The 72,089-nt window shown below is 40.9% G+C and overlaps 1 protein-coding gene across 1 annotated transcript; it reads left to right on the top strand.

Annotated features, from left to right (window-relative positions):
* The first annotated feature begins 24,672 nt into the window (after positions 1-24,672).
* On the top strand, positions 24,673-32,807 carry LOC138875358 (uncharacterized). The gene is made up of 2 exons (XM_070154183.1): positions 24,673-25,130; positions 32,696-32,807. Exons 1-2 carry the CDS (start codon positions 24,673-24,675, stop codon positions 32,805-32,807), a joined length of 570 nt encoding a protein of 189 aa, XP_070010284.1.
* Positions 32,808-72,089: the final 39,282 nt, after the last annotated feature.

The raw sequence follows: 72,089 nt of genomic DNA, 5'->3' as shown, positions 1-72,089 counted from the left end.
CGATCGCATAACTTATTTTTGCCCAGTCATTTAAACAATAACAGAACACATACGGGATTTAACCCAAAACTCATAACTTCTTCTTCCAAACTACAAATTAGGCGATTTTTAAAAGAGAACTTCACCACAAATTCATAGGTTTGTAATCTTAGACTCATTTTCTTCAATTTCCATTAACACACATTAGATTTCTAGGCCTAAATCATGTTCTTAAGGGTAGAAAAATTAGGGATTTGAGTAGAGTTAGGGCTTTTTGTATAATTGGAATTTAGACCTTGTTTTGGGGTCAGATTTCGAAACTAATTACATATCCGGGCTCATGGGTGAATGGGTGATCGAATTTTGGTCCGAACCTCATGTTTTGACCAAGCGGGCCCGTGGTCGATTTTGGACTTTTTGGGAAGAATGATAGGAAATCTATAATTAGGCATTGGAATTGAATTGTTTAGCGTTTATTGATGTTATTAAGTCGATTATGTCTAGATACAATTTATTTGGAGCCAAATTCAAAAGGAAAAGCGGTGTTTAAGGCTTGAGTTGATCGTAAAAGTTCGAGGTAAGCGTTTGGTCTAACCTTAGCTTGAGGGATTAGGAGTTGTGTCATATTTGCTACGTGTTACTTGTCGAGTATGACGTATAGGCATAGTGACGAGTATCTATACGTTGGTGTCAAGCAAGACAGTGAATCTTAAATTGAAATTTGTTGTGTTCTTAATGAATACTACGAATGCCTAAGTTGTTGATTCTCTATGTTGAGCAAAGATTATGATTATTCTCGTGGAAATTACTTATGATTGAGTTTTGGTGCTAGTTGAGGAAGTTAGATGTTGGAATAAGTTTAGTTATAGATGATTTTCCCTTGCCGGGACGTATTTACTCATACTGTCGATTCCCTGGCCGGGATAGTATTGTTCTTTATTGATCCCTCTCCGGGATTCTTTATGATTAGTGTTGAACTGTATATGTGGATCGGGTTGCACGCCGCAACAATGATAAATGGTATGGATCGGGTTGCACGCCGCAACAGTGTTTTTATGATTTGGATCGGGTTGCACGCTGCAACAGTAGATAATAAAAGTGTTTATTGGTTGGTTACGATTTCCTTATTCTTTTGTTGTGCACTCTAAATTGCCTTTATGCTTTTCTCTTTAATTACTATTGATAAATGATATTTCCTCGCAGCATGTCTCCCTCCCATCTTTAATTGTTTATTACTGTTTTATTTTTCGTTGTACATTATATAACTGCACAAGTTTATCTGGTAGTCTGGTCCTAGCCTCGTCACTACTTTGCTGGGGTTAGGCCAGGCACTTACCAGCACATGGGGTCGGTTGTGCTGATACTACAATCTGCACTTTGTGCAGATCTTGGAGCGGCAGCTTTTGGACCATAGCTTTGGGTGGCTGCCTTCAGTTCAGTCAGAGATCCCAAGGTAGTCCTTCAAGCGTCCGCAGGCCCCGACGTTCTCTTCTATCTTTATATTTTGTTTTCATTTACTTCAGAGACAGATTGTATCTATCTTTCCATACAATTGTTTGTAGTATTCGTAGACGGTCCGTGATATTGTGACACTGGTTCCGGGTAGAGATGTACTTGGTATTGTCATAGTTGTGTTTGGCTAAGTTATCAGATTACGTCTTCCGCATATATTTAATTATTGTTAATATTTCACTAGGGATCGCATGTTGTTTTAAACTGTTAAAAAGGGCTAAATAAAAGAGTTAGTGAATCTATAATACTCGGCTGGCCTAGCTTTCATGAGTAGGCACCATCACGATTCCTGAGGGTGGGAAATCCAGGTCGTGACAAGTTGGTATCAGAGCTCTAGGTTACATAGGTCTCACAATTCACGAAGAAGTTTAGTAGAGTCTGAAGGATCGATACAGAGACGTCTGTATTTATCCCCCAGAGGCTACATAGTTAGGAAGAACTTAACATTTATTCTTTCTTGTCATACGGTTTGGTTTCTCAATGCTAATTGAATTTTTACTCTGTTCTTTCACAGATGGCGAGAACACACACTTCCTCATCCACCGATCAGCAGCCCGAGCCCCCAGTAGCAGCTCCTACAAGGGGTAGAGGGAGAGGCCGAGGCCGTGCTAGAGGCTGAGGTAGGGGCAGAGCTCAGCCCAGAGCAGCAGCACCAGCGGCGGAGCCTTAGGTTGACTTTGATGATGAGGTTCCAGCCCAGACAATTCCGGTGGGCCCAGCTCAAGTCTCAAAGGGGTTTATTGATACCCCAGTACTCCGGGATGCTCTGGTTCATCTAGTGGGCCTTATGGAGAGTGTCACCCGGGCAGGCTTGCTTCCTGCAGCACCAACCGTCTCTCAGGCCGGAGAAGGAGCCCAGACTCCTGCTACTTGCACTCTGGAGTAGATGGCTCCCCAATTTCAGACTCCAGCAGCTCAACCAGCTGGAGCAGTTTAGATGGGTATGGTGGCTCAGGCCGGTGATAGAGCAGCTACGTCTGTCGATGCTTTGTGGAGATTGGACAGGTTCACCAAGCTCTTCACTACTACTTTCAGCGGTGCATCTTCTGAGGATTCCCAAGATTATCTAGACAGCTGTCATGAAGTTCTTAGGAACATAGGGATAGTGGAGACCAATGGGGTCGACTTTGCTACTTTCCGCGTGTCTGGATCTGCCAAGACTTGGTGGAGAGATTATTGTTTGGCTAGACCAGCCAGATCACCAGTTTTGACTTGGGAGCAGTTTACTCAGCTATTTCTAGAGAAGTTTCTCCCTATCACTCAAAGAGAGATCTATCGAAGGCAGTTTGAGCATCTCCACCAGGGTTCTATGACCGTTACTCAGTATGAGACCAGATTCATCGACTTGGGCCGTCATGCTCTTATCATACTTCCCACCCAGAGAGAAAGGGTGAGGAGGTTCATTGAGGGACTTATTCAGCCGATTCGACTTCAGATGGCTAAGGAGACAAGGAGTGAGATTTATTTTTAGGAGGCGGCCAATGAGTCTAGGAGAGTGGAGATAGTTCTGTCGCAGGGAGGTGGTCAGGGGTCTGACAAGAGGCCTCATCATTCAGGCAGATTCAGTGGTGCCTTATCTTGAGGCAGGGATTTGTATGGTAGAGGCCATCCTTCTAAGCCTTTTCAGTCAGCACTTCAGGTTTCTCACGGCGCTTCAGGTGGATGTGGTTCTCATATGCAGTATTCTGATCAGTAGCCCTACAATGTACCACCAGCTCTTATTAGTGCACCGCCGCTCCAGAGTTTTCGGGGTGGTCATTCAGGTCGCAAGGGCCAGTCTCAGTTTCCTCAGCCGTAGCACTTAGGTTGAGGCTTTGAGTGTGGTGAGTATGGTCATATCCATAGGGCTTGTCCGAGATTGGTGGGTACTCAGTCGTAGCAGCAAGATTCCCGTGCTATGGTTCAGGCACTAGGTATTCCACCGCCCGCTTCGCTAGCTAGGGGTAGAGGTATAGGTGGAGGTAGAGGTATTAGAAGTGGAGGTCAGGCCGCTAAAGGTGGAGGCCAGCCAGCAGCAGGACATCCCAGAGATGTAGTTCAGGGTGGTGGGGCCCAGCCCCGATGTTATACTCTTCTAGCCAGGACTGAGGCTGAGGCTTCCGATGCAGTCATCACAGGTACTGTTCTGGTTTGTAGCAAAGATGCTTCAATATGTAGATCCAGGGTCTACATACTCCTATGTGTCATCTTATTTTGCACCGTATCTGGTCATGCCTAGTGATTCCTTGAGTGCCCCTGTATATGTGTCCACACCGGTGGGTGATTCTATTATGGTAAATCAAGTCCATTGTTCGTGTATAGTTGTGATTGGGGGTCTTGAGACTCGTGTGGATTCGTTACTTCTGTACATGGTTGATTTTGATCTCATATTGGGGATGGACTGGTTATCATCTTACCACTCTATCTTGGACTGTCATGCCAAGATTGTGACCTTAGCCTTGCCGGGTTTACCTCGTTTAGAGTAGAGAGAGACTCCTGGTCATTCTACCCGTAGTGTTATCTCTTATGTGAAGGCTCCGCGTATGGTCGAAAAGGGATGTTTGGCCTATTTGGTATATGTTCGTGATTCTAGTGTTGAGGTTCCTTCTATTGATTCTGTGCCTGTTGTTCGTGAGTTATTTGAGGTATTTCCTTCAGACCTTTCGGGTATGCCACCCGACAGGGATATTGACTTCTGTATTGATTTGGCTCCGGGTACTCAGCCCATTTCTATTCTGCCATATCGTATGGTCCCGCTTGAGTTGAAAGAGTTGAAGGAGCAGTTGCAAGACTTGCTTGAAAAAGGTTTCATTAGACCTAGTGTTTTGCCTTGGGGTGCGCCGGTGTTGTTTGTTAAGAAGAAGGATGGATCGATGCGAATATGTATAGATTACCGGTAGTTGAACAAGGTTACAATCAAGAATAAGTATCCATTGCCAAGGATTGATGATTTGTTTGATCAGCTTCAAGGTGCCAATGTATTTTCAAAGATTGACTTGAGATCTGGCTACTATCAATTGAGGATTAGGGCATCCGATGTCCCTAAAACAGCTTTCCGTACTCGGTACGGGCATTATGAGTTCTTGGTGATGTCATTCAGGCTGACAAATGACCCAACAGCTTTTATGGACTTGATGAACCGAGTGTTCAGGCCTTACTTGGATTTGTTCGTGATAGTCTTCATTGATGATATTTTTATCTATTCCCGCAGCCGGGAGGAGCACGAGCAGCAGCTTAGAGTGGTTCTTTAGACTTTGAGGGATAGTCAGTTGTATGCCAAGTTTTTGAAGTGTGAGTTCTGGTTGAGTTCAGCTGCATTCTTGGGTCATGTTGTATCAGCAGAGGGTATTCAGGTTGATTTGAAGAAGATAGAGGTAATTAAGAACTGGCCTAGACCCGCATCAGCTATAGAGATCCGGATTTTCTTGGGTTTGGCAGGCTACTATCGTCAGTTTGTGGAGGGGTTTTCGTCTATTGCAGCCCCGATGACCAGGTTGACCCAGAAGGGTGCCTAGTTCAGGTGGTCGGACGAGTGTGAGGCGAGCTTTTAGAAGCTCAAGACAGCTTTGACTACGACACCTGTGTTGGTTTTGCCCACAGGTTCAGGGCCTTACACAGTTTATTGTGATGCATCTCGTGTTGGACTTGGTGCAGTGTTGATGCAGGATATCAAGGTCATTACCTATGCCTCACGGCAGTTGAAGATTCATGAGAAGAACTATCCGATTCATGATTTGGAGTTAGCAGCTATTGTTCACGCGTTGAAGATTTGGAGGCATTATCTGTATGGCATGGCATGTGAGGTGTTCACGGATCAAAAGAGTCTGTAGTACTTGTTCAAGCAAAAGGAGCTAAACTTGAGGCAGAGAAGGTGGTTGGAGTTGTTAAAAGACTATGATATCACCATCTTATATCATCTGGGAAAGGCCAATGTGATAGCCGATGCTTTGAGTAGGAAGTTAGCCAGTGTGGGCAGTCTTGCTTATATTCCGGTCGGTGAGAGACCGCTTGCTTTGGATGTTCAAGCTTTAGCCCATCAGTTCGTGAGGTTGGATGTTTCTGAGCCCAGCGTGTCTTAGCTTGCACATTCGCTCATTCTTCTTTATTGGAACGTATCCGAGATCGGCAGTATGATGATCCTCATTTGTGTGTCCTTAGGGACACGGTGCAGCTCGGAGGTGCCAAGCAGGTTACCTTAGGAGATGATGGAGTTCTGAGATTGCAGAGTCGAGTTTGTGTGCCTAATGTGGATGGACTCCAAGAGTTGATTTTAGAGGAGGCCCATAGTTCCCGGTACTCTATTCATCCGGGCGCCGCTAAGATGTATCAGGATTTGCGGCAGCATTACTGGTGGCGAAGAATGAAGAAAGACATTGTTGCACATGTGGCTTGGTATTTGAATTGTCAGCAGGTTAAGTATGAGCATCAGAGGCCCGATGGTTTATTCCAGAAGATTGAGATTCCTGAGTGGAAGTGGGTGCGTATCACTATGGACTTCATTGTTGGACTCCCATGGACTTAGAGGAAGTTCGATGTAGTGTGGATTATTGTTGATAGGCTGACCGAGTTAGCACATTTCATTCCTGTGGCAATCTCCTATTATTCTGAGAGGTTAGCTGAGATCTATATCCGGGAGATTGTTCGTCTTCATGGTGTGCCTGTGTCTATCATTTCGGATCGGGGTACGCAGTTTACCTCACATTTTTGGAGAGTAGTTCAGCGAGAGTTAGGCACACGGGTTGAGTTGAGCACAACGTTTCATCCTCAGACGGACGGGCAGTCCGAGTGAACTATTCAGATTTTGGAGGATATGCTCCGATCTTGTGTCATTGACTTTGGAGGCTCGTGGGATCAATTTTTACCTTTAGCAGAGTTTGCCTACAACAACAGCTACCAGTCGAGTATTTAGATGGATCCTTATGAGGCCTTTTATGGTAGGTAGTGTCGGTCGCCGATTGGATGGTTCGAGCCAGGAGAGGCTCGGTTGTTGGGTATGGACCTGGTTCAGGATGCCTTAGACAAGGTCAAGATTATTCAAGATAGGCTTCGTACAGATCAGTCCAGGCAAAAGAGTTATGCCGACCGTAAGGTTTGTCATTTGGCTTTCATGGTCGGTGAACAGGTATTGCTTCAAGTGTCGCCTATGAAGGGCGTGATGAGATTTGGGAAGAAGGGCAAGCTTAGCCCTAGGTTTATTGGCATGTTTGAGATTCTTGATCGAGTGGGAGCGGTGACTTATAGACTTGCGTTGCCGCCAAGCTTATCAGTCGTGCATCTAGTGTTTCATGTGTCCATGCTTTAGAAGTATCACGGCGATCCATCCTACGTGTTAGATTTCAACACTGTCGAGTTGGACAAGGACTTGTCTTATGAGGAGGAGCCGATAGCTATTCTAGACCGGCAGGTTCGTCAGTTGAGATCGAAGAGTTTTCCTTCTGTTCATGTTTAGTGGAGAGGTCAGCCTGCTGAGGCATCGACCTGGGAGTCCGAGTCCGACATGCAGAGCCGTTATCCCCATCTTTTCCCCGACTCATGTACTTACTTCTTATGTCCGTTCGAGGATGAACAGTTGTTTTAGAGGTGGAGAATGTGATGACCCTTTGGGTCATCACTTGTTTTAGAAATAAATTCTGCATTCCGAGGCCTTAAAAACCTCTTTCAGCATCACCTCGATTTGCGTGCGCAGTCTGAGTGCGTAGCTGAAAAGCCATTCTGTGAAAATGATGAATTTTAACTTTAAAATAAATTTAAGTTGTCTTCGATCAATATTTTGGGTAAACGGACCCGAACCCATGATTTGATGGTCCTGAAGGGTCCGTAGGAAAATATGGGACTTGGGCGTATGCCCGGAATCGAATTTCGAGGTCCTAAGCCCAAGAAATGAAATTTTAAAGAAAATTATTTTCTGGAATATTTATGAGTTTTTGAAAATGAAATGTGTTTAAAACTTGATGGTATTGGGCCCGTATTCTGGTTTCGGAGCCCGGTATAGGTCTTATATGTGGTTTAAGTCGAGTCTGTGAAATTTGGTAAGAAACGAACTTGAAATGACGTGAATACTGTATTTGAGAAAATTGGAAAATTTGAAGTTCTTAAGTGATTTCATGATTTTGATGCTAAATTCATAGTTGTTGATATTATTTTGGTGATTTGAATGCAAGAGTAAGTCTGTAGGGTGTTTTTGAGGTAGTGTACATGTTTAGTTTGGAGCCCCGAGGGATCAGGTGAGTTTCGGATAGGCGTCAGAGCGTTTTTGGACTTAGAAATCTGGTATTTCTACTGTTGCTGGTGTCTGAGTTTTTAACTCTATGCGATCGCGTGGTAACCCTCGCGAACGCAATGCACAAACGGGGAAGGGGGCAGGTTTAAGCTATGCAATCAAATAAAACCAGGTGCGAACGCGGAGCCTTAGGAGTTCACCCTGACGCGAACGCACCCGGGCTGACGCGAACGCATAGAATAGGAGATTGGTTGGGGCTGGGTAGTTTTAACCCTATGCGAACGCGACCCTTAGCTCGCGAACACATAGGTCAGGAGAGTCAAAGCTATGCGATCGCATAGGCTTGTTCGCGATCGTATATCTTATTTTTGCCCAGTCATTTAAACAGTAGCAGAACACATACGGGATTTAACCCAAAACTCATAACTTCTTCTTCCAAACTCCAAATTGGGCGATTTTTGAAAGAGAACTTCACCACAAATTCATAGGTATGTAATCTTAGACTCATTTTCTTCAATTTTCATTAACACCCATTAAATTTCTAGGCCTAAATTATGTCCTTAAGAGTAGAAAAATTAGAGATTTGGGTAGAGTTAGGGCTTATTGTATAATTGGAATTTAGACCTCATTTTGGGGTCGAATTTCGAAACCAATTACATATTCGGGCTCGTTGGTAGATGGGTGATCGAATTTTGGTCCGAACATCATGTTTTGACCAAGCGGGCCCGGGGTTGATTTTGGACTTTTTGGGAAGAATGATAGGAAATCTATAATTAGGCATTGAAATTAAATTGTTTAGCGTTTATTGATGTTATTAAGTCGTTATGTCTAAATACAATTGATTTGGCGCCAAATTCAAAAGGAAAAGCGGTGTTTGAGGCTTGAGTTGGCCTTGGAAGTTCGAGATAAGTGTCTGGTCTAACCTTAGCTTGAGGGATTAAGAGTTGTATCCTATTTGCTACGTGTTACTTGTTGAGTACGACGTATAGGCATGGTGACGAGTATCTATACGTTGGTTTCAAGCATGACCGTGAGTCTTAAATCGAAATTTGTTGTGTTCTTAATAAATACTACGAATGCCTGAGTTGTTGATTCTCTATGTTGAGCAAGGGTTATAATTATTCTCGTGGAAATTAGTTATGATTGAGTTTTGGTGCTAATTGAGGAAGTTAAATGTTGGAACAAGTTTGGTTATAGCTGATTTTCCCTTGCCGGGACATATTTACTCATACTGTCGATTCCTTTGTCGGGATAGTATTGTTCTTTATTGATCCCTTGACGGGACTCTGTTTGTGATTGGTGTTGAACTGTATATGTGGACCGGGTTGCACAGCGCAACAATATTTTGTTTGGATCGGGTTGCACGTCGCAACAGTGATAAATGATATAGATCAGCGCCGCAATAGTGTTTTTATGATTTAGATCGGGTTGCGCGCCGCAACAGTAAATAATAAAAGTGTTTATTGGTTGGTTACGATTTCCTTATTCTTTTGCTGTGAATTCTAAATTGTCTTTATGCTTTTCTCTTTAATTACTATTGATAAATGATATTTCCCCGCAGCATGTCCCCCTCCCATCTTTAATTGTTTATTACTGTTTTATTTTCCGCTGTACATTATATAACTACACAGGTTTATCTGTTAGTCTGGTCCTAGCCTCGTCACTACTTTGCCGGGGTTAGGACAGGCACTTACCAGCACATGGGGTCGGTTGTGCTGATACTACACTCTGCACTGTGTGCAGATCCCAGAGCGGCAGCTTTTGGACCATAGCTTTGGGTGGCTACCTTTAGTTTTGTCAGAGATCCCAAGGTAGTCCTGTAGGCGTCCGCAGGCCCCGACGTTCTCTTCTATCTTTATATTTTGTTTTCATTTACTTTAGAGACAGATTGTATCTATCTTTCCAGATAATTATTTGTAGTATTCGTAGACGGTCCGTGATATTGTGATACCGGTTCCGGGTAGAGATGTGCTTGGTATTGTCGTACTTGTTTTTGGCTAAGTTATCAGATTACATCTTCCGCATGTATTTAATTATTGTTAATATTTCACTGTGTATTGCATGTTGTTTTAAACTGCTAAAAAAGGATAAATAAAAGAGTTAGCGAATTTATAATACTCGGCTTGCCTAGCTTTCACGAGTATGCACCATCACGACTCCCGAGGGTGGGAAATCCGGGTCGTGACAGAGCCAATCCAACCTTCAGACAAGGATGCTGAAAGAATATGGATGGAGTCTACTGGCGGTCCAAAATAGGGGAAGGTATACGGTCTTCCTACTAAAAAGTTTCATCGCTATGAGTGTGGAATGCAAGGAATAGGGACTTCCTTGCAAGGCAAGTGACTTGATAGGGAGAGTCTCTCCGCTATGCGGGAGACTGTGACAAAGCTCACATCCGAACTAGAAGCGGCCAAGGAAAGAGAAAGGATTAGAGATGCTCAATGTCTTGGCATGCAAGCTCAGATCAGAACTCTCCTATCTACTAGAGTTTTTCCATTGCCCCGGTCTCGTGAGTCATCGCCAGAGGCTCGACTTGAACGTGAGTGTTCCTTCCGTCCTCCCCGTGACCGTTCCTCCCGTCCTCCCCGTGGTCGTTCTTCACGTCCTCCACAAGACCCTTCTCGACACCGTCTTTTAGATGAAAGTTCATTAGACGGTGATGATGAATTTGTACAAAACACTCCTTGACTTGTATATACTTTGAACTAGACAAATAGAACCGGTTCTGAACTAGTTATAATACGTATTAACTTGGTTTTGGATTTTTTAGTTCTATTGAATTTTAATTTGTTAGTTTTAATGTATTTATTGAATGGTGTTGTTATTTATTGTTGTTGTTGTTGTTGTTGTTGGAATAAAATGCCTATTTAGGAATTTTGGTATGCTGGCAGGTGGTGTAGCTACCAAAACAGACATTTTATGCCAAAATTAAAACCTAGAAAACCGACCAAAGTTGATCGGTATTTAATTAAAAAAAATACTTCTGATTAGCGACCAAAGTTGGTCACCATTTTCTCTAGTCTACGGCGAGGAAGCTCAGTCTATTGCGACCCCCACCGGGGCCACCAACTATTGAGCCTTAAAACTTAAGCTCAGTTCATCGACAGCAAGGTCACTAAGTTCTTTGAAGATCACAAAATCAAAAAGATTTTATCGACCCCTTATCACCCGACACGAACGATAAAGCAGAGTCGACAAACAAAACCATACTACAAAACCTGAAGAAAAGGTTGACCAACTCAAAACAAAAGTGGAAAGAAATTCAGCTCGAGGTCCTATAGGCATATCGAACAACTTCGAGGTCGAGTACCGGTGAAACACCATTTTCTCTAGTCTACGGCGCGGAAGCTTCGATTCTGGTAGAAGTGGAAGAACTGAGCTTAAGTTTATGATATGCTACAGAGACATCAAACAATGAGGCTATGTCCACAAATCTAAATTTAGTAGACGAAAGGCAAGAAGCCACCCTGGTCCGATTACCAGCGAATGGGAAGATACTACAACTAAAGGGCAGACCTTTGACACTTCCAAGTCAGGGAATTGGTATTGAGGAAAGTCACACTACATACCACGAACCCCAACGATAAGAAACTATGCCAGAACTGGGAAGGACCATACAGAATCACCGGTATAACTGGAAAAAGGCTCGTACCAACTTGAGTCCGAAAGTGGCATACAACTACAAAACAAATGGAATGTGGCATACTTGAAGTGGTACTACTGCTGAGGTATGAATACCTAAAAGACTTTACGGTTTATTATCCTTTGAACTAACCTGTACAGGTACTCAATCGAAGTCAAGTCCAAGAATTAGGTCTAAAAGCACGTGTTGCACTCTTTTTTCCCTCAATTAGTTTTTTCCCGAAGTGGGCTTTATAGCAAGGTTTTTAACGAGGCAATAGTAAGCGTGCTACTCTAGCTTGAAGACTGTTCCAGGACCAGGGATTGGGGACATCCTGTATCAGATCATTAGTACTCGAGCCCTCAAAATCCGGCCTCAAGTACTAGGGGACTATCACACCCTGAGTCAAGATCCGAAGATCTGAGTTCAGTAACTTCGTAGACAATTTTACTTGACATCAAAAGCCAAGTCTTGAATAATAGGAATCATTGTAAGTGTCAAACGATCAAATGAATCGTGCCCTAGTAGTTCATTCTCCCCATGGCGGGTAATTTTTGTATCAGTCGATTATCTACACTACATTTGAAGTAATAGAGTAATAAAATTTGCCTTTTATACTTCATCATTTTACACTTACATGAGCATTGTTACCTTTATGTCAGTTTTACACTTACCTTTATGTCACTTAAAAATAAATATTGGGTTCAAAACCTTTTTAAGCCTTCGAGAACCATTAACCGGAGGCACAAAACCAAGGGCAGTAAAAGTCCTCGAGACCGTGCCCAATCATTTAAAGACTCCCGAGCCTATGGGTCACCTGAACTGAGGACTACTATCCGATAGTAAAATCAGGCAAATTAGGATACTGAACCCCGCAAGCACCAAGACGACAAGGCAGGGCCTAAATCGAAAAGCCACAGCCAACATAAGGAACGAAGGCATTGGAGCTTTGATCCCAATGCATAAATGACTCAGAGATGTCTCAGTTAATAAATATAAAAAGTAAGGTCCTTACGTATTTTAAGTCTATAAAGACTGTGTCTGATTTGATCGAATCAATCGGTCTCGAATCACGGCCAAAGAAAGGGCCACCTTCAAAGGTTAATTGTGTCCAAATAAATGATTAGAACTTTTTTAATTAAGACTTCGTTTCATTTTTGTTAGACTCTCCAAAGTCAAAGCAACGTGGAGCCATCGCTTGACTCGGACTTTGTTTGTGCCTCGAAAGTTGAAAGATTTGAGCAACACCAAAATTTATGCTAAGTTATTGATGATGTATTAAGTATGAGACACAAGTTATATGTCCTAAGTCCCAAACACAAGCAACTTCAGAAAAGTAAAGGACACAATATATAGGCGAAGGGTAATTTCATATATATATATATTCACAAAAAGGTATTTACAAAGGCACGAGAAAATGGCCCCAAAGTACAATATGGACAAATATGAAGAAAACAAGAGACAAAAATACACGCTAAGGCATTTCCTGCCTAGTCTTCACCAGAGCCCAGTTCGCTATCCGAAGCTGGTACCTCGCCTTGGTCTTAGTTTGATCATCTTGGCCTCTTCGATCTTGGCTGCTAAGTTGACCCCCCTCCCCCACAGCTTGGATCTCGTCGAGAGCCTTCCTCCGAGATAGCCACTTCACATACTCAACATTCGTTATGATCTGGGTTTCGCTATCTCGGCATCAGTCTTGTACTGGGCCAACATATATTGGGCTTCCAAAACCTTGTTCGAAGCCACCTCCAGTTTGAACTTCAGCATGTTGTACTCTTGGCCAAGAGCATCACGCTCTTTGACAGCCGAGGTGAGTTATGCCCAGAGCTCCTCGTTCAACCGAGCCCATTTGTCGATCTCCTCTTTTTCCACTCGGAGTTGTACCTTGAGCAATGCCAAGTCCTCCTTGGCGGCATCGAGTTCCGATTCTAGGTGGTCCATTTTGCCTCTCAGCTCATCGGCTGAAGCCTTCACCTTGTCTATCTTGATCCTAAGATGGTCAATCAAAGTTATCTTCTCCTGGACCTGTGAAATTGCGGCGTTAGAATTGCCAGTTAGCCTCTCATTATCAATCTCAAGCACTCTTTCCTTCTCAACCAGAAGAGCATGGTCTTACTTCTCTTTCGAGGCCTCCTTCTGGGCCTTCTCCAGCTTGACTAAAGGGCAGGAAGCTCGGCCATATCCCTAAGGACTTCATCCTTTGTACATCTCCGTTTGCCGAACTTGTTCCTTGAGCTCAAACTCGAGGTGGCTCACCTCCATCCTCGATCGATGGATGCTTTCATGATGAAGCACCCAGGCCTAGGACATAGAGAAAGAAAAGTGTTAGAAACAGCTGAGACGATGGGAACTCGTTGAAATAAACAAGGAAAAGAATATACCCTACTTAGCGCATGTTGATCCTCATTGAAGATACTTGGCACATTTACCTCGTTCACCTTCACTTGGTCTTCCTCAGTTACCAAAGAATGGAGATACCTGGCCACTACGACTGGCCCGGACAACATGGTGGTATCTACTAACACCGTGAACATAACCGTCTTCTTTCGCTCAAGGTCCACACTCAAGGCCGAAAACTGCTTCTCAAGCTTCGAGCTTGAACTCGGCCCATTTGTTCCGGGTTGCATGAACCTTTTTTGGGATCTACAAGTAGCTAAAGCTAGAGTAATCCTCCAGCATGTCGAGGTCCACACCCTCAAAAAATGAGTTGAGGGCATCATCCACAGCCCGGGATGGTCGGTTGGATTCTCTTCAACAACCCGAACTTCATTTAAAGTGGCCTCCAGCCGGACGGTGATTCTTGAGTATGGATGATGGAATCATCTTCAGGGACAACTGTTCTCGAGATCAGAAGGGCTTCTTGAGAAGTAGTGGCCACGTGTTCTTCCTCGAGCTGAGGAGGATTTGGCCTTACGAACGCCCCCCACCGGGGCCACCAACTATTGGGTGGCATCGATCAGTTCGTGAATGACAAACTCCATGTCCTCGTCATTCTCGGGGAAGTCCTTGAGCCCATGAAAAGCTTTGGAATCCGGGAAACAGGCACTAGAAGTCTTCTTGGTGCTCTTTCTGACCCTGAGCACAATTCGTTTTCTCTTCTTAGCTTTGGCAGGAGCGTCCGAAGAGTTTGGAGATATTTTCTTCTTTGCAGCAACAGCTTCGGCAATGGGCTGTAGAGAAGAATAGTGTTCTATAGACGGGGTCGAGGTTACGACATCAACGATTTTCCGAAGTTTGGTGGTCTTGGGCAAGCCTGCGAAAAAAGGACTTAGCCATGACAATAACATGATAAAAAACTCAACCAGAAAGAGGCACTCACCGTGAGAACGAGCCTCCATTTGCCCTTGGAGAGCTTACACCACTCACGCTCGGAGTAGGTTGCATATACCCTCAACCTACTCCCTAAAATACGGGACCACCTTGGGGACTCGAGCGACTACTGCATGCCAAATGAAACAAGTAATAGGAATGAAGAGTAGATACAAATAAGTTCTTTGATAACTTAAAAGGAAGTAAACTTACGTTTTGGGTTCCACTTCTCGGGGAATGACATAAACTCGGAAGGAATGAGGTCCTTGGTATTTATCCGAACAAACCTACCCTACCAACCCCGGTCCCTGTCCTCGTCTATGCAGGAGAAAGGAGCTTTCTTTGCACGACGGGCAAGTTTGATAATTCCCCTCGGAAGATTCAGGGGATGTAAACTCAGAGCAGGCGGTCGACCGTGAATTGAGGCTCCCCTTGTTGTTCAAAAAGTGACAGAGAAGGGTCATGACCCTCCAAAAGGACGGATGAACCTGCCCGGGCAGATTTTGTACCTCTTAAGAACTCGAGGATCATCGTATCAACCGGATCGAATGTGAAAGGACACGTGTAAACACTTAAATATCATTCCACATGTGTCGTGGTGTCCTCATCAGAACTTGGACTGACTATGTCCTTACCTTCCCATTTGCAGTCCTCTCGGACTACTTTTATCTTGTCAAGACATACTCCAATATCTTCTACGATAAACAAAAAGACCATAAAAATATCTTCAAACTACTCCTTGAGCAACTTCACTTCCTCATTCTTGAAGTATCTTGTCCTTGCTATTAAAAAATAAAGATGAACATCATTAATATATGCATATGTACAAAGAAGACAATAAGTTTAGAGAGAAAAGTAGCCAAAAAAAAAGCGATAAGAAGTAAAGCAAAGAAAGGTATTTCTGGAAAACTTTTAAAACCCCACAAACAATAACTTTTTAAAGCATGGGAACATCAACCTTGCGATCACAATATATATATGGTAAGGATGCTTAGTCTAAATTATTATAAAATCTGTCAATCAGTGTGAGATGTCATTGATACTTTGCGAAATTCAGTTATCAAAACCAACACAAATAATTATAAATCTGAATATAGTACATGAATTGAAATGAATGCACAGAGTCGTATTACATAATCTATGTCCAAATTATTTAAAGCAACACAATAACGTAATGTTCGACTAAGAACCTACTGAAACTATCTATAATGTATAATCAATCACCAGTCATTAAAATAACAGAATTGAACTCTATGCAGTCGGCCACCTAACAAATTGGTGACTGGAAATGCCTACTGGTTGCTTACATCATGGACCATCTCATTACATTTTCTCATAAATGATAATAAACAACTTGGATTCATACTTATTTACAGGTTTATAGTATTTCGTGATGTCCCAGGATTTTACTCTTATGCCATCTTTGAGCACACAAAAGACATGCCTGCTTTCAATCTTAACACAACCAGAATCACTTTCATGCTCAATAAAGAAAAGTAAGAATCGTCATAGCTATTTTCTTAAAATGAAGCAGCATGTTAAAGTGAACGAACTTGATTCATTTGCAACTCTTTTTATTCGATATTCTATCATTGGAAAGGAATTAACTTAATAGGTGGAGGAAAGGAAAGAAAATGCTAGGATGTAGTCCAAAATGCATTTGTCCAACATTCTTTTAAAAGCTGCCTTCGTAAAGAAGAATGTTGTGTCCTTAAGGATATAGAATGACAAACTCTTAGAAGATGACCACTACAAACAGAAACCAGAAGAAGTAACTCTTTAGTATCTTTATGGCGTTACCAGGTTTCACTACATGGCCATAACAGATGAAAGACAAAGATTTATGCCTAGTACTGCAGAAGACCGGCTTCCAGAGAGAGGCCAAGCACACCGGGCTGTCCTTTAGAATTCTAAAACCCCAGAACCAATCGTTTACTCCATATTGCGTTTGTGGCAGTGGCATTCTTTTTTAGTTGGATCCTTTTACAAAATCCTATGTCTTCCATGTAGAAATGATGATAGACTTTTCTAATATAGACAGAACTTGTAGGTATACATATTATGGATTGCAAAATGATTGAACAAGCATTTAGTGAAGGCTGATTTTCTAGAGAAGGATTAACTAAGCTTTAAGGTGAAAATGGCTCTGCTCAGCATTCTTTTTCCTGTTCCTTTGTGAAGAGCAACAATGTATGGACAAATAAGATGTGAAAAATATTTTGTATTTTACAGGGCATTAGTTGAATATTGGAAATTGAGAATTCATCAAGTTAAATTAATAGAAAAGGAGAACCATGTCATATACACTAAACTGATTTCAAGAGAAATCTTTACCTGTTGCATTCTGATCAGCCATGCATCCATCTTTTCTTCGATTCTTTTTTCAAGTCGTAAATCCGTTCGTGCACGCTCAACAGTCATTTGTTCTTCTAGCTTACTTTGCAACTCAGTAGCCATTTCTTCTTCTAGCTTGCTTTTCAACTCGGCAGCCATTTGCTCACGTTCTTCTTGTAATTTTCTATCCATTTCCTCTTGCATCTGTTGACGCATTCTTTCCATTTGAGAAGACATACTTGCCTCTAAGTCTACCTGCTGCAAACTGCTCTTTTTTGTAGGCTTCTTTCCATACCCTTTTCCACGAACATATCTAGTTCGTTCACCAAGTACAGTGGCTAAAATCTCATCTGCACTCATTGGCTGTTCATTTTCTTCAGATTGTTGTTGACTTACAATTTCCTTTAGTTGGCCCTACAATTATGTATGAATTTATAGTATAAAATAGGAAACAGATAATAAAATAACAAAATAATGATGCAAAAATATTACATGAATTTGTTGCGAATGCGGATCCGACCACACAATTTCTCCTTTGTCATCCTTACGAGTATGTTGGAGCTCCCAAACTCGATCTGGTGCTGCTTTGTTTCTACTAAGACACATGCATGCTTTCAATTTTGGGACGTTTCATTTCCTACAACACGTCCGTTGATGATATCCTTGGTTAATCCGAAACCACCTAAGAATAATCTCTGACTGATGTTTCTTCAATATGCAATCATCAACCCACAAACCCCACTTTATTCTATCCCAAAAATATTCTTCTGTTAGAAAGACTACGCACAAAGCAATCTTAACGAAATTTAATGAAAAAATAAGGAGAAAATATCTGATATTACAGATTGTACATTGGACAAATCCAGAGAAAAACAGAGGTTAGCTGATATATATGAGTATCTTTTCTTCAACAATAAAGTTGAACTCAAGCAACAAATCATTCCTAAACTGATTGAGAAGAAATAGCTTACTGATGTTCTTCAGCGCGTTCGTTCAGTTCTTCAGCACAGCATGGTAAAAATTGCCATTTGGGTGAAAATCGTCACTTGGATTCATCGATTTTGTGCTCTGGCTTAGGGCTATTTTGAAGAGAGAATTTCCAGTTGGATTTTGAGATTAGAAATTGATCTCTTGAGCGTGAGATTTCTGCCCTTTTGAGTTAGGGCTACTTTTGAGTTCTATTCCTTTTTTGAGCGTGAGAAATTTTTGAGAATTGAGACCAGATTGTTTTATCTTTAAAAAGTAGAATAAATAACTTTATATATTTCTGAAGTTTTTGTATTTTAATTTATCCTTAAAACTTTAAATGAAAAAAATAGTGGCGATCAAATTGCCACAAAAGTCAACGAGCCAACTTTTTGGAGCCAAATTTTCTCCTTTAGCGGGAAAGTAAAATTTTGTCCTGTAGATAGAAAATATTTGTTGCTACTAGGTAAAGTTGCCACTATAGTGTCTTTTCCGTGGCGACCTTTTTATAGTCGCCACTAAATCCCTAACTTTGTGGCGATTAGTAAAGTCGTCACTGATACTTGCCACTAAAAACCCTTTTTCTTGTAGCGAGAGAGCCGAAATATCCGCCATCAGCCTAATATTACGGCGCAGATCACGCTCGATATTGGTTGTAGATCGTGTTTACATGAGAGAAAAGGAAGAAAAGGATTTTTACCTTATTTAGACTTGTATTCGGGTTAAAATTTCCCCTACTATATAAAGAGGAGAACTTTTTGCATTTTTTGGGACACTATTGGCACGCATATCAAAGCAATAAGGTTCATTTTTGACTTTTAGCAAATTTTTCAAGTATTCTTCGGTTGTTCATCCATTTAGTGGCAACCAAGCTCTATTCCGAGGGCTTGGCTGAAACCAATCTTTAACATTTGAGTCCAACGTGAGGTTTAATCACTTTACCACACTTGGTTTGATCGTTTTATTTCTTTTCAATTTAGTTATTTATTGTTCTTTGATCATTCCTGTTGAAATAGACCACGTATCATTTAAACCGCATATAAATTTGATTGTTATCAATTTTAATAGTAAACACTAGAATTTTTAGAACGTGGATGCACTACTATGTCTAGTGCAAATAAATAAATATCCCGTCCAAGTACAATTATATCACTGTGTATAAGTTAATCCTTAAACTTTTGCTATAACGGACCTTTGTTAGAAACAAAACCTCGAGAAGTCACTTAAAAAGTATATCAATGTTTAGCAAGTTGAAAAATTTTAAACCAATATTCTAGCAAATTGATTGTAGGAAAAGGATCATTCACCAAAATTAAATTTTTTTAAAGCTAATCTTCTTACTTCGCAGATGCAAAATTAAAGAAATAATTCATCAACAATTGAAATAGAAGAAGATAAATTAAACCTTTGGGTATGAGTTCATCAAAAGTGGGGAATGGAGTATGAGTTCGAAATAAAAGAAAGGAGAAAAATGAAAGAAATGGAAGAAAGGAGAAAAAGGAAGTACTAAGTGGGACTTGATCCCTTAATTTTTTGGTTAAAAATTTATCATCCAATCAAGTCTACTATTTAACCTTTTGAAGCATGGATACAAGTAGAGATAATTAGATCTTTTTTGAAAAGTTTTTATATAATATACCTAGTTTGGTGAAGGAATTATGAGTTCACGTACCCACAATTAAAGCTATAAATTTGCCCCTGTACATAGGACATGACTAAATAAAATATACGAACTAAATACATTTTAATTACTATTCTTTTCACATTTGATCCCTACCTTATTAATTTATCTTTTGGTTTTTCATGCAAGACAATTGTTTGGAGAAAGACAAAAGACCAAATTGTTATCGTCACGTATCACTATTATTTGTCCTCCATGACTTCATTAATTATACTACTTCCGTTTCAATTTAGATGAGCTAATTTGACTTGGCGCAAAAATTTAAAAAAAAAAAAAAGACTCTTGAAACATGTGATTTTAAAAGCTTAAGGGACAAAAGTTTTGTGGAGGCATGACATTTGTGTGGCTATAAAAGTTTCTTATTAAGTATAAAGTGGGTAAAATATAAAATTTAAAGTTGAACTGTTTCCCAATATAAAAATATATTATTCTTTTTGAAACGGAATTTATAATAAAGAAAATATTTCTTCTAAATTGAAATAGAGGGAGTACTGTACAAAATTATCAATACTAATATATGTTGCATTATCAAGAAATTATGTCTCGTCATACTAGAAACTAATTTCAAAGTTATCTAGTTAATTAAGGTTTCGTGCCTGTTTTAATAAACATTTCACATGTAAATTAAATTATTATTCTTTCAAGATAGCTTCATAGATAAGATGTCAGTGTTGTTATTTAACGACGACTTTGTCGGCTCACAGAGTTTGAATCATTGAGGAAGTAGTTGGTACGCCTTTGTCAAGGAGACTATCTAGAAGCTTCAAGAAAGCAACCCTAGAAACAAGTCCCAGGCTATTTCATATTTGGCAGACTACTTGTGATCAAACACTTCAGAAAAAGAAACATCACTTACGAATTTTCAAATCAAAATGGCGTATTTGTATACGGTCAAGATCGAATGCCTTCGATCTATAGGCTCGAGAGGTTGTCCAAAACCCGAGTTCGGGCGAGGTCGAGTTCGAGCCCGACGGACCAGACTTGAGCTCGAAGACAGAATGCAATGCCCGGAGATAGGAGTACGAGGAATATCGAAGCTGAGTATGCTCGACCCTGAAATTGTACCATTATAGATTTGTAACAGAATGAGCTAGATTCCTGCCACGTCCCCAAGATCATGGCGCAAATCTGGAATAGGATTGTACGATTCCGTACTAGGTGGTTAGACAGCTGTATCAAGAATATTCCTTACTGTAAATAGAAATATACCTTATTTAGGGTTCCCCTATTATATAAAGGGGACCCCAATTATTTGTAACACCATCTAACCATTGAGCAAAGAATATACTCTCTACTTTTTCGCCTACTATTCATTAGAATTGTCCTTTAGCTCTACTGCTCTTACTTTACTTTCCTTGCTTAATTGTTCTTATTGTTCTAAACTCACCTCGAGGTCACTACTATTGAGTAACATTGATTTGGTTCACTTATTTCTTTCATTTCTGCTTTATATCTCTTGATTATTAATTGGTATTGAATTAAATCACATATCTTTAAAACCACAAATCAATTTTAATTGTTACTCGTATTTTTGAGGTAAACAGTTTAGCACCCACCGTGGGGCTAAAGATAATAGTGATTATTTCTTTACTGATTCTCATTACACACGTTGTTTTTACACTTTTTCTTGTCAAGATTTTTTGATTCTTAGGCTGAAACATGTCTAGCTCACAAAATGCACATATTCATGACAACGAAGTTCTTGGAGAAAACAGCAATGCAGGGGTCGGTGTACCAGCGATAAACCCAGGGGAAGTGCCAAATACGGAACCAGTTGATGTTAGTTCACATATTGCTCTAAACGCAAATTTAGGCACAGACCCCGAAGGGAATGTACGCAGGAAAGCCCGATCTAGTGGCTAAAGAACACAAGGAATGGGAGACGGGGGAGTCAACCTCCAAGTGATATTTAGATGCTGCAAGCTCAGCAATTCGACATCGCTCAACTTCAGAGTCAGAATAAAACTCCAAATACAGCCAAACCGGTACACTCGGCGTACTGAACCAGCGCTAAAAAGGCCCGATGAAAGTGGCTCAGGGACTGAACCCGCGATTATGAGGTTGCTCGAAGAGCTCACCAAGATTATCGAGTCCGGGGAAAAGAAAATTGACGACAATGACAAAAAAGTGGAAACTTATAACTCCCGTGTTGACCAAATACCGGAGGCACCTCCAGTTTTGAAGGGTTTAGACGCCAAAAAGTTCATACAAAAACCATTCCCTCAGAGCGCGGCTCCGATGCCTATTCCCAAAAAATTTCACATGCCTGATATACCCAAATATAATGGAACAACCGACCCTTACGAGCATATTACTTCATACACTTGCGGAATCAAAGGAAATGATTTGAATGACGATGAGATCGAATCAGTCTCGTTGAAAAATTTTGGAGAAACGTTGTCGAAAGGAGCTATGCTTTGGTATCACAACTTAGCTCCTAACTCTATTGACTCGTTTGCTGCTATGTTAGCAGATGCCTTTGTGAAAGCACACGCCGAGGCCATAATGGTGGCCACGAGAAAATCGAATGTCTTCAAGATAAAACAAAGGAATGACGAGATGTTGAGAGAGTTCGTATCTAGGTTCCAGATGGAGCGAATGGAGTTACCACCGGTCTCGGATGACTGGGCGGTACAAGCTTTTATGTAGGGTTCGAATGAAAGGAGCTCGATTGCGTCTCGACAATTAAAGCATAACTTGATCGAGTATCCAGCTGTGACATGGCCAGATGTGAATAACTGTTACCATCAAAAATCAGGGTCGAGAACGACCAGTTGGGAGCCTCCTCGGGTTCAGTTCATCCTAACAGGTTCGCAGCCAAGCCCCCGAGGGATGCAGTCAGGGAATTGATATTCAACAAAGAACGGTATCAGCCATATGTCAATCGGAGGAACAGCGACCCAAGCTGTAACGCTCCTCGGAACGATCGGAGAAATGACCGAGGTCAAAGTTCCCAAGGACTCATGAGTAAGAGCAAGTTCGATAAACATACTAGCTTTGCTGTTACATCTCGCATTTTTGTACGTTAAAAGTTTTGTCTCGAGTTAATTGACGTAGACTCGGGGATGAGATTATTTTGAGGTTAACGTATTTATGTTATTTATAACAAGCGATAAGTAAGTGTCATGAAGGATAAATGGTACATGAATTAAAGAAAACGAGTTTGGTTGAAGGTTTTCAATTTGGGATAAAATACGAGTGGAGCAATAATACCCGATATTTATGGACTAGTACCATACAAGGTACCATATGACTGTGATAGTATGATGTAGAAAGTATATTGAAAATGAGTAGTATCTTCAGATAATTTTTAATTATGTGGGTAATTGATTAATCACCGGGTAACAGAACATTACCTAATTACCTAATAAGTGGATAAAGATTAATAATTCCCACCCCACCCCTCCAAAAACGTGGCAGTTGGCCACAATCTAAGGAAAATGACTCCTTAGTCATTTTGATAGGTGGCAATTAAGTTGCAAATAAAGGGACACTACATGTCTTGTGATTATTATACAATTCTTAATATCAGAACATTAGGAACTCTTTACAATTCAAAAGACATTAGAATTTTGCAAAAATATTAGCCTTCTTAACATTCCTGGAAACGTTAGCCATTTTCAAGCTTTCAACAAAGCTCATTTTTCATTTCTTGAAAACAAAGACACCAACAGAACGTTAGAAACAAGACATTAGCAACAAGATTTCTTGCAATCAAATTCTCCTACAAGAATATTATACGGATTTTCCCCTACTCCAGGTATGTTAAGGCGATCCATTCTTTATTTTTGGCATGGTCCAAATTATACAGAAGAAACGAGCAAATATACGGTTTTCATAAACGACTCTATTCATAGAAATACTAGTGGTCTCTGTGTTCTTGATTCCCCATGTGACATATTATTATACCTTCTGTTCATGGATCTCAGAATAATACGCAGTTGATAAAGTTTATCTGAAAGGAATATTGAGATTGTTACATATTTTCATGCATTTCATTAATTTATGCATGTACATTGAACCATGACAAGATGGCGTTATATACTCGTCTATATATATATATATATATGGGATGTCGAAAAAAGGTTACGGCGTGATATACGCCCCACCACCTAATTAGTTGGTATATGTTGATGATGTTGCCTATAGTGGCCGAGACGATATGATGGGATGCCCTCAGAGGCTTGATGATATTATGTACACATATACCTATGCATGACACGACATTTATATGCACGTGCATGATATTATAAATGTTTCAGGATTTATAAAATTATTCAGATTTACAGATGGATTTCTATATTCCATGTTTCATCTATGTCTCTTATGTACTGATTTTCATGCCTTACATACTCAGTACATTATTCATACTAACGCCCTATTTCCCGGGGCTTGCGTTTCATGCCCGCAGGTACATGTAGGAAAGTCGACGGTCCTCCTTCTTAGGATCCTTGATTAGCGAGAGTTGGCGTGCTCCACTTGATCCCACTGTAATTTGCACGTATATGTATATATGTCTTTTGGACAAGTTTTCCTCCAGCATGTTACTCTCGTAATTCATCATATATTATTCATGTTTATATCTTAGTCGCATGCTTAAGGGCGTTCGACAGGTAGGACTCGGGCACTCGTCGCGGTCCATCGGTTTGGGTCGTGACAAAAGTGGTATCAGAGCAGTTCTGTCCTAGGGTTGTCTACAAACCGTGTCTAGTAGAGTCCTATTTATGGGTGTGTTGTGCACCACACATATAGACATGAGGCTACAGAACATATAGGATATTATACTCTCTTTTTATCTCAAATCATGCGAGATAATAATTCATGTTCCTAATAATATGTTACGTTTTCAGCGATGCCTCCAAAGACTACAGCCGCCCAGAAGGGAAAGTCTGTGGCTGGCGAGACTACTAGTCGAGCGCCACGAGTTACCAGGGCTCGGGGAGAGTCTCATAGTGAGATCCATATCAGACTTCATATACCCCGCCCTTTCCAGAAGAGCTCCGAGGGACACCATCTCCAGCGCCCGCCCCTGTACGTCCAACTCCTCAGCCAGATGTACCGAGTCAGGAGATGAGAGATGTTATTCAGATATTAACCCGATTAGTAGCCGCACAGGCTCAGCATCAGGAAGTAGGTATTGTTCATGCAAATAGGTCTGTCAGTGCGAGGGTTCGTGACTTCATTAATTTAGACCCTCCGGTATTCACCGGAGCAAATCCAAATGAGGACCCTAAGGTATTTATTGATAGAGTGCAGAGGACGTTAAGGGTAGTGAAGGCCACTATGACTAAGTCAGTTGAGCTAGCTTCCTATAGACTCCGAGATGTTGCAGTTAATTGGTACGAGTCTTGGGAATTGTCCAGAGGTGAGGATGCCCATCCAGCAGTATGGCAGGAGTTTATAAAAGCCTTTCTTCGTCATTATTTGCCACCAGAACTTAGACGGGCCAAAGTTGATATGTTTTTGACCCTTCGACAGGGTAACATGAGTGTTCGGGAGTACAGTCTTCAGTTTGATTCATTGGCAAGGTATGCTCCCACTATTGTATCTAAGATGGAGGATCGGGTTCACCGGTTCGTGATGGGGTTAGAGCCGTGTCGTGCCCCTTTTTTTCCCCTTTGCATCGGAAAATTGGGTTTATGACATTTTGGGGTAGGACAACTCATTCCTTTTGGGAATTGGGTTTGCATTTGATGAGTCGCCACCTAATGATTTAAGGTGCATTAGGACACCTATAAGGTTCATTTCTAAGTTTGTTTGATAACCAGAGATAGGGTAAGGGCTTGAAATTATCCTAAGGGGAAGGTTTTAGGCACCCCTCGGGATCCACTAGTGTAGTTTCCGGCTGGACATTTTTGTGAATTTTATACAAGTAGCAAACATATAGGTATAGGCTCAAGTAGTAGAGGATTTAAGTTTAAACACATAAGAGTTTGAAAATAATTGTTAATAGGCGAATTTTGAAAAATACTTGGGAATGTAAAAGGAAATGGGGTCTTAGGTTTATTTATAATATGGATCACATCAATGCGATACCCGGTATGACACTCTTCAGTATAGGGGATACACATGGTATTAGCACACCGGTCATCATATCCATATCTATCCTTCCCACTCCGTTAAGGTATTAAAGTGCGAATTGGTCTCAACCTCTATTGTATGCTATTATCCATCACATTCCTATCAGTCCCGGAGGAATTTAGGACTACTATTCCTATAAGAGGGAGGATTTTAGGCTGACTCTTAGGTTTTAAAGGCAAAAGGCTAAGGCAACATACAAAACATGTAGGACTACATATTGGGGGAAAACATATAAACAATTCAGAGGCTCATATATACCTCCGCAGACAACACACATAAATAACATGACTCAAACAGAGTTAGGTTCATAATTTAAAGATACCGAGGCAGGATGTTTTAATTGTTGAAGCAGACCAATTTATTACATAACTCAGATAAGAAGTTTGAATCAGGCCTTCATGCTGCTTGTAGCAGTTGCTAATTAAACAAAGGCGGATTCAGTTTTATTATTATTACCTAGGGCTTGTCTAAGTGTGTATTGGTGGTGTCCTATAAGCATGATATCTATTACTGATTAAGAAGGCAACAGAAGAGTGGTTGATATTTTTTTTAAACAGGCGATTTGGATCCTATAGGCATGCTTTCTAAACTGTATTAATAAAAGGAGTAGGTTGCTTAAATTGATTCAGAATAGTACGAGTCAACCTGATTTTTTAACTAAACTGGTTTTAGATCTTATAGACATGATCTCTATTATTGCTGATTTTAATTCCTACAAACATGATATCTAAGTATTAAAGGCTGATTTGGTCCTATAGGCATGATATCTAATTGAACATGAAATGAAGCAGGCAGGATTTATTTGATTACAGCGAAATTCCTATAGGCATGATTTCTATAAAAAAAATGATTTTGATCTTATAGACATGACACCTAACTTCAAAGCTAATTTTAACCTTGTAGGCATGATGTCATTATAGGCATTTAGATCCTATAGGCATGGTGTCTAAGTGTGGAAGTAAAACATGCAGAATTTATTAAACAGATCCTATAGGTATGTTATCTACCCTTTCACTAGCCAAACCCAATATTTGTTACAAATTATTACAGACCAAAAATGGTTGAATCAAAAAAGTGCAAAATAAGAAGTTATAACCTTAGGAAGCCTGATTCTGACCTCCTCTCTGAGTTATGGAATAAACCACCTCAAATGCCAATGTTCTCACAGCCTTTCTCAGACCTAGGTGTGTCAAAGTTCCCTAAGGGTCTCAAGGGGCCCCGGGCAGTGCTTACACCCAGGTTGCATAACCAGACAGAGATGAGTGCAGTGTGGAAGGGCCAGCCTTTATGTGTCCAAGTTCAGAGAGAGCTCAAGGTTCCCAAGGCAAGGCTCACACAAGAGGGGCAGAACCTAGGTCTAAGATTATAGTGGCAGTACAGAACATAGTAAAAAAAGAGTTTGTTTAAAACTAGACTGGGAAATAGTAAGTGGTGAAGGTGATTTGAAAACAGTAGTAGTAAAACTCAAAGTACACAGAATTAGTAGTTACACAAGGGGTCAAGTGGTTTTGGGAATACATTGTATGAAGCATATGACCCCAGAAGGGGTCAGGTTTGGTCATGCACAACAATAGATGATGCTGGCATGCCCACAAACCAGCCATAGAACACAAACACATAGAGGGGACATGAGGGTTTGGGATTCATAAGTCAACAAGTGCACACATAGGGGAAACATTGATCTAAGGGGAATGGGAACATATTACAACATGCTAATAATACAACTTGATTGCAGAAACATAAGCAGAAGCAGGTAAGAGGGCAAGAAATTGGAACAACTTAAAGAAACATGTTGTTGTTGATGCTTGAAAATTAACTAGGACATACCAGTAGAGAAACAAAGTGCAGAAAGGAAAAGTAGGCAAAAATTCCACAGTCTAGCCTTGGCTTTCAGCCGTCTAGACAAAGCAGTAGCACAAGTAGTAGTAGAGAAAAGAGAGAAAGTTTTGGGTGTAAGTGTGTGTTCTTGAACTCAATTGTTCGTGTGTTTTAAAGAAGAGGGGTGCAGGGTATTTATAGTTAGTGAAAAGTAAGGTAATAAGTAAAGTTTTAACACAAACATGGAAACAATCACAAGTCAGAATCAATTAACACAAGTGACTCCCTTTAATTAAGGAATAACTGTTTAACGGGTAGTAGCAGGTTTAATTAAGGAAAAAAATCAGTTTAGGGACAGATTGATTATTGCCATATAAGAGGTGATAAAAGCATGACGTAAACAATCAAGTCTAAGTACAAAATATGCTTATTTTGGGAAAGGATTCAACAAGGTAAAACATCACAATAAAGGGAAAAGAATCAATTAATTTTAAACAGACGAGTGAAATTAGGGTTCATAAAAGAAAAGCTTGTAATCAGTCACAAAATCAAGATCAATCAAGGAAGAAACTTCAGCATATAAACAAAGCGAACAGAAACAACAGACATGCGAGGCCAAACATATTGGCAAAAGAGATAGCACAAACGTACAGTAGTGGCAGAAATAAGCTAGGATTCAGTAGTAAGAAAAAATATTTGAAGCTCAGTAGTCAAGTAGGTCAAGTAGTTATATAGAATCAACAATGAAGAAGAACATAGTATCAGGTAAAAGAAATCAGAAACAAGTAAAGGTCTCACAGTAGTAATAAGTGAGAAAAACCCCTTTTAGGGCTTCGACAGTAGTCCAGTTTTAGAGATGATAAGAACTCAAAATAAGATAATCCAAACAAGGAGAAAAGAGTCAGAAACAAAGAACTTAAAAAAATAAGCACACATTTAGGCAAACAATTTCAGAACTCAGATAAGACAAAAAGGGATCTAGGGTTTTTAACATACTAACTCAAGTAGAAGGAAAGCATAAACAAGTAACATAGCAAAATCATGAAACAACACCAAAATCAGAGAAGATATCTTTAAAAGAGAGGTTAAGAGAAACCTTAATAAAAAAAAAGGAAGAGTCATTTTGAAAGAAAAGTTGAAGAACCTTCGAGAAAACACTTAAGAAATTCATAGTAAGTACAGATCTAAGGTAGATCTAAAAGAAAATTGAAATATCTTAAAGATTAGGGTTTCGAAAAACCCAGAAAAGGTGAGAAAGACCTTGAAAGTTTCCGATCTAACCAGGAAAGTCAAGGACTTGCCTTGAAAGGCCATGAATGGAGGCCGGAGAAAGGTCATAGATGGCCGGAGAAAGGCCATGAGCAGAAGTCGAGCAAGGACTAGACCAGATCCCTTCGAGGTTCGGCCATGAAACCACAAAAACAAACACCTAGGAGCCATAGGAGGTTGATACACATCTCCAATGGCCACAAGAGGCCATGAATTAGGCAAGGGTTAAGGCAGATTAGGGTGGGATGAGATGGCGGCAGCTAGGGTTCATGTGAGGTTTCATAGAGAATTGAGAGAACAGGGGATTCAAAGGCGACATTTGGTGAAGAATGAAATAGGGTAAGGGGTCTTTTGGGTTTAATTATGGAATGGCGAATGGTGGCCGTTGATCTGAGTGATCAACGACTTGGATTCAAAAGGGTAGGTAGGGAATCTAGGTTGGGTCATTTAATTGGGTTAGGGGTCGGGTTTGAATGGGAATTGGGCCGGGGAAATTGGGTTTAATTTTGGGTCAGATTTAGGCTAAAATTGAAATGTAACTGGGCTATTATTTAAATAGCCAATTTTCCCCCTTTTAAAATTATAAAAAATAGTAAATTAGTTTTTGGAAATAAATTGAAAGCTCTAAAATGATTTGTAACATATAATTAACAATTTTAAAACACAAGGCTTAATTTTATAAATATAAAACACAATTGAATCTTAAAAGGGCCAATATCGCAATTATATACAATTTAGCTTTAAAATACTAAATAAATATGTAAAGATATGAAAAAATTACCTTAGCTATATCTTAGTATAAATATAAAAGTCCAACAAATGAATTACCAAAATAATAATTTTGGAAATAATTATTGGGTTTTTATAGATAAAAGAGGGAAATACGTTGATTTAAAAACCTTTAAAAAATTATGGAAAAAAATAAAACACTTGGATATGCTTACATATGCACATATATGTCATTTTGAAGTTATTTTGTATATTGAAAATATATAGGAAAAAATTGGGTATCAACAAGCCATACTTGCTTAACGATTGTATGTCGGTCTCACTCCAACTAGACATGGATATTTCTTGTATTCAGGTATACGCTCAGGGTGTAGAGGAGTGTAAGCAGAAATAGAGGGCTTATCATGAGCATGATAGGGCCCAGAATAAGATAGCAAGGTCTTAAGGTCCTTCTGGTGAGTTTCGAGGTGGTTAGAGACAACAATACGTGAGATATCCATCCCAACCATCGTCTAGTGCACCCCCTCAGTTTGGCGGTGATCATTCCATATATTCAGGGCCTGGTATGAATTCCAGGGCCTCAGGATCTCAGTATAGGGGTGAGTCAAGTCAGATGAGGCTGCCCTTTCCACGATGTGCTTAGTGTGGTAAGCAGCATGTCGGGCAGTGCCGTGTGGGACTGGGTATTTGTTATACTTGTGGTTATCCTGACCACGTTGTGAGGGATTGTTCGACGAGAGGTGATGCAAGCATAGATCAGCTAGCAGGATTTGTAGCTGGTTCGTCATCATCAGTACACCCCCTGGGCAAGGTTCACAAGCACCAGTGAGTCGCGGTAGAGGTAGAGGCGGAGCATCTAGCTCGAGAGGTCCTCAGAACTGCATTTATGCATTAGCAGGACGACAGGATCAAGATTCATCTCCTGATGTTGTTACAGGTATATTATCAGTCTCCTCGTATGATGTATATGCACTGATTGACCCAGGTTCCACCTTATCATATGTTACTTTGTTGGTTGCTAGTAAGTTTGGAATAAAACCTAAATTGGTTAAACCTTTTGAGGTGTCTACACCTGTTGGGAACTCAGTGATAGCTAAGCGAGTATATAGGGGTTGTATAATAGTAGTTCATAGTCGACCTACCGTAGCAGACCTAATCGAGTTAGATATGGTAGAATTTGATGTTATCATGGGTATGGATTGGTTGGCTTCTTTTCATGCCAATTTTGATTGTAGATCAAAGATAGTCCGATTTCAATTTCCATGGGAGCTTGTTTTGGAGTGGAAAGGTAATACGGCGTCGCCGAGAGGTAGATTTATTTCCTATCTCAAGGTAAGGAAGATGATCAGAAAGGGCTGTATTTATCACTTAGTTCGGGTTCAGGATATGGAAGTAGAGTCACCAACCAGTCAGTCCATCCCTGTGGTTAATGAGTTTCCCGATGTCTTTCTTGATGAACTTTTGGGTCTTCCGCCATAACGAGAAATTGAGTTTGCTATTTGTAACGACCTGATCGTGTTGAGCTCTAGCGCGTCATTTAGCGGTTTGAGGCCCTGAGTAGCTTCACTTCAGGTATTATGACTTGTACGCATGGTCAGAATTGAATTCCGGGAAGTTCAGGGTTGATTTGGAGAGAAAATTCTCATTTCGGAAGCTTTAAGTTGAAAGAATTGACTATGACTAGAATTTTTGAGTAAAGGACCTCGGAATCAAGATTTGAAGGTTCCATAAGGTTCATATGATGATTTTGGACTTGAGTGTATGTCCGGATCAGGTTTTGGAAGACCAGGGAACGTTTCGGCACCTGTCACACCTCTTTTTACTACACCCTGTAAAGGGTATAAATATAAGAGAGTTTTTCCAATTAAAGGACAATCGAAACGGGATTGTTTATTTATTAAAAATCAGAATCACCACTTGGGATAATTTATGGTGTCCCAAGTCACCGGTTAAAATCCCGAATCGAGGAAGTTGACTCTTATTTATGGTCCGCGAACACAGAAATCCGGGTAAGGAATTCTGTTAACCCGGGAGAAGATGTTAGGTATTCCCGAGTTCCGTGGTTCTAGCACGGTCGCTTATCAATTTATACTTGGCTTAAATTGTTTAAATATTCATTTTAGGACCTATGTGCATTTATCTATTAACCACTTTTTAATTAAGAACATTATCTTGAAACGGGTCACGCATACGTGTACCCATTTGTTTGGCGTGTGAAAAATCATGTCACGCGAACATGTCCACAATTAATAACACTTTATAAAAAAAAGAAAGATTTGGCCAAAGTTGCGCGTGTCTAAAGCAAACTACAAACATTTGTCATTTTGTATGATTAAATGGTAGACGGCGCACCTCGAACTATATGAGCCAATTTAATTAATAACCTACGAACACCCATTTTTATTATTAAGAATGTTTGTTCGAAGTTGCGCGAACGCATACTCCGAATTGGTTTTTAGAATTGTAATCATATTACGCGAACATGTACACAATCACAATTGTATTTTAAACGGCCCTAAAGGTTTCTCTACGAATATTCAACAATTATTCTTAAAATCGAGTTAGGATTGCTAAGGCCACGAGTTACGGGCTAACTACACTGTGAAAAGCAAACGGGCTAACTCAAGGCACATGGATATACAGCCCAGAAGCATTAACGTGGAGAAGGGCCTGGTTGCTCATTCGCTGGGCCCATATTCTTTTGCTTGAAATTACTCTCTTAACTTTGGCCACATGACTAGTTCAAAGATCCTGGACAAAGACAAACAAACACAAGCAATTCTGCAAAATGCATGCTAGGGTCTGCAAAACTCTATATAGCAATACAAATGAGTAAACAGTATGAAGTCGACGACTGTAACCCCTGTTGTCCCCTCCTAATCACTTAACTTCCTTTAAATTTGGTTGCTTGACTCAACTCGCGTTGTTCTGCATCACAACAGTTCCAGCGTAATAGTGAATATGCAAATGTCTCCAGCAAACATCAATATCTCTGAATAACAGACTTAGTCTATCAGAGAAACTGAGGCCAACAAAATAATTTTCTGTTTTTATTCCTTTTCTTGTTCAAATGAGTGGACAAAGCAAATAGATTCCCTATAAACTTCCATCAGTACTAGCACGAAAGAAGAAGAAGTGTGTTTCAATGGAAATGCAAAAGAAGCTTGAGTTCTAGTTATACATACTATGGTGGCAGTTCATTTAACAAAGTTATTAAGGAGGACAGTGGTTGTAAGTCTTCTTATCCAGTGAATGATGAAGCTCGTGGTGTGACCATTAAGTATGAGACTAATGCAACCAGATGCTAAGATAGGCAGCCACGAACTAGGTGATTCACATTTTAAACAGCATTCCCAATTTCCTAGCTGCCAATGCAAGCCTTTCGTTTCAGTAGGTTATGCACACAGTGGACAGAATAATGAAGTGCAACAGCCCTATTCGCAATCTGAATTCTGGAAGGAACAAGTGATGCACAACTGCTATACCGCTTCTATACAGAAACTAGTCTGCTGAATCCAGTTGTGACTGGAGTTTTGCACGCCATGCATCATAAGAATGCCAACAGGGGTCTCCTGAACTCCCAGACAAAAGGCAGCTCAGGATTTGTGATAAGAAACTCTCAATTCAAAGGAACCAATTTAGTTCATACATTTTCAGAATAGCAACTTGAATTTGAGTCGCTGCTGCCACCATCGACTAAAATGCATTCAGTAACAGTCCCCAAAACATTGGATCACAAGTAAAATCATATCCCCAACAAGCAGTTTATGTTCGAACTCACATTTCAGCTACAATGCATCAGAAAAATCGACACAACTTGAACAGACTTTACCCTAAAATCTCAGCTAGTCGCAATTCAATAAGAAGTAAAATTGAACTTACTAATTTAAGAATGAACTAAGCACACAAGTTACTTGGTCCTTAAACTATGGCCAGACCAACAAAATGATCGAACAAGCAGGTTCCACCCTTAAAACCTCATGACTCTGTTTCAGTGCTCAAATTTTAAAAAATGAGTGAGACAATGTGACACAACCACAACCATTACATCATTGTGTGCAATCACTCGTCCGATGTAGAATAACCAAGAATACGAAAAACCTGAACCAAGGCAAAAGGAACTCAACATTCAAAATCAAACAACGAGCACTGACTCTCAAGTAGTCTTAAACAAAATTATAACAAACATGAACACATAAAACAAAACCATGAGTAATGGAAAGACGGAGAAGAGATGAACCTGAAATTGCAAATCTCCTTTATAACAATTACAGACTCGACAATACACCTCTCGACTCCAAATCTTAGCGAGGTTCAGCAGCAAATCAACAAGACGACAGTAGAAAACCAAACTCAAACTTCAATTTTATATCCTTGGAACTCAAATCCGGATTCAGAAAGAAAAAAAAACAGAAAGAGTTGTATGCGACTTTCTCTGAAACTTTGAAAGGATTCTTCAAAGGAGAAAACAAACCGAAAACCATCAGTTTTGGAGCCTTTTTCAACCCTTTTTCAGAAAATTCTTTCTTTTTTGAGTCCCCCTTCACAAAATCGGATAAGGCTTCTTTTGAAGACCAATCCTTGATGAATGTGGGGCTCGAATTGAGTGAAATCAATCCAACGCCTCACACTCATCCAGCATCTCGTCTCCAGAGCCTTCCAATCGTGTGATAAAACTCGAATTCGAGCGAGTGAGAGGAGAGGGGAATCTTTGGTGTCAGAAACCATTAGAAATGGTGATGAGGAGAGAGGGGAAATGCGTAAGGCGAGATTTGGGATTCACTCACCCGAATATGGACTGAATTTGGGGCATGGTTCGAGCGATTTGGAGAAGAAGAACAGTAGGCATCGTTTGGGACTTTAGGGCTCATCGCTTGTTTCATTTGGGTTTAACCCATTATTTGGGGGTCGGGTCGGGTTGCAGACGGGTTGGCCGGGCGGGTTTGGCGTAATTGGGCTGGGGTGGAGGATTTCAATTTGGGCTTGGACAAGAAAATAGGGGATGGGTCCAATTGGTATTGCTCTTCCTTTTATTTTCACCTATTTCAATTTTTCCAAAAGTTCTCTTTGTTTTTTTTTCAAGATTAAATAAAAATGTAAATTAATTCCTAGAACTTAATTCACCTAACAAACACTAATTAAACCCAAATGATAATTGTCACAATTAAAAAAATAAATTAAAGGGAAAGCTACTTAAAATCAAAATTTAAAATTAAAAATGCAAATTAAACTATTTTTGTGTAATTTTCCTTTTATAAACAACCTAATTGCTTAATTAGCCCTAGAATATTAAATTAAATCATGAATGCAAACACACATATATTTTTGTATTTTTCGTTAATTAAAATGCTCAGACAAAACAAAAAATGCAAACAATTAACAGAAATGCTACAAAAATCTACGAAATTTGCAATAATGAAAGAAATTATTTTATTTTGAATTTGTGGGAGTAATTCATATAGGGCAAAAATCACGTGCTCACAGCTGCCCCTCTTTGCCCGGAAACACGAAGAGTTTTCGTGCAAAGATAAAGTGAGCGGATACGAGCGATTTTTGCCCGTCTGAACACTCCATGGGAATCATTTTTGAAAGATTTGATCGCACCCTGCCTCTGAGGTTGCCTACATATCCTTAACTAAAAAGGAATCAAGTCAGTGTAGTTCGGGAAGTTTTGGTAGCTACGACTACCATGGAGCTGTGATTTCACTGTTGTTGTTGTTGCTACTGCTTACTGAACCTCCTTATTACACCATGTCAAAATAAAACAAAAAGCTATACTAGACTATGATCTATGGATTACAAAAGTCCTATCTATATCTTCAAACTTGATTTTGTGCTTCTTGTTGTTCTCCATTCTTTCGGAGACATCCATTTGTTGCTATCTTGAATTGTAAACTGAGATGTTTTCCCCTTCTTCAGGTGGGTGCCTGACTGCTGAACTTGATATGTATTCCTTTCTCTCCAGGCGGGCTCCTGACTGCTGACTTGAAAGTATTCCCTACTTTCCATGCGGGCTCCTGACTCCAACTTGAAATGTATTCCCTGCTCTTCAGGCGGGCTCCTGACTTCAAAATAAACAAAACAAAGAATTTGAAGCTAAAACTTAAATTGTACTCCCTTGTTCTCCAGGCGGGCTCCTGACTACTGTGCTTGAAAGTATTCCTTGCTCTCCAAGCGGGCTCCTGACTTCAACTTGAAATGTATTCCCTTGTTCTCCAGGCGGGCTCCTAACTTCAACTTGAAATGTATTCCTTTGTTCTCCAGGCGGGATCCTGACTTCAACTTGACAAAAACAAAGAAAATTTTCTGCCCCAGTTTGGTGGCTGGGGACAGATGTGATTGTAAAACTAAATCATATTACCAAGTATTACTAAGAATTGAAAGCTAGGTCCCATTATCCAGGGGGTCCTGACAACTCTTAACTAAACGACAATTTTAAATCTAAGCTATATCTTTTAAAGGCATGACTTCTACTACGTCTTGTTATCTAAGAAGGTCTTAAGATACTCCTCATTATCCAGGAGGGTCCTGAAAATCAAAAGTCAAATTTTATCTTAAGAGTGACAACTTTTATAGTTGAGCTATACTACCCTACAGCAGAACTTACGCTAAATATTGTTATCTAATCGAAATCTTAAAGCTAAGTCCCATTATTCAGGAGGGTCCTGAAAACTCCTAATTGAATCCTATCTCGAACATGCACACTTCTAAGTCAACTTATATTCCTTTGGGATGCATTTATGCTAAATTATGCTATTTCTGAACTTTAAACTAGGTCCCATTTTCCAGGAGGGTCCTGAAAATCAAAACAAACCTGTTTGGTGACTGCCTTTCTCCACGGAGAGTTTCTCTGGAACAACCGAAATTTCCTGCCCCTGTTTCAATCAAAGAAAATTTTGTCAATTTAAAATGGTGGTTAGCTGATGGCATTCTTGCTGAAGATCTTTCCGCTGCATTGTTTTGTTCTGACTGGCTTCTCCGAACTGGCCCTGAACCGCTTTGACTTCCTGACTGACTTTCAAACCCCGTGACTTTGACGAGCCAAGTGTTCTATACCCCCGTTGTTGTCTTACCTCTGACCCCTTTATCTGAACTTTTGCGTCTCCCATGACATTACCAAATCATTCCACTGATGAAGCTTCCGGTGATTCCTTGTATTCCCCTCTTTCGTCGTGTTATTCTTAGTATGATTTGACCATTCCGTGCTTTGCAATTTTGGGAAGTTGGTAGTGAGCTTTGAAATTCTTTTTCACTTGCTTTGAATAAGACTGACATTGAAACATTTTAGCCAAATAAACCCAAAAGAAAATGAAATGCAATGACTTTGCGGGTTAAGGATAGGAAGAATCCAAAACCAGATGACTGCTACAAAGAGAAACAGAAAAAGAAACTTATCTGAGTGGGACAGCTGGTACCGATGATCATGACATGCATTTTGGATTAATCGGCCCAATCTGTCCAACCAATTAACTTTCAGTTGCCGTACTTTGTTGCCCCAGAATTCCCGTGACTTGACTACTTTACCCAAACCTCAGCCTTGTTCGTCTTGCGGTGCCCTGAAACAGTTTTCCCACCAACAGACCTTTCTCACTTGTTGACTTTTCAAATTACTGTCGCCTCAAGGTGCCCGTGAGGGTTTTCACCAATAAGACTCCCTCGTTTTAATTTCTCTCAACTCCCTTCGCCTTACGGTGCATGTGAAGGTTTTCACCACTAAGACTCTCTTATTTTATTTCTCTAAACTCACGTCGCCTTACGGTGCCTGTGAAGGTTTTCACCAATAAGACTCTCTCATTTTTATTTTCTGCTTGAACCAGAGTGTTGCCCCTGACATGAATTACCTTTGCCTGCTTGACCTGGCATTTCTCAAAGATTGATCAGAAGGTCTTTCTTTGGACCGTAATATGGGCTTTTGGATAGGGTTAAGAAGAAAGGATATCAAAGGCTCGAAACAATTCAAATGGGTTCAAAATTACAACTTTCGGAATCGGATTTCTGACAACAACCACAACTTCTGCCCCAGTTTCCTGTTTGGGGACTTTTGGATTTTTATTTTGAGGGGACCGAACCGTAAGGCTGCCTGCGTATCCTTAAAAAGAATCATGTCGAACGTAGTTCATGTCATAGAAACTACTTTGTTGTCGCGATTTTTCTTTTCTCTCTTTCTTTTCTTTCTTTCTTTCTTTTTTCTTCTGTTATTCTTCTTTTCTCTCTTTTCCTTTTTTTCCTTTTTGCTTTTCTCTTTTCCCTTTTATTGTTTTTCTTCTTCTTTTCTCTTTTCTTCTCCTTTTCTTTTTCTTTCTTCCTTTTCTTATCTTTCATGCTTATGTTTCTGATATTCGCTACTGATTCCGAAAGAGGGGTATGAAAGAAAATAAATAAGGCTCAAAAAGGGTGACAAGGGATAAAGTGTTTAGATAGTAGAACAAAATGCCTTCATCATTTCAATCTTCAAAATATACCAAATACAAACAAGTACAATCAAAGAAAGAAATCATACATAGTATCTCTTGACTGCATCGGAATTGATAGCCATTTCTACACATTTCCCTTCTACATCTGTCAAATATAACGCGCCATTGGACAACACTCTAGTTACAACAAATGGCCCCTGCCAGTTCGGGGCGAACTTTCCTTTTGCTTCAGCCTGATGAGGCAAGATACGTCGTAACACTAGTTGACCTACTTCGAACTTCCGTGGATGTAACTTCTTGTTATATGCTCTTGCCATTATCTGTTGGTACAATTGGCCATGGCATACTGCCGCTAATCTCTTTTCATCAATCAGACTTAACTGCTCCAAGCGGGTTTTGACCCATTCAACGTCATCAATTTCTGCCTCAGCAACAATTTGAAGGGATGGGATTTCAATTTTTGTGGGTATTACTGCCTTCGTGCCATACACCAACAAATAAGGAGTAGCCCCTACTGAAGTGCGGATAGTAGTGCGATAACCCAACAATGCAAATGGCTGCTTTTCATGCCACTACCTAGAACCTTCCACCATTTTTCGAAGTATCTTCTTTATATTCTTGTTGGCTGCCTCGACTGCTCCATTCGCCTTAGGGCGATATGGGGTGGAATTGCGATGTATAATCTTAAACTGCTGACATGTCTCTGTCATCAGATGACTGTTGAGATTGACACCATTGTCTGTGATGATTACCTTCGGAATCCCAAACTGACAGATGATATTTGAATGCACAAAATTGACCACTGCTTTCTTCGTCACAGATTTGAAAGTCTTCGCTTCGACCCACTTGGTGAAATAATCAATGGCTACCAGAATAAACCTGTGTCCGTTTGATGTTGCTGGCTCGATTGGCCCAATGACATCCATTCCCCAGGCAACAAAGGGCCATGGTACCGACATTGTATGCAATGCAGATGGTGGGGAATGAATCAAATCTCTGTGCACCTGACATTGATGGCACTTGCGCATAAAACTGATGCAATCTCGCTCCATAGTGAGCCAGTAATATCCTGCTCGGAGAATCTTCTTTGCCAGAACGTACCCACTCATATGCGGTCCACAAACTCCGGAGTGTACCTCAGTCATGATTACTGTGGCCTGTCTTGTATCTATGCATCTTAACAATCCAAGGTCTGGAGTTCTTTTGTATAACACCCCTCCGCTGAAGAAAAATCCGCTTGCCAATCATTGAATTGTTCTTTTCTGATCACCTGTGGCATGTACCGGATATACCCCCACCCGGAGGTATTCTTTGATATCATTGAACCATGGCTCCCCATCAAGTTCTTCTTCTACCATATTATAGTAAGCATGCTGATCACGGACCTAAATCTGCAAAGGGTCCATATAAGCCTTATCTGGATGATGTAACATTAACGCCAGAGTGGCCAAAGCATCGGCGACTTCATTATGGATCCTCGAGATATGCCTGAATTCTATCGACTGAAACTGCTGGCAAAGATCATGCAAACATTGTCTGTACGGTATGAGTTTCAAATCCCGTGTTTCCCATTCTCCCTGAATCTGGTGCACCAGGAGGTCCGAGTCACCCAAGATCAAGACTTCCTGGACACCCATATCCACAGCTAAGCTCAAACCAAGAATACATGCCTCGTACTCAGCCATGTTGTTGGTACAATAAAAACGAAGCTGAGCCGTAACAGAGTAGTGCTGCCCTATTTCAGAAATAAGTACTGCTCTTATCCCCACACTTTTCATATTTACGGCTCCGTCAAAGAAAAGTTTCCATCCAGGCTTCTCGCCTTGTTCTAACTCATCAATCTGCATCACCTCTTCGTCAGGGAAATAAGTTTTCAAAGGTTCATAATCTTCATCAACCGGGTTCTCAGCCAAATGGTCCGCCAAGGCCTGCGCTTTCATTGTAGTTCGGGTTACGTAGACAATGTCAAACTCTCTGAGCAGGATCTGCCACTTTGCAAGCCTCCCTATGGGCATAGGCTTCTGAAAGATATACTTCAATGGATCCAAGCGAGATATGAGGTAAGTAGTATAAGATGACAAATAATGTTTCAACTTCTGCGCCACCCAAGTTAGGGCGCAACATGTCCTCTCAAGCTGGGTGTACTTAACCTCGTACGGTGTGAATTTCTTGCTGAGATAATATATGGCCTGCTCCTTCCTGTCAGTGATATCATGTTGACCCAGTACACAGCCGAATGAATTGTCCAATACCGTTAAATATAGAATCAAAGGTCGCCCTAGTTCTGGCGGGACTAACACGGGTGGATTTGACAAATACCCCTTTATCCTATCAAATGCCTCCTGACATTCATCTGTCCACCTAACCACAATGTCTTTCTTTAACAGCTTGAAGATGGGCTCACAAGTTGTCGTGAGCTGAGCGATGAACCTGCTGATATAATTCAATCTCCCCAACAAACTCATCACCTCAGTCTTGTTCCTCGGAGGTGGCAATTCCTGGATGGCCTTGACTTTTGATTGGTCCAATTCAATACCCCGACGGCTGACTACGAACCTCAGCAACTTTCCATACGGCACCCCAAAAGCTCATTTTGCAGGATTAAGCTTGAGATTGTACATGCGAAGCCTTCAGAAGAACTTTTTCAGATCCCTGACATGGTCAGGATGCTTCCTAGACTTCACGATCACATCATCCACGTACACCTCGATTTCCTGGTGTATCATATCATGGAATATTGTTGTCATTTCCCTCATGTAGGTTGCCCCAGCATTTTTCAAACCGAATGGCGTGACCCGTTAACAGTACGTTCCCTACGGCGTGATAAATGCCGTCTTTTCAGCATCTTCCTCGTCCATTAAGATCTAATGATAACCCACGTAACAATTCACAAAAGAACCAATCTCATGTTTGGCACAATTGTCAATCAATATATGGATGTTTGGCAGGGGAAAATTATCCTTCGGACTTGCTTTGTTGAGATCCCGATAATCAAGCACACCCTGGTCTTGCCATCCTTCTTTGGCACAGGCACAACATTAGCTAACCAGGTGGGATACCGCATGACTCGAATAACTTTCGCATCAAACTGCTTGGTGACCTCTTCTTTGATCTTTACACTCATATTCGTTTTGAACTTTCTCAGCTTCTGTTTGACAGGAGGGAATGCTGGGTCAGTGGGCAACTTGTGAACCACTAAATCAGTGCTTAGACTTGGCATGTCATCATAGGACCATGCGAAAACGTCTTTGTATTCGAACAGTGCTTTGATTATCTCCTCCCTGAGTTGAGGTTCCAGATGGACACTTATTTTAGTTTCACGTACATCTTCTTGGTCCCCTAGATTAACTGTTTCTGTATCGTTCAAATTAGGTTTGGGCTTTTCCTCAAAATGACTTAGTTCCTTACTAATTTCTTCATAGGCCTCATCATCATCAAATTCCAACTCGTCATCACACTCAATTTCTTGTATTATTACTTCAGAGTTAGATTGGCTTTTAAAATTGGGCCGAAGGTTCCTCATGCATGTCATGTCATTGATATCAGCATAAAAAGAACTGTACAAAAGAAGAAAACAAAAATAAAATTAGAAGAAATGAAGGAAAATGAACAATTGCATTTCATTGAATATAAAGATTATAGGGTTTTAACATATCCAACTGGACGGAACACAACATCTGAATTACAGACCCTGGAATAATCCAGACAACTAAAAGAAAATTAAAACCCACTACCAAAACTCCCTCCAGATAGGAAGAGGAGTAGCTTCCCAGTTGTTGACTTTTGCACGTGGTCCCACAAATTGCACATCCGCCTTGCTGGACCCTTCCCCAGCCTGAACCATATTGACCTCGACGAATAACCTTTCGAAACCCTTCTCCAAATCTCCATCGGCTCCAATCAGTGGTCCAGGGACCCTTGACAACAGTTGCTTTCTGGTACCTGGCCTGACGAATGACCTAACAGACGCGGGACTAGCTTTGGCAATGCCCATGCTTTCTTTTCATTTTCCTAACACTTCTCATGTCTGCAACGGTAGGTTTGAAACCCAGACCAAAATTATCTAGATTCCTTGGAAGGGAGACTGGCTGCACAATACCGTGCAGAGATATACCCAAACCCTTGCCCGGTACGAAACTGTTTTTCAACATTTCGACAGCTACCATGACTGATGCCGCAACCATCTTTGGAGTTGGTACGCACTTGCCTTTCGGAATTTTCTCTACCGATACTGTGTCGGAAACCTGATAAACCCATGGTCCCTTGCCATCGTCAACCTCTATGAACGGCACAATGGCACCATTGGGCACACACAAATTATCTTCGCCATGTACAACAATTTCCTGTCGATCCCATTCAAACTTGACCATTTGATGCAGAGTAGGCGGGACTGCTTTGGAAGCATGGATCCAGGGTCGTCCCAATAACAAATTGTTTGAAACAGCCACATCGAGCACCTGGAATTCCATAGTAAATTCAACTGGCCCTATGGTGAGCTCAAGCACTATATCCCCGACTGAATCCTTCCCTCCACCGTCGAATCCCCGAACGCAAATACCGTTCTTGTGAATCCTTTCATCCTCCACTTGCAATTTGTTCAATGTAGAGAGAGGACAAATGTTCGCACTAGATCCATTATCAACCAGCACCCGAGTAACCACGGAATCTTTGCATTTCACCGTCAGATAGAGGGCTCTATTATGCTCGGTACCCTCCATGGGTAACTCATCATCAGAAAAGGTGACTCGATTTACCTCAAATATCTTGTTAGCTATCTTTTCCAAGTGGTTTACTGAGATTTTGTCAGGAACATGGGCTTCGTTCAAGATCTTCATCAAAGCTCGACGGTTCTCGTCGGAATGGATCAGTAATGACAAGAGCGAGATCTGAGTCGGTGTTTTCCTCAACTGCTCGACAATGGAATAGTCCTGTACTTTCATCTTTTTCAAAAATTCCTCTGCTTCTTCCTTGGACACAGCTTTCTTCACCGACACTGGATTATCTTTGGAAGTTTTAGCTTTTCTCAACTCTTCGGGGGCAAAGCATCTCCCCGATCGAGTCAAACCATGAGTCTCACACACTTCTTCTCTAACCTCTTTCCCCTGGTAAGTTACTGTCACTCGTTCATAATTCTACGGGACCGCCTTGCTGCTGATTACTGGAAGCTGATTTACTGGTTTTAAAATAATAGGCTCTGTGTGAGCACCCTTCACGACTACGATAAGTTTACTTGTAACCCCTGGTACCACCACTTTAGCTTTCTCTAGTTTCACTGAAACAACACTTGACGACCTTTTCTCGGCTACCACAGCTGGCTTGTTGTCTACCTCTTTCCGCTGGACCACTGATTTCTCACTGGTTACTTTTTCCTTTGAATTGGTTTCACTGGAGCGGATCATCATCACCGTTTGCGAGGGTTTCTTAGCCTCCCCTCCCTTATGTATCAACTCAATCATATGGGTTTCATGGTGAGCTGGTAGCGGATTCTGGTTGATGTTTGGTGTTTCTGGGGCTTGGACCTCGATCCGATGAGTATCAATGAGCTCTTGTACAACTGTTTTTAGTTTCCAACATTTCTTTGTGTCATGGCCCAGGGCCCCTGAACAATACTCCCAATTTACCGAGCGATCAAGATTTCTGGGAAGGGGATTCGGCATTTTAGCCTCGATCGGATTCAACATGCCCAACTGTCTCAATTTGTGGAATAGGCTGGTATATGATTCTCCCAATTGAGTGAAAGTCTTCTGCTTCTGCACCCTTTCGTTCTTAAAGGCTTGATTGGGTCAAAAACCTGTTCCAGGGGGGGTTTTGTAGGCTTTTGGGGGTGGATGGGTATTTTGTGGAGCTTGGTAGGGATTCTGTGGAGCTGGCGCACGCCATTGCGCGTGAGTGGGAGGTTGGGTATAGGTTTGTGCATGATAGACAGAAAAATGGGGATCTAGCGGTGGGTAGTGATGTTGTGGTGGGCCATATGGAGTGTGGGGGTATGTTTGGGGATAGGGTCGAGGCTGGTTGTAGAATGGTGGAAGGTTCCTGGCTCCACCCCAAGTTGCCGACTCGATTGTTGCAACATCCTCTTTCTTCTTCTTTCCGAGTACACCCCCAGTGCCGTTTTGAATGGCCTGGGTGGTTGTTTTGATTGTCGAGTAACTCATGATCTTATTGGACTTGAGTCCCCCCTCAACCATGCCTCCCATTTTCATAACTTCATTAAAGGACTTGCCCACTGCTGACACCAAATGACCAAAATAAGTGGGCTCCAAAGCCTGCAATAAATAATCAACCATCTCGCTTTCTTTCATCGGGGGGTCAACCCTCGCTGCTTGCTCTCTCCAACGGAACCCATATTCTTGAAAACTCTCACTGGGCTTCTTCTCAATCTTTGTCAATGACAGACGATCTGGGATGATTTCGAGATTGTACTGAAAATGACTGGTGAAGGCTTGGGCCAAATCGTCCCATGTGTACCACCTGCTATGATCTTGTCTGGTGTACCATTCTAGCACCGACCCACTCAAACTTTGGCTGAAACATGCCATCAACAATTCTTCTCTTCCACCTGCCCCTTTCATCTTGCTACAGAACACTCTTAAGTGTGCTACCGGGTCACCATGCCCATCGTACAGATCAAACTTGGGCATTTTGAACCCCGTTGGCAACTGAACATCTGGGAACAGACATAAATCCTTATAGGCCACACTTACTTGGCCTCCCAGCCCCCTCATATCTCGAAACGATTGCTCTAAGCTTTTGACCTTTCTGATCATCTCTTCATGCTCAGGATTTCTGGGCGGTTTCTCGGTCTCTGCCGTGATATCAAAATGAGGAGTGTAAGGATATGGTTCTGGAACTTTGAAGGTGGGTTCTAGGGGTAAGTACTGGTTGTTGTGAGTTTAAAACAGGGGTTCACTGGAAGATCTGTGTAATGTAGCAGGTGGGGGTGCCACAAAATATGTGTAATTGGCGGGGGAGGGTACATGACTTGTTTGGGTGGTGGAGCTTGAGAGGTATGGGAAGTGGTGCCTTGGCATTGTTGGTAGAGGGGAAAGGCTGGAGATGAGTTCACAGTGGGAGGTTCCTGAGGTTGGGCTGATGGTGGGATATAAGCAGGATTGGCGGGATAAACCGGTGGTGGATGCCCCTTCGCCCAAGCTTGGTACATTTCAGCCATCTGCTGTTTCAGCTTATACATTTCCTCCCTCATTTCATTAACGTCCATTTCTTCCATCTCTTTCGATGGGTCGATAATACTTGTTTCCGGTTCCTGGTCGACCATATTCAGCCTGTCTTTTGATCGGGTGTTATAGGAGTGAGTTGCTAGAATGCCAGTCAACTAACCACCTGCCTGAATTTAATACATCAAACAAACAACCTTGTTAGCGATTAGGCTTTAATAGATTGGCAACCGCACATTAGGCATGAATGCACCTAGTCAGTTAACCGTCTCTATTATGTTTTTGATCGGTTGCATACGCCATCCCGACCTTTTCTTTCTTTTAATTGCAAACATCCCCTTTTCTTTTCTTTTCTTTCCTTTCATTCTGGCCTCTATTCTCTCTTTGTTTTTACTCTCTCTTATTTTCTCTTATTCTTTCTTGTTTTTCCGCTCTTTCCTTTTCTTTACTCTCTTGTTTTTCCTCTTATTTCTTTCCCCCTTTTTTTTCTTTTCTTTCTTTTCCCTTTTTGGTTATGGTCGAATCCTATGGAGATTGCCTACTTATCATGACCCCGCATGAATTAGACTGAGCGTAGTTCTGGTGGATAAGTGTAAAATAAAGTAAAAACATTTGGGATTTTCAATTTTCATATAAAAACGCTATTACAAAGACTGAAACTAACAAACTCGAAAGAAACTAATAGATTCGAGATACAGACTCAAAAACAAACAACCCGCATGCTCTAATAACATAAATACAGACTCTAAAACAACTGGCAGACTTTAACAGAAAAAAAACACAGACTCAAGAAATCACGAATACATCAATGCCTCAACTGTCCCTGGGACCCGCGGGGCGGCATTCGGCCTTGTTGTGGGCTGACTTGCTAAATCCTCCTGAAGGTGGTAGAGATCTTCCATTACCCGGCGAACAAAAATCATCACAGTGGCGAAGAACATGGATTTTGTCATATCCTCACAGCTACTGCTCTTCATTGCGATTTAGTTGGCAACCCTTTTGACTCACTCTCTTATGACGCCCTTCTCTTGCAACAAATGCCCAATTTGTTCAGTTCTGGCTTCCAAAGTTCGTTCGGCTACCTGGTTCTGCTCTTGGAGTTTTTGCAAGTCCCTTTCTAGTCGTGCCATTAAGGCGTAACAATGTTCTCTTTCAGCCTTAAATTTTTTGGCTTGTTTAGCCATTTCCCCCTCGAGGTTGCCGACTGCCTTTTCCCAACCTGTGACCCCTCTTTCATATCTTTCTTTCATCTGTTGAATGAAAGCTGCATGCCCCTCGGCGCTTTTTGCCAACCTTGCCTGTGCTTTTGCTAGTTCAGACTCAGCTTTCTGCAGGTCATCTTCGTAGTCACGTACCTTTTGAGAGAGGTTGTAAATGAGCCTCTCATCTTTCCTGCTTCGGCCTGGGTTCTCGACTTCAATTTTCAACTGTCTAACTTGAGCTCTGAGGGCCTCGTTTTCTCGCACCAATCTTCTCCTTTCACCTTCGAACTCTAGTGCCTGCAAATCATTGTTGAAGGTGACATTTCTCAATTCTTCTCGCAGATCATGGATGATGGCCTTATATTCCTTCTCCTTCTCCCCCCAAGCTAACCTCTCTTGAATTTTATCATCAAAGGCTTGAATATGAGGCCTTTTGGCGGGCCTCTCGGGCTTTGGCTCGTTGTTTATATAAGACATTTCCTCAAACCAAGCAGCATAATTTGGATCTACTTTCCCCTTGGCGACTTCTGGTACCTAGGTGCCGTTTTTTAGATACCGGCAGCTATTCCAATCCTGCTGAACTACAACCTCAGGCAATGCGGCTTCTGGATGCAACTCTATGACCTGGATGCTTAGATCTTCATCTTTAGGCACAATCTGATACCTCCCCAATTGCCTCAAGACCCTCTGCGGTACATATGGTTGAATACTCCTTACGCCCATTATCCTCAGGTATCCTTTGGTGGCAGTCATATAGATGGCTTCTGTCCTCGGGAGTCATCCTATAGTCCACTCAACCTGACCTGCGTCAAGAGCTTTCAAATGAGAAACCCATGCTTCAAATCCTTCTGGTGTGTTGTAATCTTTTATCCTCTCTTCGTAACTAATGATGAAGTTGTTTGGGCTTGAACCGTAACTCATGAATCTAGGATGATGGTGAAGATGCTCGATCAACCACATTTGCAGAATGATACTGCAACCCTCAAAAAATTGAGCCCCTGCCTTGCATACAGTCAATGCGCGATAGATATCTGCTAGCACCAACGGGGCAAGTGTATGATCTTCCTTGGTAGTGAGGATTTGTGCAATTCTAGCCATACGAATATCCACCGTTCCTTTCTCATTTGGAAAAACCATGATCCCCAAGAATGACACAATAAATGCGAACCGATGATGAATTTGCCAAAGGCCCTTGTTTTGTTTGTTGCTCAAGCCCTTTTCATGCGTTTCAAAACCAGAGGAATGCCCGAACCTGAAGTATAAGAAATGGAAAGCACAACACTCGTTGCTCACACGTTCCTTATTTGTCTATTTACTAATATTCAAGAGGTCAAAGAACTTGTGCACCGATGGAGCCCTTGGAAATATGAGTTGTTGCTTCCTCAAGTCCCGCCCGAATTCAATGTACCCAGCTATCTCCTCCAAAGTAGGGGTGATCTCAAAATCTGAGAAACGAAAGACATTGTGGACAGGATCCCAGAATGTTACCAAAGCTTTGACCAGATCTTTCTGTGGTTTGATTTCAAAGATGTCTATAAGAGCCCCCAAGTGCTTTTTCACCCATTTCTGACGATCTTTGTCTAGATCATTCCACTACATACGCAAGTGTAGCTGAGCCTGTTCCCTGACCACTTCTGGCGGTTCTTGGATGGTACTCATTGTTCCTGTGGAGGATTAAGGTTAGGGTTTGACTCGAGTTGACCCTTTTGTAAACAGTTTTTTGAAAAAGAAAAGAAAAAGAACAAATAAAAGAAGAAAATAACCATAATCTCTTCCCCTGTATGCCAACTTTAGCCAAATGGCTATTTTTGCAAATGCGGCCCCTTCCCAATTTCACGCGAATTTTGATGTCGGGGGAATTATTTTATGACCCCTCACAATCTTGTCCATTCTTTTATGAAAATAGCCTTTCGACAACTGAAAAATACTCTTAGGCTACCTCGGCAAGAACGGTTTAAGACATAGCCGAAGCTGGATCGGCTTATTTTGACCAAAATCAAGATTGCATTCACTCAACCATCGACTCTCTTTTCTTGTTTTTCTTTTCTCTTATTTTCAAAAATAAGGCCGAACCTTATGTAGGTTGCCTACGTATCCCACATCCGGTGAGAATCAGACCTTCGTAATTCGGTCAGTTTTGACACATTTGAAAGAACACAGTGTTTGCCTCTTTTAAAAACAACCCCCTTTTTTGAAAAGTTTTTGGGCAAAGTTTCAGGGCGCTTTTCAAATATCGGGATGTTTTAGAACCGGGTTTTATTTCCTTCCCTATATCACTCTTGGTTTTCCTTTCTTCTTTTTCTGCTTTATTTTCCCTAGCCGGTCAGCATGCAAGCCAAAACAAATAAATGTTCACATAGCACATAGGATGCATCGGGATGGTCTATTATTTCAGGCACCCCTGTCCTAGACGGACCCAACCCCTGTATTGAGTCCCCTAAGTCAAATGCATATGATGCAAACAAACGTTCCTACTAGGAATCCGGCATGGGGTTGTGTTTTTCTAGGTTTAAATCCTGGGGTTTTGGTCTAGACTCGGGGTACCCGAGCGAACAACTGGGGCCGAGGAGGGGGCGATGTACCGGGAGCACTGAAGTCTACCCGACCTTGTTGCTTGCCCAGCCTCGCTCTATTGGGTATAATTTCTACAGAAAAAGCGGGCTACGCGAATGTATGCACAATTTCCAGAAGACTCAGATGGGTGGCGTAAGAAGACAGTTATATATAATTCAAACAATATTAAAGCGGTAAACAGATAGCATTTAGCACAAAAGATTCACAGAATACAGTAATATCAACAATAAGTAAAGCCAAGTAAAATCATATTAACAAGCTTGAATTCTGAACCCTGAACCAGAGATTCTGGGTTCGATCCCCAGCAGAGTCGCCAGAGCTGTCACATCTCCTTTTACTACACCCTATAAAGGGTATAAATATAAAGGAGTTTTTCCAATTACAGGACAATCGAAACGGGATTGTTTATTTATTAAAAATCAGAGTCGCCATTTGGGATAATTTATGGTGTCCCAAGTCACCGGTTAAAATCCCGAATGAGGAAGTTGACTCTTATTTATGGTTCGCGAACACAGAAATTCGGGTAAGGAATTTTGTTAACCCGGGAGAAGGTGTTAGGCATTCCCGAGTTCCGTGGTTCTAGCACGGTCGCTTAGCAATTTATACTTGGCTTAAATTGTTTAAATATTCATTTTTAGGACCTATGTGCATTTATCTATTAACCGCTTTTTAATTAAGAACATTATCTTGAAATGGGTACGCGTATGTGTACCCATTTGTTTGGCATGTGACAAATCATGTCACGCGAACGTATCCACAATTAATAACACTTTATAAAAAAAGAAAGATTTGGCCAAAGTTGTGCGTGTCTAAAGCAAACTACAAACATTTGTCATTTTGTATGATTAAATGGTAGACGGCACACCTCGGACTATATGAGCCAATTTAATTAATAACCTACGAAAACCCATTTTTATTATTAAAATGTTTGTTCGAAGTTGCGCGAACACATACTCCGAATTAGTTTTTAGAATTGTAATCATATCACGCGAACGTGTACACAATCACAATTGTATTTTAAACAGCCCTAAAGGTTTCTCTACGAATATTCAATAATTATTCTTAAAATCGAGTTAGGATTGCTAAGGCCACGAGTTACGGGCTAACTACACTGTGAAAAGCAAACGGGCTAACTCAAGGCACATGGATATACAGCCCAGAAGCATTAATGTGGAGAAGGGCCTGGCAGCTCATTCGATGGGCCCATATTCTTTTGCTTGAAATTACTCTCTTAAATTTGGCCACATGACCAGTTCAAAGATCCTGGACAAAGACAAACAAACACAAGCAATTCTGCAAAATGCATGCTAGGGTCTGCAAAACTCCATGTAGCAATACAAATGAGTAAATAGTATGAAGTCGACGACTATAACCCCTGCTGTCCCCTCCTAATCACTTAACTTCCTCTAAATTTGGTAGCTTGACTCAACTCGCATTGTTCTGCATCACAACAGTTCCAGCGCAATAGTGAATATGCAAATGTCTCCAGCAAACATCAATATCTCTGAATAAACAGACTTAGTCTATCAGAGAAACTGAGGCCAACAAAATAATTTTCTGTTTTTATTCCTTTTCTTGTTCAAATGAGTGGACAAAGCAAATAGATTCCCAATAAACTTCCATCAGTACTAGCACGAAAGAAGAAGAAGTGTGTTTCAATGGAAATGCAAAAGAAGCTTGAGTTCTAGTTATACATACTATGGTGGCAGTTCATTTAACAAAGATATTAAGGAGGACAGTGGTTGTAAGTCTTCTTATCCAGTGAATGATGAAGCTCGTGGTGTGACCATTAAGTATGAGACTAATGCAACCAGATGCTAAGATAGGCAGCCATAAACTAGGTGATTCACATTTTAAACAGCATTTCGAATTTCCTAGCTTCCAATGCAAACCTTTCCTTTCAGTAGGTTATGCACACAATGGACAGAAGAATGAAGTGCAACAGCCCTATTCGCAATCTGAAATCTGGAAGGAACAAGTGATGCACAACTGCTATACCGCTTCTATATAGAAACTAGTCTGTTGAATCCAGCTGTGACTGGAGTTTTGCACGCCAGGCATCATAAGAATACCAACAGGGGTCTCCTGAACTCTCAGACAAAAGGCAGCTCAGGATTTGTGATAAGAAACTCTCAATTCAAAGGAACCAATTTAGTTCATACATTTTCAGAATAGCAACTTGAATTTGAGTCGCTGCTGCCACCATCGACTAAAATGCATTCAGTAACAGTCCCCAAAACATTGGATCACAAGTAAAATCATATCCCCAACAAGCAGTTTATGTTCGAACTCACATTTCAGCTACAATGCATCAGAAAAATCGACACAACTTGAACAGACTTTACCCTAAAATCTCAGCTAGTCGCAATTCAATAAGAAGTTAAATTGAACTGACTAATTTAAGAATGAACTAAGCACACAAGTTACTTAGTGCTTAAACTATGGCTAGACCAACAAAATGATCGAACAAGCAGGTTCCACCCTTAAAACCTCATGACTCTGTTTCAGTGCTCAAATTTTTTTAAAAAACGAGTGAGACGATGTTACACAACCACAGCCATTACATCATCGTGTAAAATCACTCGTCCGATGTAGAATAACCAAGAATACGAAAAACCTGAACCAAGGCCAAAGGAAATCAGCATTCAAAATCAAACAACGAGCACTGACTCTCAAGTAGTCTTAAACAAAATTATAACAAACATGAACACATGAAACAGAACCATGAGTAATGGAAAGACGGAGAAGAGATGAACCTGAAATTGCAAATCTCCTTTATAACAATTACAGACTCGACAATATACCTCTCGACTCCAAATCTTAGCGAGGTTCAGTAGTAAATCAACAGGACGACAGTAGAAAACCAAATTCGAACTTCAATTTTATCTCCTTGGAACTCAAATCCGGATTCAGAAAGAAAAAAAAACAGAAAGAGTTGTATGCGACTTTCTCTGAAACTTTGAAAGGATTCTTCAAAGGGGAAAACAAACCGAAAACCATCAGTTTTGGAGCCTTTTTCAACCCCTTTTCAGAAAATTCTTTCTTTTTTGAGTCCCCCTTCACAAAATCGGATAAGGCTTCTTTTGAAGACCAATCCTTGATGAATGTGGGGCTCGGATTGAGTGAAATCAATCCAATGCCTCACACTCATCCAGCATCTCGTCTCCAAAGCCTTCCAATCGTGCGATAAAACTCGAATTCGAGCGAGTGAGAGGAGAGGGGAATCTTTGGTGTTAGAAACCATTAGAAATGGTGATGAGGAGAGAGGGGGAACACATGAGGCAAGATTTGGGATTCACTTACCCGAATCTGGACTGAATTTGGGGCCTGGTTCGAGCGATTTGGAGAAGAAGAACAGTAGGCATCGTTTGGGACTTTAGGGCTCATCGCTTGTTTCATTTGGGTTTAACCCATTATTTGGGGGGCGGGTCGGGTTGCAGACGGGTTGGCCGAGTGGGTTTGGCGTAATTGGGCTGGGGTGGAGGATTTCAATTTGGGCTTGGACAAGAAAATTGGAGATGAGTCCAATTGGTATTGCTCTTCCTTTTATTTTCACTTATTTCAATTTTTCCAAAAGTTCTCTTTGTTTTGTTGTTTTTATTTTCAAGATTAAATAAAAATCTAAATTAATTCCTAGAACTTAATTCACCTAACAAACACTAATTAAACCCAAATGATAATTGTCACAATTAAAAAAACAAATTAAAGGGAAAGCTACTTAAAATCAAATTTTAAAATTAAAAATGCAAATTAAACTATTTTTGTGTAATTTTCCTTTTATAAACAACCTAATTGCTTAATTAGCCCTAGAATATTAAATTTAATCCTGAATGCAAATGCACATATATTTTTGTATTTTTCATTAATTAAAATGCACAGACAAAACAAAAAATGCAAACAATTAACAGAAATGCTACAAAAATCTACGAAATTTGCAAATAATGAAAGAAATTATTTTGTTTTGAATTTGTGGGAGTAATTCATATAGGGCAAAAAATCACGTGCTCACAGCACCTATTGTGAAAGTTAGCATTTTTGATAGAATTTCATAAGTTTGGGTTGAAGCGTATTTCAGTGTTATCGATATCCGTTTGGGATTTCGAGTCTAGGAATAGCTCTGTATGGTGATTCTGGTGTTGGGAGCGCGATCGGAAGTGAATTCAGAGGTCCGTGGGTCATTTGGCTAAAGTTGGAATTTGAAAGTTTTGAGAAGTTTGACCGGAAGTGGACCTTTTGATATCGGGGTCAAAATTTGATTCCAGAAGTTGGAGTAGGTCCGTAATGTCAAATGTGACTTGCGTGCAAAATTCGAGGTCAATCGGACGTGATTCGATAGGTTTAAACATCGAAAGTAGAAGTTGGATGTCCTCAAGTTCATCAAGTTTGAATTGGGGTGTGATTTGTGATAGCGTTGTATGATGTGATTTTAGGCCTCGAGCAAGTCCGTGTTATGTTTGTAAACTTGTGCGGTGTTTGGTTTGGAGCCCCGGGGGCTCGGGTGAGATTCAGAGTAGCTTCGGAGTGATTTGTTAAAAAATGGGATTGCTGGTACTGGCATGACCGCATTTGCAGTGTTTTGGTCGCAAATACGACCATCGCATTTGCGAGATGGAGCTTGCATTTGCGAGCCTGGACTGTTATGGGGAGGTTCGCATTTGCGAACTAAGGATCGCTTTTGCGAGGCTATCCCCTTCCATTTGCAAAGAATTTGGTTGCAAATATGACCTGGGTAGGGATGGCTTGGCTTCGCATTTGCGAGCTGGATGTCGCAAATGAAACATCTGCAACTGGAACCCATGTCTTTTTATCCCGAGACTTAGCCCATTTCCTTCATTTTCCACTTGGTCTTAAGCGATTTTTGGAGCTTTTGGAAGAGGGTTTTCACCTAGCACTTTGCGGTAAGTAATTTCTGCACAAAGTGAGTTTAAATACATAGATTATGGGTAGATTAACATGTAAAAATTAGGGAAAATCAAGGGTTTAGACAAGAACATAGGGTTTTGACAAAAATGAGATTTAACCACGAAATTTGTTATGAAAATTTAATAAAAATCATATATTTGTGATCCTTAGGTGATGAGTAACAACTTTCTTCAAAGAAAAAATTAGAATTCGGGCACGTGAGCTCGGGGATGAATTTTAGGAACCTTCCATTTAGAGTTGGAAAATTAGTTTAATAATTAGAATTTGGACTTTTGAGCATGTATTGACTATTTCCTACCCCATTTGAATAGTTTTGGATCGTTTGGCTCCGATATGGAGGCTTAAGCGCATTCTGGAATTGGGATATAGGCTTCGGAGCGAAGTGAGTCTCCTTTCTAACCTTGTAAGAGGGAATTGTCCCCATAGGTGAATTAATTAGTTATGTGTTTCTATTTGTGGGGGCTACGTATGCACGAGGTAAGGAGAGTTTGTGCGTAGCTACTATTATGCTTAAGTCCGGATAGTCTAGGGCCCAAAAGCGTGCTTTACTTGTAATATTTGCAATCTTGTTGACATTTTAAAATGCTTAAAACATATCGGACGTATAAATGAATTTCTAAATGATTAGACATCGTTTCTTGATTTTTTAAAAAGAGGGAAATTGCCTTTTCTTGAATAATTTCTCCTTGATGAATTCTTGAATGACTGCTTGAATATGTTTATCTATTGTGAGATGGGCCGAATGCCTCGGTAGATTAAATAGATGCATCTATGGTTCGCGCCATTCGATCCTCTGGCAGTGCACAGTTTAAATATTGTTGGATCGGGTCGTACGTCCTTGGCATGATTTGCGCATGCTTGTAATGTTTGCCTTAGAAACTATAAATATTGATATTTGTTCTCCCTGGTCTGAGATAGATGTATAAATAATAAAAAGGAATTTGGGAATTTCCTATAAAAGAAAGAATTATTTAATTGCTTCACTCTATCAAGTTACAATCGTGTTTATAAAAAATCCTGATTTATTATACTATTGGTGTATCATTATTGGACCACTAGTAAGTGTCAACATCAACCTCTCGTCTCTACTTCTTTGAGATTAGGTGGGATACTTACTGAGTACATATTGTTTTTGTACTCATGCTACACTTGCTATGCATTTTTGTTGCACATGCACATGTACCTCCATCGGCCTAATAGGCATAGCAACATGGATGATATGGAGACTTAGATGAGCTGCATCTCTCGAGGCGACCCGCAACCGGCATAGTCTCTTTCAGTGTATAGTATTTACCTTCTGCCCAATTTGTATTTCGGACAGTTATTGTACTCTATTCGATTTCCTAGAAAATAGCTCATGCACTTGTGACACTGGGTTCTAGGATGATTATGGGATAATTTAATATTAAGTTTGTTAAATATTTCATGTTTATTTCTGTGAATTTCGTTAATTGTTGTTTAAATATATAAAGAAAAATGATTTCAAAAAAAATACTAAAATGGGAATTTAATTGACTTCTTGGTGTTGGCTTGCCTGACAGTGTGTCTGGCGCTATCACGACTCTTAGTGGATTTTGGTTCGTGACACTATTGACCTACTACCAGATACTCATCCAATATCTATTCCTCCCTATAGAATGACCCCCACAGAGTTGAAAGAGTTGAAGGAACAACTAAAGGACTTGCTTAAAAAAGGCTTTATCAGACCTAGTACATCACCGTAGGGAGCGCCTGTGTTATTTTTAAGGAAGAAAGATGGTTCCTTACGGATGTGTATTGATTATAGATAGTTGAATAAGGTGATAATCAAGAATAAGTACTCTCTCCCGTGGATTGATGATTTATTTGATAAATTTCAAGGTGCCAAGTGTTTTTCAAAGATAGACTTGAGGTCCGGGTACCATCAGGTAAGGGTTAAGGAGGAAGATATTCCAAAAGACAGCATTCAGGACCAGATACGAGCACTTTGAGTTTTGTGTTATGTCATTCGGTTTGGCCAATGCCCCAGCAGTATTCATGGATTTGATGAATCGTGTGTTCAGGCCCTTTTTAGATCTGTTCGTAATTATATTCATCGACTATTCTCGTTCAGAGGTTGAGCATGCAGATCATCTGCGTATTGTGCTCAGAGTTCTACAAAAAGGGAAGTTGTATGCAAAATTCTCTAAATGTGAATTCTGATTGAACTCTGTAGCTTTCCTTGGGCTTATCATTTCGGGTGAAGGCATCTGGGTGGATACACAAACGATTGAGGCAGTAAAGACTTGGCCTAGACCCACAACACCGACGGAGGTTCATAGCTTTCTCGGTTTGGTAGGCTATTATAGGAGATTCGCAGAGGGATTTTCTTCCCTTTCAGCACCTTTGACAAAGTTGACTCGGAAGGGAGAAAGGTTTTGATAGACTGATGCTTGTGAAGGGAGTTTTTAGGCATTGAAGGACATATTAACTTCAACACCGGTTCTAATGCTCCCAGAAGGGACCGATGGTTACGTTATCTATTGTGACGCTTTAGGCATTGGGCTGGGTTGTGTGCTGATGTAGCATGGTAAGGTTGTAGCTTATACTTCTAGACAACTAGGAAAGTAAGAGAATAATTACCCGACCCACGATTTAGAGTTAGCCGCAGTGATTCATGCACTAAATATGCGGAGGCACTACTTGTATGGCATTCATGTTGATATCTATACGGATCATAAGAGCCTCCAGTATATCTTCAGGCAAAAGGAATTGAATTTACGTCAAAGAAGATGGTTGGAGCTACTTAAAGACTATGATGTTGATATTTTATACCATCCAGGGAAGGCGAACATGGTAGCCGACGCCCTCAGCCATAGATCAATAGGTAGCCTGTCATATTTACAACTAGAGAAGAGGGGAATAGCCTATGAGATTCATCAGCTAGCTAGTCTTGGAGTTCGGTTACTAGACTCAGGTGATATTAGAATTACTATTCAGGATACAACAACATCCTCATTAGTAACTGAAGTGAAGAAATGTAGTACAAGGATCTTGTGATAGTTCATTATAGGGATACCACCTCTCAGAAAGAGAAGACACCGTTTGAGATTATAGAAGATGGAGTCCTCAGATATCGAGGACGATTATGTGTCCCTAATGTTGCAGAGCTGCATCGGCAGGTTATGGGGAAACTCACTATTCTCGTTATTCTATCCATCTAGGAGCGAAAAAGATGTATCATGATATTAGGGAAGTATATTGGTGGGACGGAATGAAAAAGGATATAGTGGAGTTTGTTGCTCAGTGTCCTAACTGTCAGCAAGTTAAGATTGAGCATCAGAAACCCGATGGATTATTGCAGGCTATGGAGATTTTGACTTGGAAATGGGAAGTAATCAATATGGATTTCATCGTAGGCTTACCTCCTACCCAGCGTAAGTTCGATTCGATATGAGTGACTGTTGATAGGCTTACAAAGTCAGCCCATTTTCTGCCCTTTAAGACTACATATTCTGCAGAGAATTATGCAAGGCTTTATATTAAGGAGATATTAGGACTGCATGGTGTCCCTGTATCTATTATCTTGGATAGAGGAGCTCAATTTATAGCTAACTTCTGGAGGTCCTTCCAAAAATAATTGGGGACTCAGGCAAGTCTTAGTACAACATTTCATTCCCAGACAGACGAACTGGCTAAGTGTACTATTCAGACACTTGGGGATATGTTACGAGCTTGTCTGATAGACTTCAAGGGTAGCTGGGATGATCATCTCCAGCTTATTGAGTTCGCATATAATAATAACTACCATTCCAATATTCAGATAGCTCCATACGAAGCTCTTTACGGACAGAAGTGTAGGTCGCCTATAAGGTGGTTCGATGTTGGGGAAACTATGTTAGTAGGACCATAATTGGTACAACAAGCAATCAAGAAAATTAAGCTTATATAGGAAAGGCTATTAGCAGCTCAAAGCTGTCAGAACTCTTATGCGGATAATCGACAGCACGACTTGGAATTTCAGGTTAACGATTGGGTATTCCTAAAGGTATCATCGATGAAAGGCGTTATGAGGTTCGGAAAAAAAAGGAAAACTTATCCCTCAGTATATTGGACCATATAGGATCATACGCAAGGTAGGACATGTAGCATATGAGTTGGACTTGCCTTCGGACTTGGAGTATTTACATCCAGTCTTTCATGTGTCTATGCTCCGTAAATGTATCAGAGATCCTTCTAGAATTGTGTCAGTTGACGATGTTCAGGTCACAGGGCAGCTATCATATGAAGAAACTCCCATTTCTATACTAGACAGACAAGTTCGGAGATTGAGAACTAAAGACGTAGCTTCGGTGAAAGTACATTGGAGAAACAACAATGTGGAAGAAATGACTTGGGAGACCGAAGAAGACATGAAGTCTAGATATCCCTACTTATTTTCTCCTCCAGACAAGGGTCCAACTGAGACATCACAAACTTGAGGTATGTGTGTCATACCTCCTTTTTCCTACCCCGAAAGGGTATTAGGGAGTTTTTCCATTTCAAGTGACAATCAAAACGGGATTATTTATTTAAAAATCAGAGTCGCCACTTGGGATATTTAGGGTGTCCCAAGTCACCGGTTTAAAATCCTGAATCAAGGAAATTGACTCTGTTCTACGGTCTGCGAACACAGAAATCCGGGTAAGGAATTCTATTAACCCGGGAGAAGGTGTTAGGCACTCCCGAGTTCCGTGGTTCTAGCACGGTCGCTTTGATCATACTTGGCTTATTAAATTATCTAATTACTCATTTTAGAACCTATGTGCACTTACTTCTTTTTTAAGAAATTACCTTGAAACGAGTCACGCGTACGTGTACTCATTTCGTTTGGTGCGTCAAAAATCATGTCACGCGTACGTGCCCACAATTAATAACGCTTTGTTATTATTAAGAAAGTTCAGCCGAAGTTGCGTGAACGCATACTCCGGTTGTCGTTTTTAGAAACCATAATCATGTCACGCGAACGTGTCCGTAATTAGGATAGTATATTAAACGTACATAAGCAAACTCCGTACATTTGTCAATTTTTATATCTAAAGTAATATGAAGGCCATGCAATTGTCATTTGTTTGGCAAGACGCATCTTGATTTATTAAAAAAACGATACTTAGTTAGATGAGCTTGAGAGGTTTGAACCTATTCTAGACTACGTGAGGAGGTTTGGGCCAATGCACCCATTAATTGAGAGCCGATTCGAATAAAACGAACAAAATAAAAAAACGTGAGCTTCATGCATGTACAAGTCCTGCTCGTAAAAGGGCCTTAGACTTGGGCCTGGGTGAGCCCAAGTTTCTTTTGGACGACTCGGCATCGAGTCTAGATAGAGTCTCGTCACCCAATTCGAGTAAGGAAGTTAGACTCCAAATGACTATTGTAGAATCACGACGAACGAGCCTAGTTGTTCAAATTAGGCTGCTGTTACGATTCCTAAATAAATTATTCAAGTTCATGCTAACATGATTTCCAAACTCAGTATTAGTATGTTAATAGCTATTCTCACTTTATCTTATTTTCCTTACCATCATTCCCAGACAACTCCAAACCAGCAGCTGATTTTCAACATAAAACACCCAACTAATATTCATATCATACAGCTCATCCTATCAAATAGTAACATGAAATCCTGGGTATACATTAGGCCTCAACATTCAAATGATCAGCAAGGGCATAAAGGATCTAACACTGCTTAATTACAAAATTTAACTAATGATCAATACTTATCAAGTTCACATTTCTCAACAGTTCAAGACCAGCTATAATAGCAGGAATTTTAAAGGCAAACAACATTTAACTACAAGGCCCTATTAATTTCAAACAGATGCAAACTGGCTATGGACTCTTATATCGAACATACAATGCATCAATTAACTCAAAGAAACTGAAAATAAACTAAAGGATCTGAACATGTAGAAGCTATATTTGGACCTCCAGATTTCATTTTACTTCAATATCAGGCCTCATGTGAGGTGATTCTAGAAACATGTACCTGGAATATGAAATGAAAGAAACATGAGGAGGTCAGTAGTCAAACAGCAAAGCAGCAAAGACCAGCAACTAGGAAAAAACCAGCCAAACCAGAAAACCAATTCGACTGAACTATGACCTCGACAACTTCAAACCAAACCTCTACAAGCCCAAGCTCAATTCACTTTAACCAGATTCTTAGATTTCAGAAGCTTTCTAGAAATTTAAAACCAACATAATGGCTCAGAGAATTAAAACCAAACAAACAACATCAGTTTCACTCGACCTTCAACAATTGAAAACTAAGAAAATCAAAGAAGGATTTCAATAGCACAGTCCTTCTATAAATTTCTTCCCTATTTTCATTGTTCAGATTTTCAGAGTTCAGGATTTAGGGATTTCTTAACTCTTGGGTCTGCCTTGAAAGGCAAGTTTAGGATGCCTTTATAGGCAAGCTATTAGGGCAGACTTATCTTACACTTTGCCCTTTTTTGAATTTTATTTTTTAGCTTAAGTGTCCCTAGCTTAATTTTTGGAAATTCACTTTAATCCCTACCCCCAGCTTCCTGGAAGCTTCCCATTCAGTTACACTCAAGATTCCTTAGGCCAATTCCCTAGACTACCCCTCGAACCCTGATTATTTACCCTCCCAGCCTAGCAGAACCTGGGTCCAAATGACCCAAATAAATGGGTCTGAACTAGACCCAATTCAAATCCTTCTTGGGCTATTCTGATTTTCGGAGCCCCACTAAAATCCATCTAGGATTACCAACTCAAAGGACTGACCCAAAATTTCCCTACAAGAAACCAGAACCCCTTCCTTAAAATGCAATCAAGCAAAGACAAAGATGAATGAGCTAATTAACAGGAAATCGACCTAATTAAGTGATTTAACGAACTAGAAACTTAACCTAAAAATGTCACAAAATGGAATTCACGAAGAAAAAGAGAGAAAAGGGAAAATAACGAACGGCAGAACAAATTGGACTCAGAAGATGCATTGAATTTTTAACCAAATTATTATAAGAAAACTAGTTTTAAGAAAAGGATAGATGAAGATGACGGAAAGGAAACTTGAGAGGGAAAAAGGACTCACCAAATCGAACCTCAAAACTGGGCGGAGACAAAGAACTTAGCCAAACTTATGTCGATCCTTTGTTCGTCGATCCTTTGTTCTTTGTCAAGAACAACAGAACGACATCAGTTTCACCGAGTCCAAACCTTAGAGTCTGAAAGAATAGCATTCGCCGAACGTGCATGTGAAACATGACCTTGAACTTTTGGGGGTTGAACTCAGATTCCAAATTCGCGGAGCTTCCGGCAGATTTAAAGGAAAGTAGTTGTGGATTTGGTATGAGTGGATTACGGGGTGTTATTTTGGAGTGATTTGGGAAAGATTAGGTTTTTGGTCCAGTTTTCGATTTAAGATTCGAGACGAACCACAGTGATTCAAGGAAAACCAACGACGGATTCGACATGAGGGGAAGAAGTGGGTGTTATGGTGTGAATCTGGTGTGGATTTGAGGTGGCGCCGCCACCAATGGTGGTGGGAATCCACCGGCAGCTTCTAGGGTTTCGGTGGTTAGGGCCTCTGAAAGAGACAATGGGGGGGGGTAAGGGGTCTTCGGACATTGAAATATCAAACGACCCTAGCTTCTGAGCCGTTAGATTCATTAACCTCGATGGCTCAGATCCATCCCAAGTGAAACGAGGTCATTTTGATTAAGGGGGAGACTGGACCGGGTCAGGGTCGCAATGGGCCATGCCAAACGGGTTTCAGGGGGGGGAAATGTTTGGGCCTGGGGTTTGCAGCCCAAGCCAACCTCTTTATTTGTTTTCTTCTCTTTTCTTTCTTTTACCCTTTTTTTTCAATTTTCTTTGGTTTCCTTTTAAATCAAAATTAAAAATAATCCTAAATTAGTCACTAATCAAATTATCCTATTACATTAATTAACTCTAAGTAACATTTACCACAAATAATTAACAACCAAATTTAAAGAAAAACTACCAAAATTCAAAATTAATAATTAAAAGTGCAAAATCAACTATATTTTTTGTAATTTTTTCATTTTTATAAAATAAACTAATTTGCTAATTAATACTAAAATGTAGAATTAAATCCTATATGAAAATACAACATATTTTTGTATTTTCCATTAATTAAATAAAATAAATAAATATGCACAGACAAATGCAAACTTTTAACATAAAATGCCACGAAAATCCACAAAATTACAAATACCGAAAGAAATTATTTTGTTTTGAATTTCTGGGAGTAATTCATATAGGGCAAAAATCACGTACTCACAGCTACCCCTCTTTGCCAGGAAACACGAAGAGTTTTCGTGCAAAGATAAAATGAGCGGATACGAGCGATTTTTGCCCGTTTGAATACTTCGTGGGAAGCATTTTTGAAAGATTTGACCGTACCCTACTTCCGAGGTTGCTTACATATCCTTGGTTAAAAAGTTCAGGAAGTTTTGGTAGTTGGTACTACCATGAAGCTGTGGTTTCACTATTGTCGCTGCTATTGCTACTGCTTACTGCATCCCCTTATTACACCATGCCAAGATAAAAAGAAGCTAGACTAGACTATGATCTATGCATTACAAAATCCTATCTATAAGTTCAGACTTGCTCTGGTGGTTCTTGTTGCCCTGTTGACTTGTATTCTCCCGGTGGAATCCCTTTGTCGCCGCCTTGAATTGTAATCTGAGATGTTTTCCTTTTCTCTAGGTGGATGCCCTGATTGCTGAACTTGATATGTATTCCTATGCTCTCCAGGCGGGGCTCCTAACTTCGAAACGTGAATGTATTCCCATGCTATTCAGGCGGGCTCCTGACTTCGAAACGTGAATGTATTCCCATGCTATCCAGGCGGGCTCCTGACTTCAGCAAAATAGACAAAAACAAAAAAAATTGTCTGCCCCAGTTTGGGGTATGTGGGCCCATGTGTAAGTGTAAACCGAATCACATTGTCGAACATCAAAGAATTTTGAAAACCAAAACTGGAATTGTACTCCCTTGTTCTCCAGGCGGGCTCCTGACTGCTAAACTTGAAAGTATTCCCTACTTTCCAGGCGGGCGTCCTGACTTCAATTTGAAATGTATTCCCTACTCTCCAAGCGGGCTCCTGACTTCTGCGCTTGAATGTATTCCCTGCTCTCCAGGCGGGCATCCTGACTTCAACTTGAAACGTATTCCCTGTCTCCAGGCGGACTCCTGACTTCAACTTGAAACGTATTCCCTGCTCTCCAGGCGGGCTCCTGATTGCTAAACTTGAGTGTATTCCCTGCTTTCCAAGTGAGCTCCTGATTTTAACTTGAAACGTATTCCCTGCTCCCCAGGCGGGCTCCTAATTGCTAAACTTGAATGTATTCCCTGCTCTCCAAGCGGGCTCCTGATTTCAAAATAGACAAAATAGAAGATTTGGAGGTTAAACTTAAATTGTACTCCCTTATTCTCCAGGAGGGATCCTGACTGTTGCGCTTAAAAGTATTCCCTGCTCTCCACGCGGGCTCCTGATTTAAAAATAGACAAAACAGATAAAATAGAGAAATTTTCTACCCCAGTTTGGTAGTTGGGCACATGGGTGAGTGTTAAACTGAATCATAATACCAAATATCACTAAGAATTTGAAAGCTAGGTCCCATTATCTAGGGGGTCCTGACAGCTCTTAACTAAACGACAATTTCAAATCTATGCTATATCTTTTAAATGCATGACTTCTGCTACATCTTGTTATCTAAGAAGGTCTTGAACTACTCCCCATTATCCATGAGGATCCTGAAAATCCAAAGTCAAATTTCATCTTAAGAGTGACAGCTTTTATAGCTGAATTATACTACCCTACAACAGAATTTACGCTAAATGTTGCTATCTAACCGAAACTTTAAAGCTAAGTCCCATTATCCAAGAGGGTCCTGAAAACTCCTAATTGAATCCTATCTCGAACATGCAAACTTCTACACCAACTTATATTCCTTTGGGATGCATTTATGCTAGATTATGCTATTTTGAACATTTAAACTAGGTCCCATTTTCCAGGAGGGTCCTGAAACTTACTGTCAAACCTGTTTGATGCCTGCCTTTCCTTGCGGAGTTCCTCTGAAACAAACGAACTTTTCTGCCCTTGTTTCAATCAAAGAAAATTTTTTAGTTTAAAATGGTGGTTAGTTGATGGCATTCGTGCTGAAGATCCTTCCGCTGCATTGTTTTGTTTTGACTGGCTTCTCTGAACTGGCCCTGAACCGCTTGACTTTCCGACTGACTTTCAAAAACTCATAACTTGAATGACCCGAGTGTTCTATCCTCGAACCGTTGCTTCACATCTCTGACCCCTTTAACTGAACCTCTGCATCCCCCATGAAATTACCAAATCATTTTGCTGATAGAACTCCTGCTGGCATTTTATCCCCTTTTACATCATGCTATCTTTGGTATGTTCTGGCCGCACTGTGCTTTACAATCTTGAAGCTGGTAGTGAGCTTTTGAAATTCCTTTTTATTTGTTTAAACAGAACTGACATTGGAAACATCTTAGAGAAATAAACTCAAAGAAATGAAATGCAATGACTTTCAGAGTTAAGGATAAGGAAGTTCAAAATTGGAAGACTATCTGAAGAGAAAAAGAAAAGAGACTTATCTGAGCGGAACAGCTCGCACCAATGATCATGACATGCAATTTGGATTAATCGGCCCAATCTGTCCAACCAATCAACTTTCAGTTGCCATACTTTGTTGCCCCGGAATTTCCATAACCTGATTTCTTCACCCAAATCCTGGCCTTGTTCAACCTGCGGTGCCTTGAAAGGTTTTCACCAGCAGACCTCTTTTATTCGTTCATCTCTCTACTCACTTTCGCCTTACGGTGACCATGAAGGTTTTCACCAATAAGACTCTCTCATTTTTTATTCCTCTCAGCTCCCGTCGCCTTATGGTGCCCATGAGGGTTTTCACTAGTAAGACTCTCTCATTTTTTAGTTCTTTTCCCTGTTTGGACCAAAGTGTTGCCCTCTGATATGAATCACTTCTCCCTGCTCGACTTGGCATTTCTCGAGGACTGATCGGAAGGTCTTTCTTTGGACCGTAATGTGGCTTTTGGATGGGGTTAGAAAGAAAGGGTATAAAAGGCTCAACACAATTCAAATAGGTTAAAATTACAACTTTCGGAATCAGATTTCTCGCAACAACCACAACTTCTGCCCCAGTTTCTTGCTTGGGGGCTTTTGGATTTTTGTTTTGATGAGACCAAATCGTGAGGCTGCCTACGTATCCTTAAAAGGAATCAGGTCGAACGTAGTTCATGACATAGAAATTACTTTGTTTGTTGTGATTTTTCTCTTTTCTCTTTCTTTTCTTTCTCCTTTTGCTTTCTTTTCTCTTTTTGTTGTTTTCTTCTTCTTTTTTCTTCTTTTCTTTCTTTTCTTTATCTTTTTTTTCTTCTCTTCTTTCTTTCTCTTTTATTTTTCCTTTCTCTTTTTCTCTCCTTCCTTTACTTATCTTTACGCTTGTGTTTCCGAGATTTGCCATTGATTCTGAAGGAGGGGTATAAATAAAAATAAATGAGGTTCAAAGGGGTAATGAGGGATAAAGTTTTTGATAGCAGAATAAAATGCCTTCGTCATTTCAATATTCGAGACATGCCAAATACAAACAAGTACAATCAAAGAAAGAAATCATACATAATATCTCTTGACTGCGTCAGAATTGATAGCCATTTCTACACATTTGCCTTCTACATCTGTCAAATACAATGCACCATTGGACAACACTCTAGTCACGACGAACGACCCCTGCCAATTTGGGGCGAACTTTCCTTTAGCTTCAACTTGATGAGGAAGAACGCGTTTCAATACTAACTACCCCACTTCAAACTTTCGTGGACGCCCCTTCTTATTGTATGCTCTTTCCATTCTCTGTTAATACAACTGGCTATGACACACTGCTGCCAGTCTCTTCTCATCGATCAAATTCAATTGTTCTAAGTGGGTTTTGACCCACTCCTCATCATCGATCTCAGCCTCTGCGACAATTCGAAGGGATGAAATTTCCACTTCTGCGGGTATTACTGCTTCAGTGCCATACACCAACAAATAAGAAGTCGCCCCTACTGAAGTACCGACAGTAGTGCGATAACCGAGCAATGCAAACGGCAACTTTTCATGCCACTGCCTAGAACCTTCCACCATTTTTCGAAGTATCTACTTTATATTCTTGTTGGCCGCCTCAACTGCTCCGTTTGCCCTAGGGCGGTATGGGGTAGAATTGTGATGTGTAATCTTGAACTGCTGACATACCTCTTTCATCAGATGACTATTGAGATTAGCCCCATTTTCTGTAATGATCACCTTCGGTATCCCAAACCGACAAATGATATTTGAATGCACAAAATCAACCACCGCCTTTTTGGTTACGGACTTGAATGTTTTAGCCTCTACCCACTTGGTGAAATAATCGATGGCCACCAGAATAAACATGTGCCCGTTGGACGCTGTTGGCTCGATTGGTCCAATGACATCCATTCCCCAAGCAACAAAAGGCCATGGTGCAGACATTGTATGTAATTCAGATGGCGGAGAATGAATCAAATCTCCATGCACTTGGCACTGATGACATTTACGCACGAAACTGATACAATCTTGCTCCATAGTGAGCCAATAATAACCTGCCCGGAGAATCTTCTTTGCCAGCACATACCCACTCATGTGCGGTCCATAGACTCCAGAATGTACTTCGGTCATGATAGTCGCGGCCTGTTTGGCATCTACACATCTTAATAACCCAAGATCTGGAGTTCTTTTGTACAAAACTCCTCCACTGAAGAAAAATCCACTTGCCAAGCGACGAATTGTTCTCTTTTGATCACCTATGGCTTGTACCGGATATACTCCCCTTCAGATGTATTCCTTGATGTCATGAAACCAAGGATCCCCATCGAGCTCTTCCTCCACCATGTTACAATAAGCATGCTGATCACAGACCTGAATATGCAACAGGTCTACATAAGCCTTATCTGGATGATGTAACATTGACGCTAGAGTATCCAAAGCATCGACGACCTCATTGTGGATCCTCAGAATATGCCTGAACTCTATTGATTTAAACCGTTGACAAAGATCATGCAAGCATTGCCGATGCGGTATGAGTTTTAAATCCCGTGTTTCCCATTCTCCCTGAATCTGGTGTACCAGAAGGTCCGAGTCACCCAAGACCAAGACTTCCTAGATACCCATATCCACAGCCATCCTCAAACCCAAAATGCATGCCTCGTATTCCGCCATGTTGTTAGTACAGTAGAACCGAAGCTGAGCCGTGACAGGGTAATGATGCCCTGTTTCAGAAACAAGCACTACTCCTATTCCAATGCCTCTCATGTTAGCAGCCCCATCGAAGAAAAGTTTCCATCCTGGTCTTTCAATTTGTTCCAACTCATCAATGTGCATTACCTCTTCATCAGGGAAGTAAATCTTCAAAGGTTCGTATTCTTCATCCACAGGATTCTCAGCCAATTGGTCGGCCAATGTTTGTGCTTTCATCGTGGTTCGAGTCACGTAGACAATGTTAAATTCTATGAGCAAGATCTGCCACTTTGCGAGCCTTCCCGTGGGCATAGGCTTCTGGAAGATATACTTCAATGGATCCAAGCGAGAGATGAGGTAAGTAGTATAAGAGGACAAATAATATTTCAACTTTTGGGCTACCCAAGTTAAGGCGCAACACGTCCTCTCAAGCTGAGTGTACTTAACCTCGTAAGATGTGAACTTCTTGCTGAGATAATATATGGCCTGCTCCTTCTTGGCAGTGATGTCATGCTGTCCCAACACACATCCAAATGAACTATCCAAGACTGTCAAATACAGAATCAAAGGTCTCCCTAGTTCTAGCAGGACCAACACAGGTGGGTTTGACAAGTACCCCTTTATCTTATCAAAGGCTTCCTAACATTCATCTATCCACTTGACTGCAGCATCTTTCTTTAACAATTTGAAGATAGGCTCACACGTTGTCGTGAGCTGAGCAATAAACCGGCTGATGTAATTCAATCTTCCCAATAGACTCATCACCTCAGTCTTGTTATTCGAAGGTGGCAATTCCTCGATGGCTTTGATTTTTGACGGGTCTAATTCAATACCTCATCGGCTGACTATGAATCCCAACAACTTTCCAGATGGAATACTGAATGCGCATTTTGCAGGATTGAGATTGAGATTATACCTGCGAAGCCTTTGGAAGAACTTTATCAGATCTCTGACATGGTCAGACTGCTTTCTAGACTTTACAATCACATCATCCACATAAACCTCGATCTCCCTGTGTATCATGTCGTGGAATATGGTCGTCATTGCCCTCATATAGGTCGCCCCAGCATTTTTCAAACCAAATGGCATGACCTGATAGCAGTACGTTCCCTATGGCGTGATGAATGCTGTCTTTTCTGCGTCTTCTTCATCCATTAAGATTTGGTGGTAGCCATCAGAACAATCCACAAAAGAACCAATCGCATGTTTGGCACAATTATCGATCAATATATGGATGTTCGGCAATGGGAAGTTATCCTTGGGACTCACCTTGTTGAGATCTCGATAATCAACACACACCCTGGTCTTGCCGTCCTTCTTTGGCACAGGCACTACATTGGCTAACCAAGTGGGATACCGAGTGACCCGAATGACCTTGGCCTCAAACTGTTTGGTGACATCTTCCTTGATTTTTACACTCATATCAGTTTTAAATTTCCTCAGCTTCTGCTTGACAGGGGGAATGCCGGATCAGAGGGCAATTTGTGAACCACCAAACCAGTGCTTAGACCTGACATGTCGTCATAGGACCATGCAAAAACATCTTTATACTCGAGCAGTGTTTTAATTATCTCCTCTCTGAGTCGTGGTTCAATATGGACACTTATTTTAGTTTCTCGGACATTATCTTGGTCCCCTAAATTGATTGCTTCTGTATCACTCAGGTTAGGCTTGGGTTTTTCTTCAAAATGGCTTAATTCATTACTAATCTCTTCAAAGGCTTCATCCTCATCATATTCCGATTCAACATCACACTCTATTTCTTGAATTACTATTTCAGGATTAGATTGGCTTTTAAGACTGGGCCGGAGATTCCGCATGCATGTCATATCATTGAGGCCAACATAAAAAGAACTGTACAAGGAAGAAAGGAAAACAAAAATAAAACTATCAGGAAGAAAGGAAAAGAGAAATTGCATTTCATTAAAATTAAAGACAACGGGGTTTATACATCCAAACGGACGGAACATAGAATCTGAATTACAACCCCGGAATAATCCAGATAAATTGAAAGAAAATCAAAGCAAACTACCAAAACTCCCTCCTGGTGGGGAGAGGAGTAGCTTCCCAATTGTTAATCTTTGCACCGGGCCCAACAAATTGCACATCCGCCTTGCTAGAACCCTCTCCAACTTTCAACACGTTCACATCGGCAAATATCCTCTCGAAACTCTCCATCAAATCGTCATCCACATCAACCACTAAAATGGGAACCGCCGTCACTGGGCGCTTTCTGGTACCAGGTCCGACAAATAATCGGGAAAGACGTGGGACTGACTTTGGAAGGGCCCATGCTCTCTGTTTCATTTTTCTAGCTCTTCTCACGTCTGCGACTGTGGGCTTGAACCCCAGACCAAATGTATCCAAGTTTTTAGGAAGAGAAACCGGTTGTACGATACCTTGCAGAGATGCGCCCAAATCTTTGCCCGGTACAAAACCATTTTTCAACATTTCAACGGCTACCATGACTGATGCAGCAGCTACCCTTGGAGTCGGCACGCACTTCCCTTTAGGGATTTTCTCTACTGATACCGTGTCAACAACCTGATAAACCTACGCCCCCTTGTCGTCTTCAAACTCTATGAATGGAACAATGGCATCACTGGGAACACACAAATTGTCTTCGCTATGCACAACAATTTCCTGTCTATCCCATTCAAACTTAACCATTTGATGCAGAGTGGACGGGACCGCTTTGGCATCATGAATCCAGGGTCGTCCTAACAGCAGATTGTAAGAAACAGCCATATCGAGTACCTGGAATTCCATAGTAAATTCAACTGGCCCTATTGTAAGCTCGAGCACTATGTCCCCGACTGAATATTTCCCTCCACTATCGAATCCTCGAACGCAGATACTATTCTTGTGAATTCTTTCATCATCCACCTTCAACTTGTTCAAAGTGGAAAAAGGGCAAATATTTGCACTGGAACCATTGTCAACAAGTACCCAAGTAACCACGGAATCTTCACATTTCACCATCAGATAGAGGGCTCTATTGTGCTCGGTACCCTCCACGGGCAACTCATCATAAAAAAAAACGACTTTGTTTACCTCAAATATCTTGTTAGCTATCTTTTCCAAGTGGTTTACTGAGATTTTGTCAGGAACGTGGGCTTCATTCAAGATTTTCATCAAAGCCCGACGGTGTTCGTCTGAATGGATCAATAATGACAAAAGCGAGATCTGAGCCGGTGTCTTCCTTAACTGCTCTACAATGGAATAGTCTTGTACTTTCATCTTTCTCAGAAATTCTTCTGCTTCTTCATCGGTCACCCCTTTCTTCACAGAACACTGGATTATCTTTTGAGGTCTTAGCTTTTCTCAACTCTTCGAGGGCAAAGCATCTCCCCGATCGAGTCAAACCATGAGTCTCACACACTTCTTCTTTAACCTATTTCCCCTTGTAAGTCACTGTCATTCGTTCATAATTCCATGGGACTGCCTTGCTGTTGACTATCGGTAATTGAGTTACCGGTTTGATAACGACAGGATCTGTGGGGGCGCCCTTCACAATTACCACAGGCTTGTTCGTCACTCCTGGTACAACCACTTTTGCTCTTTGATGTTTTCCTGCAACGTCACTTGAGGACCCCTTCTTGACCTCCACAGATGGTTTATTATTTGCCCCGTTCAACTTGATCACAGACTTCTCATTGTTGACTTTTCAAATGGTTTGGCTTCACTATCCCGAATCATCATGACGTTTGCGACGACTTCTTAGGATCCCCTCATTTATGCACTATCTCAATCATATTAGTCTCATGATGGGCCGACAACGGGTTCTGGTTGATGTTGGGTGCCTCCGGGGCTTGGACCTCAATCCGATTAGTATCAACGAGCTCTTGAATAGTTGTTTTCAACTTCCAGCATTTCTTTGTGTCGTTACCCGGGGTCCCTGAACAATACTCACAACTTACCGAGCGGTCAAGATTTCTGGGAGGGGGATTCGGTAGTTTAGCCTCGATCGGATTCAACATACCCAACTGTCTCAATCGGTGAAATAGACTAGCATATGATTCTCCCAATGGAGTGAAAGTCTTCTGCTTCTACAACCTCTCATTCTTAAAGGCTTGATTTGGCCAGAAACCTGTTCCAGGGGGATTTCTGTAGGCTCTTGGGGGTGGATGGGCATTTTGTGGAGCTAGGTATGGACTTTGTGGAGTCGGCGCATGCCATTGTGCGTGAGCGGGAGGTTGGGTATATGTTTGTGCGTGGTGGACAGAAAATGGGGATCGGGCGGTGGGTAGTAGTGTTGTGGTGGACTATATGGAGTGTGGGGGTAGGGTCGAGGCGGGTTGTAGTAACGTGGAATGTTCCTGGAACCAACCCAAGCTCCCGATTCAATTGTAGCGACATCCTCTTTCTTATTTTTCCCGAGTACACCCCCAGTACCGTTTTGAATGGCTTGGGTGGTCGCTTTGATTGTTGAATAACTCATGATCTTGTTGGACTTGAGTCCCTCCTCAACCATGTCTTCCATTTTTACAACTTCGTTAAAGGAATTACCTACTGCTGATAACAAGTGACCAAAATAAGTGGGTTCCAAAGCCTGCAAGAAATAATCAACCATCTCACTTTCTTTCATCAGAGGGTTGACCCTCGCTGTTTGCTCTCTCCAACGGAATCCATATTCCCTGAAGCTCTCACCGGGCTTCTTCTCAATCTTTGTCAATGACAGACGGTCTAGGATGATTTCGAGATTGTACTAAAAATGGAAGGCAAAGGCTTGGGCCAAATCATCCCATGTGTACCAGCTGTTGTGATCTTGTTTGGTATATCATTCTAATGCTGAGCCACTCAAACTTTGGCTGAAATATGCCATCAGCAATTCATCTCTTCCACCTGCTCCTCTCATCTTGCTACAAAATCCTCTTAAGTGTGCTACTGGGTCACCATGCCCATCGTACAGATCAAACTTGTGCATTTTGAACCCTGCTGGCAACTGAACATTTGGGAACAGACATAAATCCTTATAGGCCACACTTATTTGACCTCCCAACCCCCTCATATCTCTGAAAGATTGTTCTAAGCTTTT

This window comes from Nicotiana sylvestris, chromosome 8 (genome assembly GCF_000393655.2).
Source record: "Nicotiana sylvestris chromosome 8, ASM39365v2, whole genome shotgun sequence".
NCBI classification, from domain to species: Eukaryota; Viridiplantae; Streptophyta; class Magnoliopsida; order Solanales; family Solanaceae; genus Nicotiana; species Nicotiana sylvestris.
Note: the sequence above shows the minus strand (reverse complement) of the source record. Positions and strands in the feature narration are given on the sequence as shown.

Coding starts and splice junctions, on each gene's coding strand:
- LOC138875358 (XM_070154183.1), top strand. CDS start 24,673: ATGAGAGATGTTATTCAGATATTAACCCGATTAGTAGCCGCACAGGCT. Junction 25,131..32,695: donor CAGTTTGATTCATTGGCAAG/GTATGCTCCCAC, acceptor CTATGGTGGCAG/TTCATTTAACAAAGTTATTA.